This window comes from Miscanthus floridulus, chromosome 19 (genome assembly GCF_019320115.1).
Source record: "Miscanthus floridulus cultivar M001 chromosome 19, ASM1932011v1, whole genome shotgun sequence".
In the NCBI taxonomy this organism is placed as follows: Eukaryota; Viridiplantae; Streptophyta; class Magnoliopsida; order Poales; family Poaceae; genus Miscanthus; species Miscanthus floridulus.
In genome coordinates this window covers 14659084-14730671 of record NC_089598.1, presented here as the reverse complement: position 1 = coordinate 14730671, position 71588 = coordinate 14659084, and the positions used below count along the sequence as shown (strand labels likewise).

Here is a 71588-nt window from a genome sequence, read left to right as displayed (position 1 = left end):
AGTATCGATGGCAAGAGCTTTAGCGATCTGAGCAACTATGGAATCTCTTGCTAGTTTTAACACATAGCCAACTTCACTTCGTCGAACCAGTGATATTTCACACTGCTCGAACTCCACCAGAATTGAGACAACCTGATCGACCATATATATCTGCAACCTTCTTCTGTTTTACATACCAAATTCCAAGCACCTGCAACCTCATAGCGTTAAAAAAAAAAAGGTTAAGTACCTATTTGCAACGAGCACATACGGGAATATATTTTGACAAAGACAAGCCTTAAGACATACAAACCATACACCAGGTATTTGTGATGGAAGTAAGAATGGTGTAAGTAATCTGCTGCTCCCTAGTGTGAAAGCACGGCAGGGAAAGGCGACGTCGAAAAGGCTCTCTGCTGTTGTACTGTAGCCACAGCAGGGGCAGGCGACGAACAGCTCACCTGCCGTACTGTAGCCATAGTGGGGGCAAGCGTCAAAGTTAGCCCTGCTATCACATCTAGTTACTATAGCAGCATGATGGCCTAACATGTCTGTGTACTAGGATTATATGGGTAGAGTTGTATATATAGTTTGCCACTGTAACTCAGTAAAGACAGCGAGTTCAGTTTTGCCATCACCTCTGTAGAGCTCCGGCCAACGCGGGTGCTTGTGCTATGTGTGTGCTCTGTTCTCCCTCCCTTCTTCTACCTCTATCCATAGTGTGTGCTCGGCAACGATAGTGCGTGCTCGGCAACGCTGGTGAATGGTCGGCTCCCCTGTGCCGGAGATCCAGAGGGGATAACAAGTGGTATCAGAGCCGTACAAGCGCCGTCGACGGACTAACCGCTGGCGACGACAGACGGTTTGGAGATGAGCGACAGCAGCGGCGCTGCTGTGGCTGCCCAACCACGACATGAGGTCGTTGTGCGCACGGTACGGGAGATCAGTGGCACCAGTTGGCCGACGCTTACTCGCACCAACTATAGCGAATGGGCGGTGACCATGAAGGTCAAGCTCAGAGCCCGACGGTTTTGGAATGCTGTTGACAAGGGCACCAACAACGAAGAAGACGGCATATCAGCGTTGGAGGCTATCCTCGCTGCCGTGCCAGCGGAGTATAGGGAGCCGTTGAGGGCAAAGAGCTCTGCTAAGGAGGCGTGGGAGGCCATTGCGGCGATGCGCGTCGGTTCCGACCGCGCAAAGAAGGCGACGGCCCAGCTGCTGAAGCAGGAGTATGCCAATCTCAAGCTCAAGGATGGTGAATCGGTGGAGGACTTCTCCCTCCACCTGCAGACGCTCATTAGCAAGCTGAGGAGCCACGGCGTCACCATCGACGAAGAAGAGGCGGTCTCCAAGTACCTCCACTCCGTACCGACGAAGTACATTCAGATCGTTCTCTCCATAGAGACGAGGCTGGACCTATCCATCCTTACTATTGAGGATGTGACTGGCCGTCTGTGGGCGGTGGACGAACGCATGGAGCAGGCCACAGCAATGAAGGATGGCAGCAAGCTGCTGTTGACAGAGGAGGAGTGGGCTGCCCAAAGGAACTCTGGGGTAACCTCCTCCAGCCGCGGTGGTGATGGCAAGCGCCGCAGTAAGGCTTCTTCGGAGAAGAAGAAGGTCAACCCCAACGTCTGCCGGCCTGCGGGAAGACGGGCCATTAGGCAAGGGAGTGTCCAAATCGCAAGCAGGAGAAGAAGGCTGAGGCTAATCTGGCGTAGGCTAAAGATGATGATGAGGCCACTCTCCTGATGGCGACGTTCTGTGCACTGCACGACGTTGAGGCCAAGAAGAAGGGGGAGGTGATGGCGGTGAAAGGGTCTGGGAAGGCTCTGAAAGATGTCTACCTCGACGAACCACGCGCCTAAGTCCACCTCAGACATGTGGGCGGCGAGCTAGAGCAGCGGTGGTAGCTAGACTCCGGTGCCAGCAACCACATGACGGGCTCCAAGGCAGCCTTCTCTGAGCTCGATGACAACGTGACCGGCACGGTGAAGTTTGGTGACGGCTCAAGGGTGGCGATCCGAGGACGCGACACCATCATCTTCAGGTGCTAGAACGGCGAGCACCGTGCGCTAACGGATGTATATTACATCCCGCAGCTGCGTTCCAGCATCAACAGCATTGGCCAGCTGGATGAGCGCGGCAGTGAGGTACTGATCAAGGACGGCGTCCTTAGGATCAAGGACCGGGAGCAACGCCTTCTTGCCAAGGTGAAGAGGTCCCGAAATTGGCTGTACCTGCTCGACTTGAAGGTGGAGCAGCCGGTGTGCCGGGCAGCATGGTACACCGAGGAGTCATGGCTGTGGCATACCCAGTTCGGTTATCTCAGCTTCGACGCGCTTGGTCGGCTGGAGAAGATGGTCAGAGGGCTGCCCCACATCGAGCACGAAGGAAAGCTGTGTGACAGCTGCCTGGCCGAGAAGCAGTGGAGGCTGCCATTCCCAAAGGCAGCCAAGTATCACGTGATGGACGGTCTCAAGCTAGTCCACGGCGATCTCTGCGGGCCAATCACGCTAGCTACAAATGGTGGTCGGCGTTACTTCCTCCTGCTCGTGGATGATTACAGTCGCTATATGTGGCTGTAACTCCTGACGAGCAAGGACGAGGCGGCAGTGGCAATCAAGAAGTTCAAGGCGCACGCGGAGGCGGGGAGCGGCAAGAAGCTACGCGTGCTGAGGACTGATCGTGACGGCGAATTCACTTCGGTGGAGTTCGCTACGTACTACGCGGATCAGGGTGTGGTGTGACACCACGCCGCACCGTACTCGCCACAGCAAAATGGCGTGGTGGAGCGGCGGAACCAGACGGTGGTCGGCATGGCTCGATTCATGATGAAGGCCAAGAGCATGCCGGCAAGGTTCTAGGGTGAGGTGGTGACCACAGCGGTGTTCATCCTCAACCTCGCGCCGACAAAGGCCCTAAAGGGCAAGACGTCGTTCGAATCTTGGTGTGGACGCAAGCCGAGCGTGTCCTTTCTACGGACATTCAGCTACATCGGCCACATCAGGAAGACAAAGCCGGTCCTCACCAAGCTAGAGGACAGGAGCACGCCGATGTTGTTCCTAGGCTACGCGGAAGGTACCAAGGCATACCGGCTCTACGACCCACGCGGCGGCAAGGTGGCTGTCTCGCGCGACGTCATGTTCGACGAGAAGGCGGCCTAGGACTAGAACAATCTAAGCATGGGGGAAGCTAGCGACTTCACCAGCACCTTCGTCGTCGAACACTTGGTCATCCACGGTGGTGGAGATGCTGGAGTGGCGACGACCACTCTAGAAACAGAGCCGAGCACTCCTAGGGAGGTGCCGAGCACTCCGGGAGAGATGTTGAGCACTCCAGGGTTAGTGCCAAGTGGTCCTGCAATGCTGTCGAGCACTACTGGACGGGTGCCGATCACTCCCATAGTAGAGCCAAGAAGTCTTGCAGTGGTGCCGACCACTTCGAGACTAGTGCCGAGCACTCCTGCAGTAGTGCCAACCACTCTAGGAGTGGTGACGAGTGGTCCAAGGGTAGTGCTGAGCACTGCATCTGGGGTGCCAAGCACTCCAGGTGCTGTGCCGATCACTCTGGCGGAACAGAGAACTCCATTGACGTCGATCGAGTTCGCCTCACCTCCAAGTGACAACACTAAGTTCGTGGATGCCTTCCACGACGGTGAGGAGGTGCGGTTCCACGGGCTAGACGACATCGTCGGCGGCACAGGGCCCTCAGGCCTAGCGGGTAGGCTGCTTAATGACCCAAAGCGGTTTCTCATCAGTGCAGAGGAACCACCCATGTTCGTGCTAGCCGAGCGAGATGCATACTGGTGACGGGCGAAGCTAGAGGAGATGAAAGCGATCGAGGAAAACGAGACTTGGGAGCTTGTCGATCCACCTCCAAGATGTCGTCTGATCGGCCTGAAGTGGGTGTACAAGGTCAAGCGGGATGAGCGCGGCGCCATTGTCAAGCACAAGGCGTGCCTCGTTGCCTGAGGCTTTGTCCAGCACGAGTGCATCGACTTTGAGGAAGTCTTTGCACCGGTAGAGTGCATGGAGTCTGTCCGACTGCTACTAGCTTTGGCAACAGCAAAGGACTACGCGCGTCCATCACCTGGATGTAAAATTGGCCTTCCTCAACGATGAGCTGGCGGAGATGGTCTTCGTCAGACAACCTCCGGGTTTCGCCATCAAGGGAGCAGAGCACAGGGTGCTCCGACTGCACAAGGCGCTCTACGAGCTATGGCAGGCCCCGCGAGCGTGGAACACCAAGCTTGACTCCACGTTGGGCGAGCTTGGGTTCACATGGTGCACAACCGAGCACGCGCTCTACACATGGCGACAGGGGAAGGAGGAGCTCATCGTCGACGTGTATGTGGATGACTTGATCGTCACCGGCGCGCATGCGGAGGACATCGACATCTTCAAGCGTGAGATGGCAGCTCATTTTCGAATAAGCGATCTCGACGCGCTCTCCTTCTACCTCGGCATCGAGGTGAGACAGGGGAAGGAGACGCTCGAGCGGAGCGGCATGACTGAGTGCAAGCCATGCGTGACTCTGATGGAGGAACGACTGAAGCTGACGAAGGCCAGTACCGTAGTGAAGGTAGATGCAACACTCTACCGGAGCATCATCGGTGGTCTACGCTACCTAGTCTACACGAGGCCGAATATTGCGTTCGCTGTGGGCTACGTCAGTCGCTTTATGGAGGATCCCAGAGAGGATCACTGGGCTATGGTAAAGCGGTTGCTGCGCTACGTCAAGGGGACGGTGGATCAGGGGATCGTCTTCCCCAAGATTGGTGGGAGTAGGCTGCAGTTCACTGTGTTCAGCGATGCAGACATGGTAGAGGACATCAACGGACGGCGGAGCACCTCTAGCGTGCTCGTCTTCCTTGGGTTGGCTCCAATCTCATGGCTGTCGCTGAAACAGAAGGTGGTGGCGCTATCCACGTGCGAGGCAGAGTACGTGGCGGCGGCCACAGCGGTGTGCCAAGCTGTGTGGCTACGCCGGCTGCTGGGCGAGCTAACCGGTGTGAAAGCTCACCCATCAGCACTGATGGTGGACAACTAGCCCACCATCGCCCTTGCGAAGAATCCGGTTCTCCACGACCGGAGCAAGCACATCGACGTTAAGTTCTACTTCCTCACGGACTGTGTCGATGAAGGGCAGATCGTCATCGAGTTCGTCGAAACTAGTTGGCAACTCACGGACGTCCTCACCAAGCCGCTCGACTGTCTTTGACTCACGGAGCTGAAGAAAATGAACAGCATGGAGGGGGTTTTAGGGTTAGCAGCAGGATTAAGAGAAGAATTATTAAGTAATCTGCTGCTCCCTAGTGTGAAAGCATGGTAGGGGAAGGCGTCGTCGAAAAGGCTCCCTGCTGTGATACTGTAGCCACAGCAGGGCAGACGCCGAACAGCTCACCTGTCGTACTGTAGCCACAGCAAGGGCAGGCGTCAAAGTTAGTCCTGCCGTCACATCTCGTCACTGTAGCAGCATGATGGCCTGACATGTCTGTGTACTAGGATTAGATGAGTAGAGTTGTATATATAGTTTACCACTGCAACTCAGTAAAGAGAGCGAGTTCAGTTTTGCCATCTCCTCTGCAGAGTTCCGGCCAACGCTGGTGCTTGTGCTATGTGTGTGTTCTGTTCTCCTTCCTTTCTTGTACCTCTATCCATAGTGTGTGCTCGACAACGATAGTGCATAATCGACAGCGCTGGTGAGTGGTCGGCTCTACCGTGCCGGAGATCCAGAGGGAACAACAAATGGCTACATGGTCCAGTCCAGTATTAAATTCAGAACTGGGATTCCTAGCATAGTTATGCTACGTATCATTCTCATTATAAGAGAATAAGAGATAGAACAGGGTATGACAGAACACACAATATTGATTTAGTTCATCCTAAGGTGCTTTCTTCATTGTAGCTAGGAGTGCGAGTTTCTTTGCTTTGATGCGTTAGTTGCCTGAAATATCGTAGCTGTGAATAATGTTATACTATACACATTAAATGGGAAGGTAAATATTTTGCTGGTGTATATAAATGCAGTTCATAAATGCAGCACTAACACCTTACAGTAGCAAAACATTAGGGCACGTACAGCGCGGCGGTATGCCCCGTCTGTATGATGTTCTTTTTGCGAAAAACACCCCACCGTCCCGAAGTGAATGAGGAGAGAGGGAGCCCGTCGTCTCGCGAGGCGACGTTCTCGGCTCGTGCTCCCAGGCCTCGTCGCCGGTCGAGAGACGCACTGTACGGGCGTGTTGTCTCCAAGCCAAGCGCGCGGGATCCAGATGTGGCGCGCTGGATTTCCCTTTCCTCGCGCCAAAATCCTTCCTGCGCGTCCGTCGATAGAACACATCGACGACGGCGAGCGCTGCGGCGGTACCCAACGACGCGGCGGTTAGGAAGGCCTCGGGAATGGCAGCGGCGGCGGGCATCACCGCTGGCCGCGGCAATGGCTAGGGGGCAGCACGCAACCCATTTGGTCACGGCAATGGCGCTGCTGCTGCCCATCTCCGTTGGTCAGAGCTGTTGCGGCGGCGGCATATCCATCCCTGAATGGTAGACTGAATGGTGCACCGCACCACCAGGAAGCATACAAAGCGAAGATGGTGGGTTATTGAACTATGGGTGTCTGAAAACTTAGTTTATCTGAAAACTGAATGTCAGTGTGCAATTTTCAGGGCCTGTTCGCTTGAGCTTGTTTGGCTTATAAGAAAGTATTGTTGGTTGATTTAGTATGAATAAGTCTCTGAAGTAGTGAATATTCTTTGAGAGAATTATGTATTTGGCACTGGAACAAATCAGTCTTCTTTATTTAGCACTAAAAATTTTGAACTTTCTTATTTGGCATCGAGTTAAAATTTTCTTCTGTAAATAGTACTACCGTCCATTTAATGCAACCATCCGTAAGTTGACTGCATTGGCCCTGTCATGTTTCTTTTGGAAGTACCAAAATGCCCCTCTATACTCGCACGCGGCCGGCGGCTCGTCTCCTGCCCAGGAGCTCGTGGAGGTGCGGCGGCCTCTTGCGTCGGAATCGGCAGATCGAGGCGCGGGGGACGTGCTGGGAGTTCCTCGCCCGCCAGCGCTGGCCCCAGCTCGCAGCGCGGGGGCGCGGCGAGGCGGTCTCGCCCGCCGATGCTAGTGTCAGGCCACGACGCGGGGGACGCGATGGGGCGAGCTCGCCCGCCGGTGCTCCGGCCAACCCACCTGGCTCGTCGTCGCGAACAGGCCGCGGGGCGGCATCTCCTGCCGGCGCCCGAAACGGGGCGCGCGGCTCCTCGGGCATAAGGGAGCGATCGAGAAGTTCCTGCATAATCACCTGCAAGATCCGCGCCAAGCCTGGATGCGCCACAACCGTTCATGCGCAGCGCAGCGTGCGTCTCGGCGAGGAGGAGGAGGTCGTTGAGCAGCTTCTCTGTCCAGAGATGATGCGATGGCGCTGGAGCTCGACGCGACGCCGGTCATGTGGCTCCGGGCGTGGGACGAGCGGCGGCTGTGCTGCGCAAAACACGGCCTCTCCTGCGCTGGTGTGGAGCAGGATAGCGATGCCAAATGGCGCGACACGACTCGGGCGCGCTCGTAGCCGCGCGGCCCGGTGCTGAATCGCTCGACGTCAAACGCCGGCCGAGCCATGCATGGTGTGCTCTGCTCTTGAGCCATGATGTTATGATGACGGCATATACTCTCCTTTTCTTTTAGAAAACTAAAAGATAAATACCTTGAAAATATAAGTTACGTATTTCAACCAGCAGCCATCCTGAGCCATGCATCCTTGATATGTGGCCGAGATGAAAGGAAGAGTGAGGGGCATAATCTGTACCTGCTATTACCAATTTAAAATTTATTAATTATTTATTTGCAGTCTTCAATTATCAAAAATCCACATTTTAGTTCAAAGTATATTTATGATTTTCTTATTTGACAACTTGTCTATTTATTTTTTCCCTATTTAGCACCATGGACTTTTGCTACAATCAAGGGCATTTATGTCATTTTGCTAGCCACTTGACACCGTTACTGGTCTAAATGGACGGCAGTGCTATTTACGGAAGAAAATTTCAACTCAATGCTAGATAAAGAAGTTCAAATTTTATACTGCCAAATATAAAAAGACCAATTTATTTTAGTGCCAAATACATAATTCTCTTATATTTTTTTATTCGTTTCCAACTTTCCATACATGAAGTACCACACGCTGGTAGCTTCAATGAACACATGCTAGCTGTTGAATATATGTCATTTATAATTATAGTATGAATATTTGTAATCTTTGGTTGCTTGTGGGTGGAAAATCATGTTGTATCAAATAGCAATACAATAGTACACTAAAATAATATTTATTATTGATCATAGCTACATATAGCATGGTTAAATAGACGACTTCTTGTAGATTCAAGAACTTGCAGACAGCCCCAGTCTGTGGGCTGTACAAACCCTTATGAACTTCACCAACAGATTTCACCACCATCCACCCTCGCTATATTTTCAGTTACCTTGCAAAACGAACATGAACCGTAAACTGAATCTACTATGAACTGAGAAAGGAATCCTACTCAACAAAGAAGCACTGCGACGCCGGGATCCCGGTCCCGTGGGCCCACCACATCCTTGCTCGCCATGCCCTTGAACAAGACACTGAAGAGCGGGCGTGGCGACGAGTCCGATGAGTCCAGGGGCCGCTCGAAGTAGTCGGCATCGTGGGCCCAGCGGTCCTCCGGAACGGCGGCGAGCTGCCGCGCGAAGACGGCGTCGTGCCCGGCCACGCGCACGGAGGCGGCGGAGCTGGCTTGGTAGGCCCGGGCGTGGCGGTGGTCGAGCTCGGTGCGCGCGAGGTCGGCGGCCTGGAGCACGAGGGCGTAGGCGGCGTCCGACGACTCCGGGGAGGCCTGGATGGTCTCGGCGAGCTGGAGCTTTAAGGCAAGGTCGAGGTTGGAGACGGAGGACAGAGTGACCTGATCCAGGAGGGCGGCGAGGTCGTGTTCGTCTCCGTCGCCGGCCATGGTTGAATTTTGAATTCGAGCGTGTGTGTGTTGGCTTGCGGCTTGCCTTGGCCGTTGGCTTGCCTTGGCAGCGCAGGTCTAGCTAGGCGTCTAGGAGGAGTAGCCGTCAGGTCGTCTGCTGCCTCTTCTGGTGTCTGCCACTACCACCCTCCACTGACAGGTGGGATCACGGATGGTGGAGCCAATGGAGCAGTGGGTACTGTCGAGTTCAAGCCAGACACGAATGCAAAGCGACCAAGCTCCATTTACATGGCATTCTTCATTGAACTCTTTTGAAACGGCGAATTCTTTTACAGAAGACAATAATGAGTAGAAGGTTTGGGCTTCGCTGCGCGTCTATGGCTGGCGTTCCGGTGAAGGCATTGGACAACGGACAGGGGCACAGGCTCGAGACTAGAGTGCAATGCTACCTTTGCGATCAAGCGATAGATCAAATTGGACAACGGACAGTTGCCCCTTCACTCGTCAGGTTTGGGAAATCATCCTCATCACCCTCGGCAACCAGCAAATGGCATCTCAGGATGGTGGAGGCGGTTGCGAGCATCCTGGAGCGGCCAGCTGCGAAAGGGCTTCGATAGTCGATACACTCTTCGCACTCGTGTCCTACTAAATTTGGAAAGAGCGCAACGCGAGTTGTTTCAGAGGCTCCGCCACAACATTGTAGGTTTGCCAGCAATGATCAAGGCTGAGTCCAATCAATGGATATAGGCGGGGCAGTGACTTAGGCCCTCCTAAATGGTTTAGTCTCATTTAGTTACTTCAGAGTTATTAGAGATGACTAAAACCCTTTTAATTTCATTTAGTCATAGTGTTTAGATAAAAAGTGACTAAATGAAACTAAATTTAGAAGCTTCTAGCTGACCAAACACCTCCTTAGTTGTCTTTCTACCAAATGACACTCTGAAGGCCATTTAGCCCCAAGTCCAGTTGTGTGTTACTCATGTAAATCTTGGCTACCTATGCTAGGAAGCTGGCAACATCCTTTTTTTTTTTGAGAAAACATCCATTTTCTTCCCCCTTTATAATACAATGATACGTAATTCTCTTGCATATTTGAGAAAAAGTAGTGTAGTACTCCTTGTATCTACAGATTGGTCCCGTTCGGCTGGCAGAATTTTGGTTGAAACTGGCTGAAAAACACTATTCTGACTGAATTGTTGCGAGAGAAAAAACACTGTTCCGGCTGAAAAAAAAAGTCGAACAAACCGAATATAGGGTAAGCCGAACGGGGCCATATGGTGTATTGGTAGACATTGCTAGGTACATTTAAATAAATCTGGACCATTGATTTGGACGTCAATTATCATATTTTACCACCGAAGAAACAATAGGATAAATATCTTCCTATGAGTTCTAATTAGATCTAATATACATGCATGATCTAAATTTCCTTTATGATATAACATGATGAGATCTAAAGTGTAACGTGGACAGGGATATGACGTGACATTTTTTTTTAGAACTAATATACAAATATCTTTGTATTTATCCTTTTATATTTAACACAATTTTTTTTAAAAAACACGATAGATCTGGTCCGTCCGACCCAACTAGCCTGAAAAAAGAAAACTAACCCAAGTAATAACACATTGATTTGGACCATAAATTTCGATCTGAAAAAGTATGTATGTCATTGTATTGTTGTATACTTCCTCTATGCTAGTAATTCAAGTTATTTTGGACAGCGACACGGTGTCCAAAGCATAACTTTGACTTTTTAATTTTTATAAAAATGTTTATGGGAAAGTGATATATGTATATTTCTATAAAACTACTTTTCAAGATAAATTCTATTCATATGGTTTTCACATTTTCCAAACTCAACAACTTAAAAGTTATTTCATGATTTATATTTCGAATGTTTGACCAAGGCTTGTCCAAAATGACTTGAATTACACTAGCATGGAGAGAGTACATATTGTCGAACAATTATTTATTTAGCACTATATTGACAAACATATACATTTTAACTTATGTAATGTAACATGACAGGTTGATATGTTATATAGCATAATGTTGTGGTATCAATTGATACGTGCGAACAAAGTTACATATTTGTAACCATAAATATGTAACATGACATGTTAAGATGTACGTAATACTTTTCCTAAAAAAATGTATGTACGTAATGTAATAGTTGCATTTGAGTTGTATTATATGCATGTAACTTTGTTAGTGGTATGCGTGGAAGGTCTAATTATTTTTTGAAGTAATTAATGTAACATATTTTTATGAATATGACTTGTCCATTTTTCATAAAAAAAAGTGATGATTGCATCGTGGGTGTGTCACAGTAACTTGGCTCAACGGCACCATTGCCGGCGGCACCCTTTCATGCATGGGGCCTCTCCGTGCGTGTTGCCTGTTTGCAAGGAGAACGAAAAAAGGAAATTGGGTCCCGCGTGAGGATAGATATGCCAAGATTTTGTAAGGATTTATTTTATTCTTTTTTATTATTTTATTTATTTAATTGTTTCAATTATTATTTGAAAATCAAGGAGTGCGATTTCTTTATCTCGCGAGGTGTAATGGGAGTACCATACATAGTAAAGCCTTCGTTTGTTTCATTTACATAAATCTTTGGCTAATGATAATCCACTAATGTCATTTCTATGATGCAAAGTTTAGTCATATAAGTTGTTATATACTCTCTCCATTTCAAGTTATAAGTCATTTTGGATTTTTATCTAGATATATAGTTTTTGTTATGTATCAAAATATACACTATATCTAGATACATAGTAAATGCAGTAAACTAAAAAAAATCGAAACAACTTGAAAATGAAAGACTGTATAAAATATAGCAAATTGGTCAAACAGACAGGTCCGAATAAGTTGGCAAAGGCGACGTGCGTGCACATGTGACTTGAGAAGCAACTTCTGCAACTACAACTGTGCAAGTAGCAAGGCTAGCAACTGCACGCAGCATCGTTGCACTTTGGCCGTACTCAGGAAAGTAACGAGCAGGTTACCCCGTGTGACCACCTCCAAACCTGACGGGGGGAATTCGTCAATCCAAAGAAATTAAAAGTGGACCTCGTGTACACACTATCCAGAGAGCTAGTCAGGCTCGTGTGTACTATACTGGCGACCGTGGAACGCAGCGACTTGGACTTGTCAGTCGTGAAGTCGTGACGCGTGGTGTGTAGTGTATATCATACTACTTTTCACTCCTTCAGAGCCCAGACCAGACGTGGTCCAGGCGGACGGACACGCATCGTCGCCTTGCATGCATGCAAGTTTTCCTCCCCCGATCTTCAACTCAACCGCTCAACCCCAATACCAATACCCCATGCACGCAGTGTCAGTGACGCATATATATACGGACCTGCTTTTCCTCCCCGATACAATCACATACAACCCCCCAAAGCAACCAAAGAAAACTGTAGCGCTGCCCCAAAGCCTCAGCTAGCTCGCTGCACGTACAGCCCGTTCCTAACAAACAAGCATCGTTTCATCAGCTGATCGATCCCTCTTCCAGCCACTGATATCATGATGGCATCCAGCATCTCTTCTAGCCCGATGAGCCTCCCCGTCGGCGACCGTCGGCCGTCGCTGACCCTCTTCCAAGGACAGCGGCGGCCTCCGACAGGGCACCGGTGGTTCTTCTCCGGTAACGCGGCGCTGAACATGTCGCAGCGCCGTCCTCGTCGTTCTTGCCATGTCGTCGCCTCGGTGGCCACAACCGACCGCCCGGCCCCTCTAGACGTGGACCGCAGCTCTCAGCCGGCGGAGACGTCCCGGCGCTCCGACGACGACGGGCAACTGGCGGCGCGGTGGCGGGAGATCCACGGCAACGACCACTGGGAGGCCCTGCTGGACCCCATCGACGCCGTGCTCTGCGGGGAGCTCATCCGTTACGGCGAGTTCGCGCAGGCGTGCTACGACAGCTTCGACTACGACCGCTTCTCGCCTTACTGCGGCAGCTGCAGGTTCCCGGCCAAGACCTTCTTCCAGGACGCCGGCCTCGGCGGCGCCGGCTACGAGGTCACCCGCTACCTCTACGCCACCTGCAACGACCTCAAGCTCCCCAACTTCGGGGGCCGGAACCGGAAGCACAAGTCCGCCGCCGCCGACAAGCTGTGGAGCGAGATGGGCACGTTCATCGGCTACGTGGCCGTGTCGACCGACGAGGAGACGGCGCGGCTCGGCCGCCGGGACATCGTCGTGTCGTGGCGCGGCACCATCACCCGGCTCGAGTGGGTGGCCGACCTGACGGCCAACCAGAAGCGGCTGAGCGAGATGGGCGTCCCGTGCCCGGACCCCGACGTGAAGGTGGAGATGGGGTTCGCGGAGCTGTACACGGGCAAGGACGCGGCCTGCCGTTTCTGCCGGTACTCGGCGCGGGAGCAGGCGCTCGCCGAGGTGCGCAAGCAGGTGGAGCTGTACCACGGCAGGGGCGAGCAGGTGAGCGTGACGGTCACCGGCCACAGCCTGGGCAGCGCGCTGGCGATGCTCAACGCCTTCGACATCGCGGAGACGGGCGCGAACGCGTCGCCGGACGACGGCAGGAAGGCGCCGGTGTGCGTGTTCTCCTTCGCGGGACCGCGCGTCGGAAACCTCAGGTTCCGGGAGCGGTTCGAGCGGGAGCTCGGCGTGCGGGCGCTGCGCGTCGTCAACGTGCACGACGGCGTGCCCAAAGTGCCCGGCGTGTTCTTCAACGAGGCGGCGTTCCCGGAGGCGGTGCTGCGGGCGGTGGACTGGCTGGGCGCTGGCGGCGTGTACACGCACCTGGGCGTCCCTCTGGCGCTGGACCACAAGGTGTCGCCGTTCCTCAAGGAGACCATGGACATCTCGTGCTACCACAACCTGGAGGCGCACCTGCACCTTCTCGATGGCTTCCGTGGCTCCGGCGAGGGGTTCCAGCTCCGCGGGAGAGACCCCGCGCTGGTGAACAAGTCGGCAGATTTCCTCCGCGATGAGCACATGGTGCCGCCCGTGTGGTACCAGGAGGAGAACAAGGGCATGGTCAGGACGGAGGACGGACGGTGGGTGCTGCCGCCGCGCCATAGGGACATCGACGAGCACCCGGATGACACTGACCATCACCTCCAGCAGCTCGGTCTCACCGCATCAACCTAGTGAACAAATGATGGTTGAGGTTGATGCCATGGTGATTGGTGCATCGTGCATAGGTGCCACGTTCTTTAATTAATTCGAGTACAAAAAATGAAAAACGCTACAATAAACACCATACCACAGCCTATCTACAGCGTCCTACGGTGGTCGCTATAAGTCAGTATAACGACCTACGGTAGGTCACTATATAGATATAGCGTCCGACTTGACGGGTCGCTATAAGTGGCGTCGCTATAACTTATAGCGTCCGACCTTACTTATAGCGACCGACCGTTCGACAGTATGTTAAAGATATAGCGACCGACCGTTCAACACCAATTACATACTTATAGCGACCATTAGTCAGACGCTATATATTATATAGCGTCCAACTATCAGACACTATCAATACAAGAAATTAACAACATAATTATTCATTAACCTCAGGGTCAGTACTAATCATACAATCAATGAACCATAAAATCACCAATTTCATTTTGCACAATACACAATCATGACAATGAAACTCATCATAGCTCACAATTATATCATATCCATAAGCTCACAACTTGGAGAAACAAGTTACATCAAGGAAGTTTGGCCATCAAGATACAATAATGCATAGCTCATATATAGATGTTTGCACTAGTTGCACAGTTCACATCTCATATGGTTTGCATGCACTCATTACAATTCATCACTTAAGTCTTAACAAAAGCATTCATCTCTAGTTAGGATGTCCAAAAGCATTCATCTCTAGTTAGGATGTCCAAAATAATGCACTGGCCATGCGAAATTCCATGGAATTGCTTCCTGCATGCATTAGGTCCCCCTTGCCATTACCTCTCACCTGCAAATAAAAGATTACATCCATCAGTTCTTCCAGAAATACTGCTACCTCTTTGTTGCCAAACAAATAAAACTAGATCAGATCATATGGTTTCCTTTCTTTCAAATTTGTACCTACAATTGTAATTTTACACTTTCCTTCATAGATGTATTATATGATTTTTTCAAATTATAGTAAGCTTTGTGGCCGCAACCAAAGGAATACATAGGTTTGATCAATGCTAAGCTTTGTGGGAAACTGAGAAAATTAAGACACTTATCCAAAGCAGAAGTCCACAGCAGCTTAACCAAAGGAATAAAATTTAAGTCAAGATAGATCTACATGCTTCAAGATAATTGGCATTGTTTCCTGTATGCATAATAGTAAGCTCCTTACTATCTAACTGTAGTTCAGAACACTTCAACAAGATAGTACACTAAAGCCTATCTTTAGAATCAAAATGTTCAGATTTAAAATATTGTCTGCACTGGAGAGCAAAAGGAATAAGAATATGCAGTCTAAGGTGCTGCTAATCCATGCAGCTAATTGCTAATGTAGTGGTAGCAGTTCAGTACCAATTCCATTCACAGAGAAGTAAATCACCTAACAATGATCTGATCTAGACTAAAACAAATTTAACCAGCAGAATTCAGAGTAAAAATATTTTAAAAGATGTTAATTTTACCATTTAATTTCAGTTTCTCTTAAGCAGGTGGGGTGGTGGCCTTCATTTTGTCAGGCAATGGGTAATTAGCATGGTAGAATTGGCTGCAATAGTGAGAGAGTATACCAAATAAGATAAAAAATGAGAAAGGCCTGCAAATAAGAGATATTATTTGAAAGTCCATGGATAAGTGCCACAAGTCCTTTCAGCGGAAAAAATGCATGTAGTGAAAGTGGTTTAGCCACATGGTGAAAACAAAAGTACTGAAGTAAAAAAAATCTTTACAAATACAACTATCAAGTAAAATACGAATCTTGCATCATTGCAACACCTTAGGATTAGATCTTGTGTATATATTCAGAGGGTAATTTGTTCACTAAAGACACATTTCACTGGGAATAAATTTATTAAATAAAGCTGTATAATATGTAAAACTGAGAATGCGTGCAAGATTGGAAGGAATTGAAACTCACTAGCATTGTGTATGCTTTATCAATTAATTAAATCTTTGGAGTCTGGACTGCCCTTGAATATACGGTTCAATCTATGATACAATGCAATGTTATGGACAACAAATATATATGAAACATAGAAGAGTCAGATCTTGGTCTCGGTTTGCATCTTCTGAAAATATTAACTTTCACTAAATATACAAATGGTACTACTGCTAGTTACAGCTGGAACTCGAATGGTATGGCAATCAAGACCTAATATCATTGTGCTGATATCCTGCTCAACTTGAAAGGTATAGCAAGTCGCCAAGTCATAGTAAATTTCCTCACTACATGGCTGATTGGTACAAGTACATAAGCTGAAATAAGTGCAACCCATATATAAAGATTACTGTACCATGCTAACCAATATCTGAAAACACTGGACAGCACCAGTACAGTTACTTAAATAAATCATAGCTAGAGTTCTAGTTCATTCACAAAAATTTATGTTCTTTAGTAATTTGGAAACCTTATGTAATTGTCTACCACTTAGTAGTTATCAACAGGAGCTAGTTCATCAGTTAACAAGATGTGTCCTCTAGAAGAGGCAACATTTTATTGGCATGCATAAGAGTGTCACATCAAACTAACCAAATTCCTTCACGACTATCGAAACTATATGTAAGCTCTGCCCAAAAATTCAGAACGCACAAGCACGACAATGATATAAGCGGAACAATGCTGTTTTTACTCAAATCAACACTACTACTACGTCACCCCGGCAATTATGAGCATAGAAATTACCCGAGGGGCAACCCTAACCTAACCCTAGATCCCCAATTTGTAGCACATAACAAGATAGGCACAAAACCATCGGGGGAAGGAGCTCACCCACAGCGATGCATCCCCGATCTGGATCTGTAGTTGTTGGAAGAGCACGACAGCAAGGGGAAGGGGGCAGCATGGACGTCACAGCCTGGCCAGGAGGGGTGCCTAGCCCGGCCTGGGGCTTGGCGGCGGCATGGCCAGCAGCGGCCGTGTAGCGCACAGCTGTGGACTGGCCGGCAGCCTGGCGGTGTGCCCATCCATCTTCTATTCTTGGGCGGCGGCTGCGGCCGGCATGGCCAACGGAGCCGGCTAGGGCATGGCAGCCTGCCTAATGTGAGGGCGCACGACGCGGGGAGGAAGAGGGGGAGGGGGAGGGGGGGCGCGCCGGTGCTACACGAGGAGAAGCTGGGAGCAGGGGAAGTCGCCATGGGAGGAGCAGCAGGAAGCCTGGGGGAGCGACGTCGACGTAAGACTCAAGAGAGAGGGAGCCCGCGAGAGAGAAGACCAAGAGAGAGAGAGAGAGAGATAACGAGGAATGCACGTGAGCAGGGGAGGAGATAAGGTGCAGGGGCATGGTGCGTGCGTCTGTTGGTGTGTGCGTTTGGCGTGGGCCGTGTTGTGTGAGTGGCATTTTCTTTTTAATTTCTTTTTTTTAATTATTTAATTTCTTAATTTGCTCTGACGTGTGAGCCTTCCAAATTTTAGGCGTCAAACGGGCTAATCATGGGCGCGCAGGCCGAATTCAATATACCGACCGACCAACCGACCTAGTTAATCGGTTATACCGACCGACCGCTTGACGCTGAACCAAAATAAAAATAGCGACCAACCTTCGGACGTAATATTAAGATATAGTGTTCGACCGTTTGCCACTAATCTATACCGACCGACCATCCAACGCTATTTCGATATTTTTAGCAACCCTTTGTTGGACGCCAGTTTGGGCTGTGGTATAGTGAAAGCTTGGTGGATAACAGAATATACTGACTGAGATTCAATTCATATTGTAAAGATAGATTTTGAAAGGCAGTGGGGGGAAAGGAGTCCACAACATCCAATGGAGAGTTACAGAGACACAAACATACTCCCTCCGTCCCATATTATCTGTCGTTTCCGGTTTTCGTACCATAAGTTTGACTCGATTTGTAGAAAATACGTACAACATTTGTATCTCCAAATAAATTTATTAAAAAACTAGATTCAAAGATCTTTCCAATGATACTAATTATGTAGCATAAATATTAATATTTTTTAATATATATTTTATCAAAGTTGTTTCTCATGAAGCGAAAGCGATAGATATTTTGGGGCGGAGGGAGTATGCCTCTATTCTTTCGACATATTTTGAATTTAAACTCAATCCTATTAATTTAAACGGTAAGTTACGTACGCTGACGGTTCCTAAATTATTATGCGATTCTCATTCAGATTCTAAACTATGAAATTGCATATTTAGATCCTAAACTATTAAGTATATCATCGCGGTTCAAATAAGCATGTCACAATCCATTAGCTGACGTAGCCCTCTAACGTGGAACTGCCATATGGGTCCCTAATCTACCAAATACTATGATCCCAAATCCTCTTAAGGCACCCACGTTATAGATAAATTGTTTTTAACTATAAAAGTTCATACGTACTGGTTTACACTAATATATGTTTAATTAACCCATGCTCCCTTTTAGGAGACATGAGCATGCATGCTATTATTTAATACCTAAAACTAATAAAAAATACTTATAAATTTACACTACTTTTTCTAAATTCATTTTCTAACAAATGTTCTGCAGCACTATTTCAGCACTATTTTTCAGTGAATAAACAATGTTTTTCTCTCACAACAAATCAGTATAAGCCAAATTTTAGCGAAATGAATCGTTATCTAATTGTGATAGATTTACCAATTGTTGTCTATATTCTTTTTCATCAATATCCATATACTACCCATAGTTTCTTTTTTCTTTGTACGGCACATTCGTGTATCTTCAATATGCATTATTTGAAACTTTAGCTTAAATTATGGGTGGCCCTTGTGGCATTCATGTCTCATGGCGTTATGAATCTAGCTTTTGATTTTTAAATTTTAATCTTGTTAGTTGCTACATATGTTTTATTCTTAAGTTAAGCTGAAACTCTTGATCTAATTCTGAATCTAGCTTTTTATTTTTCAAAATTTAATTTTATTAGTTACTGATCTAATTGCATCGATCTTTTTCCATGTAAAAAACGAGTGAGAAATTGAGCTGCCACACCTCAATTTCTAGACACAACAACCTCGTTGTTGTAGGGCGATGGGCTCGCCTCCATACGACTTTGCATTTCCTCTCTGTTGAAGTGTTGTCAACCTCACTGTTTTCTAGATGACATGTTGAAGTGTGCAGGCAAGACAGAGAGAGACACTGCACGGCGGCCACACAATTAGAAGACCGAGAACCAGTAAGGCTGCCTTCGGTTATTCCGGATTTGGTCCGGGAACTATTCCAGTCCGTCAAAAGTATACAAATTACTGAACCAATTCCACCTGAAATCGTTCCGGGCACTCAATCCATGACAAACGAACATGCCCTAAACAAATGTATGTCATACAAAAATCGAGTCTTCTCCATGCACAAGGCTGATATTGCTGGGAATTGAGGAGCATATATCTTAGAGCATTTTCAGTCTCTCTTAAACTCACTTTGATGATGATTATTTGATTATTTGAAGAAACGTTTAAATAAAAAACATATATTTTCATCTTTTAACATTTTCTCTATATCTTGTGTCACTTTGGAGAGTTGCTTCTGCACTCCATCTATTGGTAGCGAGAAACCGAGAATAGAAAATGATAATATCTAGATAACTAATTGCACCAAAATATATATTCCTATTAATAAGTGAGGATATAACGTCTTTGAATTACGACCCTCAATGTGAAATTGTGCTCGCTGTTGTTAAATGAATTAAGCCCGATACTCCCACCATTTCAAATTATGAAACATTTTGATTTTCTAGATAAATTTTTATTATGGATTTAAGTATAATATATATTTGTATATAGTAAAAGCAAAAATAAAATAAAATATCTCATAATTTAGAATAGAGGGAGCATGTATAAGCAAAATGGCTTCTTATCAACGATAATGTTGTGCTAAGGACATTCGTCCGTCCAGACGTTCCCATTGGTGGGCCACGATACCAGTCCAACAGCCAAACACTTTTCACTTGCGTATGCGCTCGTCCACTCGCCTCCAACCATATCCGCTTATGAGCCCGTCGTCCGTTCCTCTCCATTCACCACACCTTCGTGTCTGCACCGCAGCGCTGTACTCAGGCGTAACCACGCTGCCACGGCGCTCTCCATTGCGTCCGACCGCCCGTCCGCCACCCTTCCTCTCCACCGCGCCAGGCGCCTTCTCCACCAGAGCGGCCTTCTCCACCGGAGCTACACGCCACTCCGTGGCATCGAGCTCCGCGTCGATGAGCCTCTATTCGTCCAAGGCAACAAGTAGATGTTGCGCTAAAAGCGCATGTTACAAGCGTATGTTTCAAATGTTTCAGAGATATGTTGTAAGTGTTTCGTATGGATATTGCAAAAGTAGATCGAGATGTTGTATATATTGCAATGGTTGTACATGTATTGCAAACATATGTTCCCAATGTTTCATCTGCTTTTCAGACGTATGTTTTAAGTGTGTTTATCTAGATGTTGTATATGTTTCACACATGTGTTGCAAGTGTTTAATCTTGAAAGTTGGCAATGGTTTTCAAGTGTCATTTTACGAGTGTTTTAGACGCATGTTTGAAGTGTTTCATTTGTCTTTAAATGTATGTTGCAAGTGTTGTATCTGAATATTTCAAAAGTAGATCGAGTGTTGCATGTGTTGCAATCCGTCTGTTGCAGCTGCTGAAGGGCACGAGGGGTAGGGTGAGCCGCAGACGCCGCGTCAGACGGTACGCGGAGCATAGGTACGGGAACAGGGAACAGGGTGCGCGCGCGTACGTTACACTAACACTGCCATTCCAGCGAATTGCAAGCCACGCTACACTAGCTGTGGTGTCGAGTGAGCAATACAGAGCTACAGTACTGGCACCCAGTTTGATTTGAAACATGCAGACGAACACATGTGGAGATGTCTGGGTTTTAGGCAGTCGGTGTCGCAACTTGCTCGAAACTTTCTCAATTTTTTACCAGGGCCTCCACATGTGATAACAAGACACATCGACAAGTTTCGTGATTTTCGGACATCGTTTGGATTTTATATAATTTAAATAAACTTCCCCCGCGAGTACATCATCATGTTACGACAACATGATGCGCGACATTTCATGCCACTTCCTGCATACGGCCTCGACATAGCCTAAATATCATGAATACTATTTTTTGAATGACCAAATTCCATTATTTCATGTACCTGCAGTTCAAATTTGGAATGGTCAGAAATATTCAATGAAACGGAAAAAATTATGGAAATATAGTTAAAAACTCATAATTGTCCCAAATTTTGAAATAGGGATATATCTACTGTAGCAAGTCCCCACAAAAAAATGGGGTAAAAAAACAAAAAATAATAATTTGCCGGGTGCCACCCCGGGCACCCGGCAAAGAAGCCTTTGCCGGGTGCCAGGTCAAGGGGCACCCGACAAAGAAATTTAAAAAAAATAAAAAAATTCTTTGCCGGGTGCCATCGTCACCTGGCACCCGGCAAAGGCCCATGACTAAAAAGGCCGCCCCACGTCCAACCCTAACCTATTCCAGCAGACCCGCGCATGCGCTCCGCCGTCGCCGCCCTCGCGCTCCGCCGCGCCTCGTCGGTCCGCCGCGCCCGCGCCTTGCTTCTGCGCCCAGTCCCGGTGAACCCGCGGCGCCGGCACCGATGGCCCAGCGGCCGGCCGGCGCTCCCGCCTAGATCCGGCGGCCCCGCGGGCGCAAGCCCCGCCCCGACGACCCCGGCGGCGGTCGGATCAGCCGGCGCTCCTGCCTGGCCCCGGCGCCCCAGCCTCGCCGGCCGTGGCGGCCACGCGGCTCCACCTCACCGGCCGGCCCCGACGAGGCCGGCTGCCCGTGGTCCGGCCGCCGGGCTCCTCCCGCCGCCGGCCAGCAGTAGAGGAGGTAGGTGGAAGAAGGGAGGAGGAAGGAAGAAGAAGAAAAAGATGGGGGAGGAGGAAGAGGAAAAAAGAGAAGGGGAGGAGGAAGAAGAGGAAGAAAGAGAAGGGGGAGGAGGAAGAAGAGGAAGGTGCCGACCCGACCGCCCGTCGATCCCCGCGCCGTTCCAACCGGCCGTTGATCCTCGCGCTATTGCGGTCATCCCCGCCGTCGTCGCTGGCCCTCGCTCTTGCCGTTCTTGCCGCCAAGGTAAGCCCTACCCTTGTAGTGTTAGTAGTAGTAGTAGTTAGTAGTGTTAGTAGTAGTTAGTTGTAGTGTTAGTAGTAGTAGTTAGTAGTTTTAGTTGTAGTGTTAGTTGTAGTAGTTAGTAGTGTTAGTTGTAGGGTTAGTAAATAGTAGTAGTTAGTAAGTAGTAGTGGTTAGTAATAGTAGTTGTTAATAGTTAAGTAGTTCTTACTATTAGCATTGTTAGGAGTTAAGTAGTTGTTAGTAGTAGTGTTAGTAGTAGTTGTAGGGTTAGTAGTAATTGTTGTTGTACTACTTCAATACTTTCATGTGCATGGAAAGAGAACTAAAGTACATGGCTCCTCTTGATATATTGGTGGTTGTTGGCCTTTGTGTCCATGTTTGGTATATATGTGGTTGTTGGCCTTCGTGCCATGTTTCGTATATATGTGGTTGTTGGCCTTCGTGCCATGTTTTTTGCAGGTTTTGGGAACCTCCCTGTGCAGGGGAGGTGCTGCCGAAATTTTGAGTCGACACTAACCATTTTGCCCTTTTTTGCAGGAGGAGGACCTGTGGGAGGTACTCGGCGACCCCGATTGTCTTCGTCGGCGCTGCGAGTCTTCCTACACCACGTCGACTTGCCACTGCACCGACTCTCCACCGCCCCGCTACCCGGACCTCACCGCCACCCTAGGTATAACCCCTCTATCCGTATGTGGTCTTTGGTCGCGTAACCTAGTTAGGTGTCTCCCATTCGAAAGAGATACGGTCGGAGATATGCGGACCTTTGCATATCTGCGACCGTATCTATTTCGGATTGTCCACGCTTTTTGGACAGCCTGCGGATGCGTAGTTGAGGTTAGTTTTCATGCTCCGCTCCGGTTCGAGACGGTGTTTCGGCATCACCTCTCCATTGTTCTCCAAATACACACTCTCCCTTGCAGGACGTGTATTGGGAGAACGGTGGGGAGGTGCTGCTGAAATTCCATCTCGGATAGGAGCAGAGCATGGAAACTAACCTCATCTACGCATCCGCGGGTGGGATTAGGACCTATCCTCACCTATTAGAGAGTAGGGACACCGCGTAGATGCAATCGATGGTCACCTATGGTGATGTTATATATGCTAGAGGATGGAGGACCATCAGTGGATGTACACGGGCCAGACAAGTTAGGGCGATGCTAGCTATGAATGGATGCAGAAGACCGATCGTTTCTTGAATCGTGCATTTGGCAAGGCCGCAAAATTCCCAAAAATGGCTTTGTGTCCCTGCAGCAATTGTGGTAACAGGAGAATGCTAGACAAGGAACTCATGGGTACACATCTGCACAAGAATGGGTTTATGCCAAACTACACCCGGTGGGTCCACCATGGTGAAGCCGATCGTATGAGAGAGGAGGTGGTGAGACAACACGTCGAGGCTTTTGATGCTGATGCTGGGGTAGCAGACATGGTAGATGATGTTCACCAAGCACAGTTTGCTGAAGGACGTGAGGAGGCGGAGATGCAGGTAGCCGTAGATGCATTCAAGTACATGATGGACTCGGCACAGAAACCCCTTCACGCTCATTCTGAGGTCTCCCAGCTGGATGCCATAAGTCACTTGATGGGGTTGAAGTCTGATTTAAACTGGAGTCGAGAAGGCTTCGATAAGGTGTTGGCCGTGGTTGGCACCCTGCTTCCAAAAAACCACGTGTTGCCGAAGACCATGTATGAGGCACACAAGCTCCTTAAAGCACTGAAGATGCCATATGAGCAGATACATGCTTGTCCGAATAGGTGTGTCCTATTTCAGGAAGAACTCAAGGAGGCAAAGTACTATCTGAAGTGTAAAGCCTCCAGGTTCCTAGAGGTAGAGTCTAGTGACGGTGGTGGCCAGAAGACCTAGCTTAAGATACCCGCCCGAGTCCTACGGCACCTTCCCTTCATGTCGAGGATTCAAAGGCTATTCATGACCGAGGAAACCGCGAAACAGATGATGTGGCATAAGAATGGCAAACGCTACCATCCTGATAAGATGGTGCATCCATCTAATGGTGAAGCATGGACCAGCTTTAATGACAAGCATCGTTTGAAATCCGATGAGGCTCGTAATATATGTGTCACGCTGGCAACAGATGGGTTCAATCCTTATGGCATGATGTCTGCCCCTTACACATGTTGGCCCATGTTTGTTATCCCCCTCAATCTCCCCCCTGGCGTCGCCTTTCAACGACATAACGTGATCTTGATGTTGATAATTCCTGGGCACTCAGGGAGTAAGATGGGTGTGTTCATGGAGCCTGTGATTGATGAGTTGATCAAAGCTTAGAATGAAGGGGTATGGACATACGACCGAGCTACAAAGGAAAGCTTCAAAATGTATGTCTGGTACCAGTACTCCATGCATGACTTCCTGGCGTATGGGTTATTCAGCGCCTGGTGTGTTCATGGGAAGTTCCCGTGCCCAATATGCCAGGAAGCTGTGAGGTTCATTTGGTTGAAGAAGGGTGGTAAGTATTCGTCGTTCGATCAACATCGTCAATTCCTAGATTCCAACCATCCATTCCGACAGGACACCAAGAACTTTAGGAAAGGTGTTGCAGTCATGGACCCTAGACCGCACTTGAAGACTGGTGCCGAGGTTCATGCTTAGATAGATGCTCTCTTGCCTAATGAAGAAGGTGGTTTTGTGGGATATGGTGAGCAACACATATGGACTCATAAGTCCAGCTTGACGAGGCTCCCCTATTTCGATGACCTCCTACTGCCCCATAACATTGATGTAATGCACACTGAAAAGAATATTGCCAAGGCACTTTGGGCAACACTCATGGACACTGACAAGTCTAAGGACAACCCTAAGGCTAGAGTGGACCTGGTGACGTTGTGCGATAGACCATAGCAAGTGATGCGGCCTCCTGCAAATGACAAGAACTAGAAAAGGCCTAAGGCCGATTTCGTCTTGAAACCTGAACAAAGGAGGGAAGTACTATAATGGATCAAGGCGTTAATGTTCTCTGATGGGTATGCAGTGAACCTGAGCAGGGGAGTGAACTTAGGCACTATGCGAGTCAATGGCATGAAGAGTCATGACTACCACGTATGGATTGAGCGGCTTCTTCCGGCGATGGTACGAGGCTACGTTCCTAAGCATCTCTGGTTAGTGCTGGCAGAGTTGAGCTATTTCTTCCACCAGCTTTGTGCTAAGGAGCTATCTCGGACCATGGTTGCAAACTTGGAGAAAGTGGCACCTGAGTTGCTTTGTAAGTTGGAGAAGATCTTTCCACCCGACTTCTTCTTGTCGATGCAGCATTTGATTGTGCACCTCCTGTATGAGGCATGTATGGGGGGCCGTGCAGGCCCGTTGGTGCTACCCAATCGAGAGATGTCTGAAGGCTGTTCGCAAAAAATGTAGAAATAAAGCCAAAATTGAGGCTTCCATTGCAGAGGCTTCCATTCTAGAGGAGGTGACAAACTTCACATAGCTATACTACACGGAGAACCTTCCTAGCATGCATAATCCACTCCCTCGCGAGTGGCAGTGGGCCAAGGAACGTGAACTCGAGGTACCAGAGGGCACGTGAGGACGCAGATGCCGGAGAGAACGCATCGGACAGGAGGAGGCAGAGGGCTAGGAGCAGCGGTAGTCGGAGCTGTAGCAGGAGGGGCCGGCCTCCTCTAGTCAGGCCATGTGATGTGCCAAAGGAGCGTCGTACCACGGACTCCTCAGAGGACGAGTAGGTTCTGGCGACGGACGAGGTTCAGGCGACGGACAGCGAGGGAGAGGCACAGGAGGGCGGCGAGGCCGGAAGTAGTTCCACTGCCTCTGCTACGGCTAGCCCCTACTTGCGAGGTCCCTCAAAACTCCTTGGGCCTCCACTTTCTCCCCTACGCCCAGTGATCTACCCCCAGGGGGACAGGTAACTAACTTTAGATTTAATCACAACTACTTCATATAACCTGTTGAAAATTGTCAGAGAAACTAATAATGTTTGTTAATGACTTGTGCAGGCACTAGGAGGTTGTGTCGCCTGGTGACTCACGCAACCCCAACCACATCTTGGGGCTTGTGTGCAGGCACTATTACCCCGACATTGTCACGCACAAGGGGACTGTGGGGCCGTCCAAATCGTGGGACCACTACAAATATGCCCCCGACGCAGATTATGAAGACAAGCAGGAGCGGGTCAGGAGAGAGTTCTAGGTAAGTCTCGTTCGCACAACTTTGATCAATACATCGCATTCATTTGACACTTTTTGACATAATGAATTGATACATTGTGTCTATCTGTAGACTTTTTTTAGGTGTGAAGAGGGACAGGAGGAGAGGGCAGAGAAGAACTTGGTGAAAAGTGCCAGGAAACGCATCAGCGACATGCACTACGAGGAGCGCCTCACTTGCATCATCAAGTACTACGCCACGCAACTTGGTCAGAAAGTCAGCAAGACACAGGCAAGACAGATGCCTCTGACCCAGGAACAATTCCTTGAGGTAAATGAAGAAGAATAATACTGATTCGTTTTGAGATTAAGTAGCTTTCATTTGGTCGTCTTACATCTCAAATTCTTTATGACATGTAGATGATTCCATGGTGGTGCGAGTCCTTTGCCGACTGCTGGGAGATGATCGTGGACAGGTGGTTCACAGAGGGTTATATCCAAGAACACGAAGCCCACCGGGAGCGGGCTTTGCAGGCAACAGGCCCCACACACCACCAAGGCAGCCGTAGCCTCGGCGCGTACAAGCAAGCTTGGGTACGTGAATTCATTTTTAGTATTCTGACGCTCCATTCTGCATGTTTCTTCTAATCATCTTGTTGTCTTTCTCGCAGTCGGCATCGCATGGTGGCCAGCCTTTGTCCATGTTCATGGCGTATGGACTGGCCTGCAAGGGAAAGGCGACTTCCGCTGTCACCTTCAGCCCGGATGACCCACCCGAGTCGTACAGCAACCCGAGCGCCCACACCCGCATCAGCTCCTACGCATCGGAGGCAAGGTCGGTCCAGGGGCCAGACTAGGATCCGAGCACCGACGACATTGATGGCACGACTGTCATGAGGATCGGATAGGGCAAGAAGCATGGGCGGTACTGGCTTGGCGATGGCACCCTCGAGTCTGGCTCTGTTCCCTCCCTCTCCCAGATCCGAGCAAGTACCCCGAGCGGAGGCCTGGCCATACGCCAACGGCCATCCCCTTCACAGCAGCGGGTCGACGCACTCCAGGTTAGTCCAGTTTAACTCTTCGTACGTTAATCTTTACATAACTTAGTTACCTTTACATTACTAAAACATTCGATTGAAATGTTGCAGGCCGATAATGAGAGGATGGCTCAGGAGCTGTGGGACCTGGTGGCGAGGACCGAGGTGGCCGAGCGGGAAAGACAAGCTGAGCGGGCTGAGTGGGAGAGACAGGCCAAGCAGCTGGCGGAGATTACGATGTTCCTGCAGAACTTTGGGCAAGTGAACGGTGTACCTGTGCCGATGTTCGCTCCAGCACCGCCGCCAGTTGTATCTAGTCCAGTGAGTATGAATCCATATTGCTTCAACTAGTGCTTTCATTAGATGACCCACTCTAAGCGCCTGAATCTCTTGTCCTTTATGCAGCCTCCGTCGGTGGGTTCGAATAACACATCTCAGGCGCAAGCAGGCGGTGCCGAGTTTCCTTCATCAGGCACTCAGTTTCCTCCCCACATTTAGTTTGTATCTATTTTTCACCGCTTGATGGACATGTGATGCACTGTGATCCACTATCGACTTGTTTCGATGGTAATTGGACCTATTATGTTTGTGATGTCATGTATGTGAGGTATTGTATTCGCGATGTGATATATATGTGTGGGACTGAGTTTGTGATGAGATGGATGTGATATATATGTGCTATATTGTCTTTGTGATGCTTCAGATGTGATATATATCTTTTATATGCTGTGTTTGTGATTATAGAATCAAAAAACAAAATAAAAAAATTAATTTTTGAGGCTTTGCCGAGTGCCAGGGCCAGGGCACCCGGTAAAGTTTTTTCAAAAAAAAATTCTTTGCCGGGTGCCCCATGACCTGGCACCCGGCAAAGAAATTACGAAAAAAATAAAATAAAAAACTCTTTGCCGGGTGACCCCGCGGTGCGACACCCGGCAAAAAAATTATAAAAAAAATAAAAAATCTTTGCCGGGTGCCTCCCCGGCATGGCACCCGGCAAAGAAAATTTGAAAAAAAAATTAAAAAAATCTTTGCCGGGTTCCTCTGACATGGCACCCGGCAAAGCAAGGGATGACGGAGCCGGCGTCATAACGACCACTTTTCTTTGCCGGGTGCCGGGTTTGCACTCGGCAAAATCTTTGCCGGGTGTCCGATAAAAAGCACCCGGTAAAGAAATCTTTGTCGACTAACTTTTTGCCGGAGGCTCTTTGTCGAGTGCAAAGTAGCCTTTGCCGGGTGCATTCGGCACCCGGCAAAGCGCCTGAATCCAGTAATTGTAGCTCGGTCTCACCGCATCAACCTAGTGAACAAATGATGGTTGAGGTTGATGCCATGGTGATTGGTGCATCGTGCATAGGTGCCACGTTCTTTAATTAATTCGAGTACAAAAAATGAAAAACGCTACAATAAACACCATACCACAGCCTATCTACAGCGTCCTACGGTGGTCGCTATAAGTCAGTATAACGACCTACGGTAGGTCACTATATAGATATAGCGTCCGACTTGACGGGTCGCTATAAGTGGCGTCGCTATAACTTATAGCGTCCGACCTTACTTATAGCGACCGACCGTTCGACAGTATGTTAAAGATATAGCGACCGACCGTTCAACACCAATTACATACTTATAGCGACCATTAGTCAGACGCTATATATTATATAGCGTCCAACTATCAGACACTATCAATACAAGAAATTAACAACATAATTATTCATTAACCTCAGGGTCAGTACTAATCATACAATCAATGAACCATAAAATCACCAATTTCATTTTGCACAATACACAATCATGACAATGAAACTCATCATAGCTCACAATTATATCATATCCATAAGCTCACAACTTGGAGAAACAAGTTACATCAAGGAAGTTTGGCCATCAAGATACAATAATGCATAGCTCATATATATATGTTTGCACTAGTTGCACAGTTCACATCTCATATGGTTTGCATGCACTCATTACAATTCATCACTTAAGTCTTAACAAAAGCATTCATCTCAAGTTAGGATGTCCAAAAGCATTCATCTCTAGTTAGGATGTCCAAAATAATGCACTGGCCATGCAAAATTCCATGGAATTGCTTCCTGCATGCATTAGGTCCCCCTTGCCATTACCTCTCACCTGCAAATAAAAGATTACATCCATCAGTTCTTCCAGAAATACTGCTACCTCTTTGTTGCCAAACAAATAAAACTAGATCAGATCATATGGTTTCCTTTCTTTCAAATTTGTACCTACAATTGTAATTTTACACTTTCCTTCATAGATGTATTATATGATTTTTCCAAATTATAGTAAGCTTTGTGGCCGCAACCAAAGGAATACATAGGTTTGATCAATGCTAAGCTTTGTGGGAAACTGAGAAAATTAAGACACTTATCCAAAGCAGAAGTCCACAGCAGCTTAACCAAAGGAATAAAATTTAAGTCAAGATAGATCTACATGCTTCAAGATAATTGGCATTGTTTCCTGTATGCATAATAGTAAGCTCCTTACTATCTAACTGTAGTTCAGAACACTTCAACAAGATAGTACACTAAAGCCTATCTTTAGAATCAAAATGTTCGGATTTAAAATATTGTCTGCACTGGAGAGCAAAAGGAATAAGAATATGCAGTCTAAGGTGCTGCTAATCCATGCAGCTAATTGCTAATGTAGTGGTAGCAGTTCAGTACCAATTCCATTCACAGAGAAGTAAATCACCTAACAATGATCTGATCTAGACTAAAACAAATTTAACCAGCAGAATTCAGAGTAAAAATATTTTAAAAGATGTTAATCTTACCATTTAATTTCAGTTTCTCTTAAGCAGGTGGGGTGGTGGCCTTCATTTTGTCAGGCAATGGGTAATTAGCATGGTAGAATTGGCTGCAATAGTGAGAGAGTATACCAAATAAGATAAAAAATGAGAAAGGCCTGCAAATAAGAGATATTATTTGAAAGTCCATGGATAAGTGCCACAAGTCCTTTCAGCGGAAAAAATGCATGTAGTGAAAGTGGTTTAGCCACATGGTGAAAACAAAAGTACTGAAGTAAAAAAAATCTTTACAAATACAACTATCAAGTAAAATACGAATCTTGCATCATTGCAACACCTTAGGATTAGATCTTGTGTATATATTCAGAGGGTAATTTGTTCACTAAAGACACATTTCACTGGGAATAAATTTATTAAATAAAGCTGTATAATATGTAAAACTGAGAATGCGTGCAAGATTGGAAGGAATTGAAACTCACTAGCATTGTGTATGCTTTATCAATTAATTAAATCTTTGGAGTCTGGACTGCCCTTGAATATACGGTTCAATCTGTGATACAATGCAATGTTATGGACAACAAATATATATGAAACATAGAAGAGTCAGATCTTGGTCTCGGTTTGCATCTTCTGAAAATATTAACTTTCACTAAATATACAAATGGTACTACTGCTAGTTACAGCTGGAACTCGAATGGTATGGCAATCAAGACCTAATATCATTGTGCTGATATCCTGCTCAACTTGAAAGGTATAGCAAGTCGCCAAGTCATAGTAAATTTCCTCACTACATGGCTGATTGGTACAAGTACATAAGCTGAAATAAGTGCAACCCATATATAAAGATTACTGTACCATGCTAACCAATATCTGAAAACACTGGACAGCACCAGTACAGTTACTTAAATAAATCATAGCTAGAGTTCTAGTTCATTCACAAAAATTTATGTTCTTTAGTAATTTGGAAACCTTATGTAATTGTCTACCACTTAGTAGTTATCAACAGGAGCTAGTTCATCAGTTAACAAGATGTGTCCTCTAGAAGAGGCAACATTTTATTGGCATACATAAGAGTGTCACATCAAACTAACCAAATTCCTTCACGACTATCGAAACTATATGTAAGCTCTGCCCAGAAATTCAGAACGCACAAGCACGACAATGATATAAGCGGAACAGCACGGTTTTTACTCAAATCAACACTACTACTACGTCACCCCGGCAATTGTGAGCATAGAAATTACCAGAGGGGCAACCCTAACCTAACCCTAGATCCCCAATTTGCAGCACATAACAAGACAGGCACAAAACCATCGGGGGAAGGAGCTCACCCACAGCGATGCATCCCCGATCTGGATCTGTAGTTGTTGGAAGAGCACGACAGCGAGGGGAAGGGGGCAGCATGGACGTCATAGCCTGGCCAGGAGGGGTGCCCAGCCCGGCCTGGGGCTTGGCGGCGGCATGGCCAGCAACGGCCGTGTAGCGCACAGCTGTGGACTGGCCGGCAGCCTGGCGGTGTGCCCATCCATCTTCTATTCTTGGGCGGCGGCTGCGGCCGGCATGGCCAGTGGAGCCGGCTAGGGCATGGCAGCCTGCCTAATGTGAGGGCGCACGACGCGGGGAGGAAGAGGGGGAGGGGGGCGCGCCGGTGCTACACGAGGAGAAGCTGGGAGCAGGGGAAGTCGCCATGGGAGGAGCAGCAGGAAGCCTGGGGGAGCGGCGTCGATGTAAGACTCAAGAGAGAGGGAGCCCGCGAGAGAGAAGACCAAGAGAGAGAGAGAGATAACGAGGAATGCACGTGAGCAGGGGAGGAGATAAGGTGCAGGGGCATGGTGCGTGCGTCTGTTGGTGTGTGCGTTTGGCGTGGGCCGTGTTGTGTGAGTGGCATTTTCTTTTTAATTTCTTTTTTTTAATTATTTAATTTCTTAATTTGCTCTGACGTGTGAGCCTTCCAAATTTTAGGCGCCAAACGGGCTAATCATGGGCGCGCAGGCCGAATTCAATATACCGACCGACCAACCGACCTAGTTAATCGGTTATACCGACTGACCACTTGACGCTGAACCAAAATAAAAATAGCGACCAACCTTCGGACGTAATATTAAGATATAGTGTCCGACCGTTTGCCACTAATCTATACCGACCGACCGTCCAACGCTATTTCGATATTTTTAGCAACCCTTTGTTGGACGCCAGTTTGGGCTGTGGTATAGTGAAAGCTTGGTGGATAACAGAATATACTGACTGAGATTCAATTCATATTGTAAAGATAGATTTTGAAAGGCAGTGGGGGGGAAAGGAGTCCACAACATCCAATGGAGAGTTACAGAGACACAAACATACTCCCTCCGTCCCATATTATCTGTCGTTTCCGGTTTTCATACCATAAATTTGACTCGATTTGTAGAAAATACGTACAACATTTGTATCTCCAAATAAATTTATAAAAAAACTAGATTCAAAGATCTTTCCAATGATACTAATTATGTACCATAAATATTAATATTTTTTAATATATATTTTATCATAGTTGTTTCTCAGGAAGCGAAAGCGACAGATATTTTGGGACGGAGGGAGTATACCTCTATTCTTTCGACATATTTTGAATTAAAACTCAATCCTATTAATTTAAACATATTTTGAATTTAAACTCAATCCTATTAATTTAAACGGTAAGTTACGTACGCTGACGGTTCCTAAATTATTATGCGATTCTCATTCAGATTCTAAACTATGAAATTGCATATTTAGATCCTAAACTATTAAGTATATCATCGCGGTTCAAATAAGCATGTCACAATCCATTAGCTGACGTAGCCCTCTAACGTGGAACTGCCATATGGGTCCCTAATCTACCAAATACTATGATCCCAAATCCTCTTAAGGCACCCACGTTATAGATAAATTGTTTTTTAACTATAAAAGTTCATACGTACTGGTTTACACTAATATATGTTTAATTAACCCATGCTCCCTTTTAGGAGACATGAGCATGCATGCTATTATTTAATACCTAAAACTAATAAAAAATACTTATAAATTTACACTACTTTTTCTAAATTCATTTTCTAACAAATGTTCTGCAGCACTATTTCAGCACTATTTTTCAGGGAATAAACAGTGTTTTTCTCTCACAACAAATCAGCATAAGCTAAATTTCTGCGAAATGAATCGTTATCTAATTGTGATAGATTTACCAATTGTTGTCTATATTCTTTTTCATCAATATCCATATGCTACCCATAGTTTCTTTTTTCTTTGTATGGTACATTCGTGTATCTTCAATATGCATTATTTGAAACTTCAGCTTAAATTATGGGTGGCCCTTGTGGCATTCATGTCTCATGGCGTTATGAATCTTGCTTTTTATTTTTAAATTTTAATCTTGTTAGTTGCTACATGTTTTATTCTTAAGTTAAGCTGAAACTCTTGATCTAATTCTGAATCTAGCTTTTTATTTTTCAAAATTTAATTTTATTAGTTACTGATCTAATTGCATCGATCTTTTTCCATGTAAAAAACGAGTGAGAAATTGAGCTGCCACACCTCAATTTCTAGACACAACAACCTCGTTGTTGTAGGGCGATGGGCTCGCCTCCATACGACTTTGCATTTCCTCTCTGTTGAAGTGTTGTCAACCTCACTGTTTTCTAGATGACATGTTGAAGTGTGCAGGCAAGACAGAGAGAGACACTGCACGGCGGCCACACAATTAGAAGACCGAGAACCAGTAAGGCTGCCTTCGGTTATTCCGGATTTGGTCCGGGAACTATTCCAGTCCGTCAAAAGTATACAAATTACTTAACCAATTCCACCTGAAATCGTTCCGGGCACTCAATTAACCAATTCCACCTGAAATCGTTCCGGGCACTCAATCCATGACAAACGAACATGCCCTAAACAAATGTACGTCATACAAAAATCGAGTCTTCTCCATGCACAAGGCTGATATTGCTGGGAATTGAGGAGCATATATCTTAGAGCATTTTCAGTCTCTCTTAAACTCACTTTGATGATTATTATTTGATTATTTGAAGAAACGTTTAAATAAAAAACATATATTTTCATCTTTTAACATTTTCTCTATATCTTGTGTCACTTTGGAGAGTTGCTTCTGCACTCCATCTATCGGTAGCGAGAAACCGAGAATAGAAAATGATAATATCTAGATAACTAATTGCACCAAAATATATATTCCTATTAATAAGTGAGGATATAAAGTCTTTGAATTACGACCCTCAATGTGAAATTGTGCTCGCTGTTGTTAAATGAATTAAGCCCGATACTCCCACCATTTCAAATTATGAAACATTTTGATTTTCTAGATAAATTTTTATTATGGATTTAAGTATAATATATATTTGTATATAGTAAAAGCAAAAAAATTAAAATATCTCATAATTTAGAATAGAGGGAGCATGTATAAGCAAAATGGCTTCTTATCGACGATAATGTTGTGCTAAGGACATTCGTCCGTCCAGACGTTCCCATTGGTGGGCCACGATACCAGTCCAACAGCCAAACACTCTTCACTTGCGTATGCGCTCGTCCACTCGCCTCCAACCATATCCGCTTATAAGCTCGTCGTCCGTTCCTCTCCATTCACCACACCTTCGCGTCTGCACCGCAGCGCTGTACTCAGGCGTAACCACGCCGCCACGGCGCTCTCCATTGCGTCCGACCGCCCGTCCGCCACCCTTCCTCTCCACCGCGCCAGGCGCCTTCTCCACCAGAGCGGCCTTCTCCACCGGAGCTACACGCCGCTCCATGGCATCGAGCTCCACGTCGACGAGCCTCTATTCATCCAAGGCAACAAGTAGATGTTGCGCTAAAAGCGCATGTTACAAGCGTATGTTTCAAATGTTTCAGAGATATGTTGTAAGTGTTTCGTATGGATATTGCAAAAGTAGGTCGAGATGTTGTATATATTGCAATGGTTGTACATGTATTGCAAACATATGTTCCCAATGTTTCATCTACTTTTCAGACGTATGTTTTAAGTGTGTTTATCTGGATGTTGTATATGTTTCACACATGTGTTGCAAGTGTTTAATCTTGAAAGTTGGCAATGGTTTTCAAGTGTCTTTTTACGAGTGTTTTAGACGCATGTTTGAAGTGTTTCATTTGTCTTTAAATGTATGTTGCAAGTGTTATATCTGAATATTTCAAAAGTAGATCGAGTGTTGCATGTGTTGCAATCCGTCTGTTGCAGCTGCTGAAGGGCACGAGGGGTAGGGTGAGCCACAGACGCCGCGTCAGACGGTACGCGGAGCATATGTACGGGAACAGGGAACAGGGTGCGCGTGTATGTTACACTAACACTGCCGTTCCAGCGAATTGCAAGCCACGCTACACTAGCTGTGGTGTCGAGTGAGCAATACAGAGCTACAGTACTGGCACCCAGTTTGATTTGAAACATGCAGACGAACACACAGAAACACCCAGAATTCACGCTCCTCCTGCCACGTAGGCCCAAAACGAGGGACAGAGGAAGGACATGCAGTGTTTTTGGGATATTTAACTTTTTACCATTATTATCAATGACGACTCCTGAGATAGCACATTTAAGTTTGGCGCTATGTTTTTAGCATTGGAGAGAGAAAAATGATACACATTTGCCACTTTTGCTCGCGTGGCACGCCAGGTCCGCTGTCCTTCTCGGATCCGAGTCAGCAGGCCGATGTAAAATGACCACCCTGCCCCTGGTATCTGTATTACCCCGCAGCCCACTCCACTCTCTCCCATTCGCTCCCCTTTCTCCTTTCTCTTTGCCGCATGCGACGCCCGTGAAGGGTCGAGATGGCGACTAGAGGGGGGGTGAATAGTCTTTTCTAATACTTAATCGCGTCGGCTAACCGATACAAATGCGGAATTAAAACTAACGGTCTAGCCAAGACTACACCCCACTATATATGTTCACTAGCACCTTGCAAAGATAACAATTAAGCAATAAAGGTGCCGGGCTAGCTAGAGCTCTCCTAAACAATTCTAGGAGCAAGGTTACACAAACCTATGTCACTAGTACTTTAAGTGACAAGGGAGCTCCTACACATGCTAGTAAGCAAAAGCACAAAGCTAACTAAGCTCACTAGCAATGCTCAATAACAAGGCAACCAATGCCTAATTAGAGAGCGCAAATACTTAGTTACACAAACTAAGCAATGTGACTAACAAGGTTACTAAAACCAAATTAGCCATGCAAGGGAGCTACTTCTATGCTACACAAGCAAGAAGGTAATTAGCAAGCTACACAAGCTATCTAATTACAAGAGCAACTACACAAGCTTAATATGTATAAAAGTAATTGCAAGCTTGTGTAATGGGGATGCAAACCAACGGGAAGAACAAGGTTGACACGATGATTTTTCTCCCGAGGTTCACGTGTTTGCCAACACGCTAGTCCCCGTTGTGTCGACCGCTCACTTGGTGGTTCGGCGGCTAATTAGCATCACCCGCTAAGCCCGCACGTCGGGCGCTGCAAGAACCCACCCCTTGAGTGAGGGTAGCTCAATGACACGCTTTACTAGAGTTGCTCTTCACGGCTCCCGCGGGGCGAGCACAATGCCCCTCACAAGCACTTCTCCGGAGCGCCGCACAAGCTTCTTGCGCGCTTCGACGGAGACCACCACCAAGCCGTCTAGGAGGTGGCAACCTCCAAGAGTAACAAGCACCACCGGCTTGCAACTCGATCACCTAGTGCCACTCGATGCAACCTCACGATGCAATCGCACTAGAATCGCTCACTCACACAATCGAATGATCACTATCAAGTATATGTGTGATGGAGGGCTCCCAAGCACTCACAAGCATGGACACTAAGTCCCTTGAGGTGCTCCACACCAGCCATGGCTGAGGGCCACTTCTATTTATAGCCCCAAGGGCTAAACTAGCCGTTACCCCTTCACTGGGCAACGGTCGGGCCGACCGGACGCTGGACCTCAGCGTCTAGTCGCTCACAGACGACCACGTGTCCCGGTTCCAACGGTCACTTGACCTAACCGGACGCTCTAGCTTCAACTGACCGGACGCTGGACCCTCATCGTCCGGTCGTTTCCAGTAAGCTCCCGAGCATGACCGGACGCGTCCGGTCGAACGCGATCGGACGCAGCCAGCGTCCGGTCACTCTCCAGCTACTGCGTCACCGTACGTCAGCCTGACCGGACGCAGCCTTCCAGCGTCCGGTGCATTCAGATCCAGCGTCCGGTCAGTTGACCGACGCCAACATCTTCTCCATTCTCTTCACCCTTGCTCAAGTGTGCTAACCACAAGAATTTGCATCCGGCACAATAGAAAATAGACATTCCATTTTCCTGAAAGCGCCGAATCCCGCCTCACAAGCTCGGCGGGAGGGAGAGAGGGACCCAAACCCAACTCACCCCTACAAACACCACCTCCTTTGTAAATGTGCCAACACCACCAAGTGTACACCACCATGTGTATGTGTGTTAGCATTTTCACAATCATTTCCCAAAGGATGTTAGCCACTCAACTTGCCACGCCACTCGATCCTAGCGACAATGCAAAGTTAGATCACTCGAGTGGCACTAGATGACCGATATGCAAACAAGTTTGCCCCTCTTGATAGTACGGCCATCTATCCTAAACCCGGTCATAAACTTCTCTACACACCTATGACCGGTGAAATAAAATGCCCTAGGTTATACCTTTGCCTTGCGCATTCCATTCCATCTCCTTCAATGTCGATGCAACACATGCACCAACACGATCAACAATGATATGATCCACTTCATATCATCACATGATCATATTGGTTCATCGATCTTGACTCTACTTGCTCTTCACCGTTGCCATCGTCCATCGGCGCCAAGTCTTGCTCAAGCTTCACCGCCACGCGGTCCATCACTCCAAAGCCTTCGACTTGCCCTTCACGCTTGCAACCGGTCCATCAAGCCAAGTCTTGTATTGATCTTCTCCACCTTGATCACATGACTCAATGTCATGTCTCATGTGCATTTAAGCTCCTTCATCATCACATGTGTGAGCTTTGCAACATCTCCAAGCCATTTTCACCTCCATGGCATATGTTGCTCATATACATGTACCTGTGGACTAATCACCTGTGTATCTCACATAAACACAATTAGTCCACCTAAGTTGTCACTCAATTACCAAAACCAAACAAGGACCTTTCAGCCCGCCAGCCGCCACTGCCGCCGCGCACAACGCCACCCCCACCACAAGACATGTCCTCCCCGAGCACTTTGGCGATGGTGTAAAGGTATGTGCCTGCTTGAAACCCTATCCGCAGTCTGCATTGTTGCCTTGATTTGGGGGATTAGGGTTAGGGTTCGTTGACTTGATTCGGTTTTTGTCCATCTCTGCTTAGGCCAGTGATCTATTCCCTAGTTCCTCAAACAATGGACTGGACCGATTGTCCTGTTTGGTAAGATCAATCACTCCATCTCATTGCATTCAAAATGATAGATGTTGTGTACGAACCGTGGCGTGTAGGATGTTGTCTAACTCATTGATTTATTTTTTGTGGCTGCATCCTATCAGGATTGATCCTAGCAACGCGTTTAGATTAGTTGTTAATGTTCCTAAGTTTGTCGCCGATGGGTAGTATGGGCTAGTAGAAATGGCTGATCAAGAGCATGAACTGTGGGTGGATAGAAACTTGCAGTATAGTCTAGAGAAATTTCATGAGGAGATGGCCACAAAGATCATTTGGGGTCCATCACAAACTCTAGCAGCCTGGGTTCTTGACATCGACAGTGGTTCTGAATGGAACATCAGAAGGGATGAGCATTTTCAGTAGCTGATAAAGGACAGATGAGCTGACAGGGTTGCTTTTCTTGTAGTTGATGTGGTTAGCAAACATGGAGAGTCTGTTAATGCTAGTTCTGGTAGAAGGTGTGTTTCTGATGTGACAACTGGTGAAGGTAGTGGAATTCATGGTAATGGAGGTGGCAGAGCTTCTAATGCTGCCCCTGAGAATGTAGAGGGCACTGGTGATACCTACAGTACTCCTCCTCCTCTCTCTGTGGCTGCTGATGTAGCTGAGCCAGTTGATTAGGCCAATCTGACCATACTACCAGATGACAATGATGATGGTTGTGCCAATGCAGCTACTGATGAGGACAAAGTGTATAAGGCAATAGGATTTAAGGTTGTAGATGAGAGGGCGGAGGAAGCAGCTAGGGAAGCAATGCCTATCCCTACCATGACATTTGAGATGCAAAAGGATATGGGTGAATCTGCTATTCTAGTTGATGACAATGTGCTTGAGGAGCCAATGTTTTAGTGGGACAGGGACAATCCTGACATGTCTGTTGGTGTTTGTTACCCTGGTATGGATGATTTCAGGCTAGCAGTGAGGCAACATGCCATAGTAAAGGAGTTTAAACTTGCTACTGCTCATTCAGACACTCAGAGGTTTAGGGGTCACTGTGGGTCTCTTGGCTGCCCCTGGATTATTAGAGCTAGGACACAACATGATGGGAGTGTCAGGGTACATTTTTTGCTATGTTATTCACAATTTGATTCTCTAATTGTTCATTGTTTTATCAATTGATTACTTATGATGTTGTGTGGTGTGAATTTGTAGGTTCAAATAAATGAAGGAATACACAATTGTGCTTCTAGAGCTAGAGTTCTTAGGAAAATGGCATCACAGTCTTGGGTGGCAGAGAGGGTCATACCCTTACTAAAGAAGAAGCTAAGTATGGGCCCAAAGGTAGTGCAGGAAGAGCTTCAAGACAAGTACAAAATAGAGATCCCATATCAGACTGTTGCCTATGGCAGACAAAGGGTAGCCAACAAGTTGTTTGGAAAATGGGATGATTCATTTGATTGGTTGTATAGATTCAAGGCAGAGGTAGAGATGAGATCACTAGGTAGTATATTGGAGATAGACACAGAGATTGTGGATGATAAGGTTCACTTCAAGAGATTTTTTTGTTGTTTCAAAGCTACTATTGATGGTTTTAGGAATGGCTGTAGGCCATACATTAGTATAGACTCTATAGCCCTGAATGGGCTTTGGAATGGCCACCTGCCTGTAGCTCAAGCTTTGGATGGCCATAACTGGATGTACCCCTTGGCATTTGGTTTTTTTGACTCAGAGACTAAGGAGAACTGGACCTGGTTCATGGAGCAACTTAGCAAGTCCATAGGACCTATGGAGAACCTAGATGTCTACACTGATGCTTGCAAGGGCCTTGAAGCTGCAGTGGCCAAGGTTTTTTCTAACAGTGAACAGGGGGAGTGCTTTAGGCATTTGATGGAAAACATGAAGAAGTACTACTTAGGAGATGTTTATGCCAAGAACATGTGGCCTGTAGCAAGAGCATATACACCCCACAAATTTAAGTACTTCTTTGATAAGGTAGTAGATGCTAGTCCAGATGTGCTTAATTGGCTCAAAGAACATCACAACCTGCTGTGGGCAAGGAGCAAGTTTACCACAGAGATCAAGTGTGACTACATCAATAATAATCTAGTTGAGAGTTGGAATGCCTGGATCAAGGAGCACAAGGACCTACATGTTCACTGTTTGGCTGATGCTATTACAGAGAAGACCCTCACTCTTTTTGCTAAGAAGAGGAAGATAGCAAATGCACCATCTATTGGGATACTGCCTGCAGTTATACATCAGCTCAATGCAGGCTCTAGGGGTTTAGGCCATCTCAAGGTGACTAAAGGGCACCTAGAGGAAGCAGAAGTGACTGAGATTTACAAGGATAAAGAGGTTAGAAGGTGATGTAGATAAGGCCCGATCTTCCAAAATGTATGATAGCGTCGATTGGTGGAGACTCAATGTTCACAATCTAGGCTTCGAACTAAGACTGATTCGGACCCCCGCAACCGTTATACCACTGCTTCGTTGGTTATCAATCACGCGAACGTGATTGACCTCGCCGAGAAGGCTTTCCTGCAAGCGAATCGAGAACACAAGCAAGAACGAGATAAACGCAATCTGAAATTGAAAATAAATATGAGGCTTATGAAAATAAAAAGGAGTTCAAGTCTTCATTTAAAAGGACTAATCACCACAGGTGAACAAGATCAAGAACCGGGGCCCTAGTTCACAGCAAGCAGCCTTGATGGCACAGTTGCAGCAAAACAATATCTGTTTCACGAGGAAATTAAGAACTAAATAAAACCCAAACTCTAAGGAGAGTGACGACTGCTAATTATAGAGCCCTAGACATCACCCCCCTAGATGCACCCCCAAATGGGCTCAAACACGATATACGGTCCAACGGACCAAAAGACGGTATTGTAGCACCCTGGTAGATTCTAGATGCTGACTTATTTCGATGATTCCTGTTGATTTCGAAGGGCTTTTGACATGAGACCACTTGCATTGGCTTACTTATCTAATTAGCTTTCCATCCATATATGGATCGTCAAAAATGGAGTCCGAATGCGTCCTGGGTGACCAGTTTAAGGTAGACTGGTCCTGGACTTCGAGACGGGCTCGAACTTGAGTTGCTTTGGGCCTCCACCTCGAGGACTCGAACCGAATTAGCATCAGGCCTCCTTCTTGACTTGGACACCCTTATTGGCTTTCTACCCCTCCATACCATGCGCCAAATATGGTCGTATGCATGGGTGTCATGTCCTTATCATCCTCCCCTTCTTGACGAAAAGTCGTCATCGGCGTCGATTGTACTTGAAACTGATCCTGCACAACACAAAGGAGAACGGGGTTGCGAAGACAAAAGAAACTAAAATAATTGTGAAAAGAAACATGACCTGTTTCCAAGTTTCTAGCATGTCATCTCGCATAAAAATTTTAGCAAGCATGTAGACTCCATGATCCGAATGCATACGATGTATGTCAACACTATCCTGCAAAAAAATAGAACTAACCAAAGACAATGTAGGAATAGATGGTCTAGCAGACATAGGTAGCAACCAACAATGCTCCCCTTCTTGAAAGTGAACTTATTTCTTTGAGGAACATGAGAAAATGTTTGTATTATTATGTCTGCCCTCAAAATGATCATAATCTTGTACAACAAAAGGAGAATTCATATTACTACGAACATATACTCGATGTATCATATATTGTCCTTTGTTGTTATATTTGCCAATAATATGATATGTGTGTTTAGAAAACCAAGGCAAATTAGCATATTTAAAAAGGCTCTCCTCCAAACAATCTAGGTTACACAAAACATCAAATTCAATGTAACCCAAAGTATGTAAAGAAGACAATAGTTTGAGCTCATCGGTTTTAGTAGCAATATGAATAACATGTTTATTTTTAGCACAAGTGATTGGTTCCAAAATATGTAAAACTGAAGCATCATCAACCAATTCATCTTTATCACAAAGAACATCAAGCAAATTATTATAGGACAAAGATAAATCAAGAGAGGGTTCCACTAACAATTGCTCTATGATAGCATGGTTTGTGGAAAAATTTAGTACATTAAAACAATTCCCACCTTCCATGAGTGTAGCACCATGGACATTACCTGTGTTCTCAGTAGGAGTAATAGATGCATTGTGAAGTGATGGTTCTGAATTTGCATATGAGGTTGTGAGCTCCTCATTTTCTTCCATGTCATCCTCTCGCTTCTGTACATTATCCTGCAGAAGGTTAGTCATAGCAAGAGGAATAACAACAGACACTTCCTCTAAATAGTGCACCTCAGCATATGAAAGTCAAAACAGGAGGTGGATTAACAAAGGTTTCTCGCATAAGAAGTTTCATATCATTTCAAGTTTGAGGCTTATCAGAAGGATCTAAAGACTCCCACCAAGATAAAGCAGAATATCGCAAAACACTAGCTGCATTTTTTATCTTTCTCCTTGGACACATAAAGCGAGTAGCAAATATATTATCTATGGCAATTTCCCACTCCATATACTCATCAGCACCTATACCATCATAAGTCGGTGGATACGAACAACCTGTCATTGTTAGAATCAAACAAGAAAACACACAAGTATGTATTTTTCTATGAACTACTATAGGATGTGGTAAAGGAGTAAAGTCACACACTCTCAAGCGTCTTACCACAATCTTACAAGTGTTCTTACCAAAAAACAGGTGGTGCAATTGGTTAGTGATTGTGATACCGTTGAAGCTTGAGTGTAACAGTTGCAAGATGAACATATACTTGGTTAGAAGAAAGTGGAGCTTGGACAGAAACAATATAGTAGCAAGGAATAGCAATAATTTAATTCAAAAATTGCAAGATTAAAAAGTAGTCCCAAGCTAGTCTATGTCGCCGGCCTAAACTCATCCTGGACCTAGTTCAAGCAAGCTACAATACAACTCAGCACAAAGACTCAAAAGAATGCAAGCACTTCTGAATTTTTCTTCACTTTTTTCACTTTCTATTTTTTTCTTCTTTCTTTTTTGGTGTGGCTGTTTTTTCTCTCTTTTTTTGTGCACCTTCTGTCTTTTTCTTTCCTTTCTTTTGTTTCTCAGAAGAACACTGCAATACAAATTATTTGAACACACAACTTGATATGCTCAAAGCTAGGCTGATAGAGTTATAGATGCACAGCTCAAAACCACTCAGTTCTATGTGGTCGATCAAGGAAAATTCTTGGGCTCTCAATGACAAGGAGGGAAAGCGACTGATTTTTATGGAAACAAAAGATATTTTATTACGAGCAAACCACGACGTAGCACGATAAGTTTTGTTTGGCGCAAACTAGCAAGGCAGCAACACGTTCGGAGGACACAATAAAAAAGGATTGACCTTTTGCCTTTCTAGCGCTTTGAAAGGAAACCAAAATATTTTATTACTCAAATACAACTCTCTCATTCCTTCTCTGACGTAGATTAGCAGATGCAAATTCACTGTCTGCACTTTGCGTAAAATAGATGCACAACCACCTGACGATCAGATTCACATGACAACAAGGATACTAGATCAAGACTCAAATAAACCAACAAACACAAGGACACACAAGGGATGACCATTCAATAAAGCAAACTGAATTAAAAATATTGCAAGGTACAAAGGGGCTGTAGGATATTTTTTGGCTTTTTTGGACTATAGGTAATGCAAAAACAGTAACAATCTAAAGGGAGAAAACAAAGTTATACCTAACGGGCAACAAGGGCTCTGATACCACTTGATGTAGACAAGGCCCGATCTTTCGAAAGATATGATAGCATCGATTGGTGGAGACTCGACGTTCATAATCTAGGCTTTGAACCAAGACTGATTCGGACCCCCGCAACCGTTACACCACTGCTCCATTGGTTATCAATCACGCGAACACGATTGACCTCGCTGAGAAGGCTTTCCTACAAGTGAATCGAGAACACAAGCAAGAACGGGATAAATGCAATCTAAAATTACAAATAAATATGAGGCTTATGAAAATAAGGAGTTCAAGTCTTTATTCGAAAGCACTAATCGTCATAGGCGAACAAGATCAAGAACTAGGACCCTGGTTCATAGCAAGCAGCCTTGACGGCACAGTTGCAGCAAAATGATATCTGTTTCACGAGGAAATCAAGAACTAAACAAATCTCAAACCCTAAGGAGAGCGATGACTGCTAATTATAGAGCCCCAGACGTCACCCCCTGGACACGCCCCCTAATGGGCCCAAACACGATACATGGTCCAACGGACCAAAAGACGGTCTCGCAGCACCCTGGTAGATTCTAGATGCTAACTTATTTCGATGATTCCTGTTGATTTCAAAGGGATTTTGATGTGAGACCACTTGCATTGGCTTTCATATCTAATTAGCTTTCCATCCATATGTGGATCGTCGAAAACAGAGTCCGGATGCGTCCTGGGTGACCAGTTTAAGACAGACTGGTCCTAGACTTCGAGACAGGCTCGAACTTGAGTTGCTTTGGGCCTCCACCTCGGGGACTCGAACCGAATTAGCCTCAAGCCTCCTTCTTAACTTGGACACCCTTACTGGCCTCCTACCCCTCCATACCATGCACCAAATATGGTCGTATGCATGGGTGTCATGTCCTCATCAGAAGACATGTTGTCTACCTGCCACAACATGTCTACACATGTAGAGAGCGATAGCTTACTGGAAAGCCTTGCTCACATGCACTGGCTGTCATCATAACCCTGAGGCAACCCAATATGGATCAGTATGTGGACAAGTACTACTCAGTTGAGAAGCTCTAGGCTGCATACCGTGGGATCATTCCCAACATAACAGATAGAGGACAATGGCTAGAGGTGGACAAAGAGCTTCAAGTTGTTCCCACCAGTTACGCAGAAGACTAGACCACCAAGAAGGCAAAAGAAGAAAAGGCATCTTGCTCCAGGTGAGAGAAGTGGCAAAGCAACAAGACAAGTGAAATGCCCTAACTATGGTGAGTATGGCCACAGGAGTGGAAGCTAGAGGTGTCATCTGACTGGCACAAAGAAAATGTAATTTACACACTAACTGATTTCTATTATTGTTGCCTTCAAACTATGATACCTAACACTAGTATTATAGGAAAAGAACTAAGAAGTCAACACCTAGACCTGGGAGGAAGAAGAATAAGACAAACCATACACCAAGTGGAGCAAACACACCTAGGACAAGGACAACAGTGGCTAGAGAAGCAGCAACTAGGGCAACAAAGGAGGCCCAAGAAGCTGTAGCCAAGGCATCTACAATAGCAGAAGCTGCAGCTGCTGCTAAGAGGGATGTCCTAGATGTGCCACCACTTGAGGTTGAGCCTCCACCGCCATCACCACCCTCTACAAGCACTAGGAGGTATGCAATACTTAAACAACATTACAACTTGTGTAATTGAGGCCATTCTGATGTAATTTCTTCACAAATAGAAACCTATGCCATGAACTCCAAGTTGTGAGTGAGCTAGATGAAACTACAACAGTAACTGTTGACCCACCTCCTAAGAAGTTCACTCCAAGGAAGAAGCAGCTAGCAACCAAGACCAAGAAGAGTCCAGCCAAGAAGGGGAAGAAGTGAGTGAATGGAGTGGAAAACAGCAGGGAGGACATTCATTTTTGTTGTAAAAGGCCCTCAAAATGACTTCTTTTGTGTAATTGAGGCCTTGTCTTGGCTAGACATGCTTATATAAGTGGCCAGGACTATGTAAGTGGCCTAAACTATTGTATGTGGTCAAAACTTGTGGCAACTCCTCTGAACAACAATTCTGTTTGATGTGGCCTAAGTGTAGCATTGCTGGTTGGTTTATGATTAATGTGTTCCATCTGTTATGTGTGATCTGTTATGTTGAATCTATCATGGTTAACATGTGTTTGATCTGTCTTGTGTTTGTTGTTAACATGTACAACTGTTTCAGTTGATCTATCTTGTGTTTGTTACCGAGTTAGGCATTGCCAAAAGACACATTAAAACACAATTTACACATTGTCACATTGAAACACAATTTTCATTTTCATACATTGTCACATTGAAACACAACTTTCATTTTTCATACATTGTCACTTCATTGCAACATACATCACAACGGATCCAAAAACAACAGATATAACATACACAATGAACATGTTCATCTTCCAAATCAATGTCTCCATCTTGTGCTCCAGGTCTTTCCTATTGTTGTCGGGACCATTTGGACTGTCAACTGAAACATCTTCATGATCCACCAACTTTGCCCGGTTGGAGGGGCGAACCTGGATGATGCCCTTCTCCTTCAGCTACTCGAAGTACTGCTTCTCAAATCTATAGTACCAACACAGCTTGGGAAACTTAAAAAAAAAACCAAAGTTAGAACCCTAACTGTGACAATGGGGGATGGGCATTACATAGAACTCACCCCGTTCCTCGCACACTTGAAGTACAGACGCCCGTGGTTATCACCATCCTTCTTGGTTCGCCCCTCCACCACCCGAGTAAGGCCGCAGTCCGGGCAAGGGATCAACGGGAAGCCGCTCAACTCACCTACTGGATCCACACAGACGGAGACGATGCGGGAGCTCCGGGCACCTTGGACCCGACTCCTTGCCTTTGCAGATGACTCGACGTAATGGGACAGGGACATGTCTCGCGGTAAGGGGCGGCGTTGTGTACGGCGGCGGCGGCGGCTGGCGGGTGACGCGCGCGGACCAGAGAAAAGAGAAAGGGGAGCGGATGGGAGAGAGTGGAGTGGGCCACGGGGTAATACATACGCCAGGGGCAGGGCGGTCATTTTACATCGGCCTGCTGACTCGGATCCAAGAAGGACAGCGGACCTGACGTGCCACGCGAGCAAAAGTGGCAAATGTGTATTGTTTTTCTCTCTTCGATGCAAAAAAACGTAACACCAAGGGTCTGTTCGTTTGAACTTATCAGCCGGTTTATCAACTAGAATCTACAATATTTTTCTCTCACAACAAAAACAGCTTTAGCCGGTTTATCAGCCAACTTTAATACCAGCCGAACATGCCTCAAACCTAAAGATGCTATCTCAGAAGTCGCCATCGATAATAATGGTAAAAAGTTAAGGGCCTGTTTGGTTTCTTAGATTAAATTTTAGTCCCTGTCCCATCGAATATTTGGACACATGCATGGAGTATTAAATATAAACTAAAAATAACTAATTACATAGATTACGACTAATTTGCGAGATGAATTTTTTAAACCTAATTAGTCCATGATTTGACAATGTGGTGCTACAATAAATATGTGCTAATGATGACTAATGATGGGTTAATTAGGCTTAATAAATTCGTCTCGTAAATTAGTCTTTATCTGTGTAATTAGTTTTATAATTAACTCATATTTAGTTCTCCTAATTAATATCCGAACATTTAATACGATATGAACTAAAATTTAGTCCGTCCAACAAACACCCCCTCAATATCCCAGCGTTTTCCCGAAGGACACGAAAAGCAGAACGTCTCCGCTCCGAGGACGACTACCCGCTCACGAGCAACCGGTGAATCAGGCAGGCAGCCAGCCGCCGCAGAATCTTCCCCACGCCACGCTGCCACTCAAAGCGCTTCGACCTCGTCCGTCCGTCCGTCCGTCCGCTCGCTGAGCTTCCCGTGCACGTACGCCCACCCGTTCCGTTTTCTGTGTCTGGCAGCCTGGCGCCACCCCACCTGTCCACTTCGTCGACTCGGCGAGGCGAGGAGAGTCCCCGGATCCGTTTTTGCTGTGTACTTCTCCTCAAATCAAACAAACCAAAAACCCCTCCTCGCCTCCCATCACTTCCTACGCCACCCGGGAAGCGCGCCGAGGCGGCACCGCACACCGTGGTAGTACAAGACACGGGACGCGCGCCCCCGCAGCCTCGCTCCCCTCACTTTCTCCGCGCCATCCACGGCCCCCCGCCCTCCTGCTCTCCCTCTCGGCAATGGCGACGCCCTCGGCCGTGGGCGCCGCGTGCCTCGTCCTCGCGCGGGCCGCCGGGCCGGGCCGCGGCGATCGGGCGCGCCCGCGGCGGCTCCAGCGCGTGGTGCGCCGGCGGTGCGTCGCGGAGCTGAGCAGGGAGGGCCCCGCGCCGCGCCCGCTGCCACCCGCGCTGCTGGCTCCCCCGCTCGTGCCCGGCATCCTCGCGCCGCCGCCCGAGCCCACGGGTGAGCCGGCGTCGACGCCGCCGCCAGTGCCCGACGCCGGCCTGGGGGACCTCGGCCTCGAACCTGAAGGTAACTGCCTCAGCCAACTCCTGGGTCCTGCTGGTTTTCAATTAGTTGCTGATCGGTTCGTTCAGCTCGAAATGCGTTTGACAAGTTGGGTAAACTTTTGAAGGGTTAATGTGTGTTGAATCGATCCCTGTTAGTATTAATCGGGCACACATGATCACTAATACCGTGTAAAATAATCGAGACCCGCATTTGGGCACACCCGTGGCAATTTTGAGGTGTCTGTATTGGATCATGAGCCGATGGGGTTCAGGGTGGCGTGTACGGTGTACCTCGGCATGATGGCAGTGCACCGTAGAGGTTTCGGGAGGTGTGCACGTATAGATATTTTGTAGGAAGAGGAAAATTGACGAGTAGGGGAAATTTGACGAGTTTGTCTCTTCCTTGCCTTGTGGTGTGATTGTAACTCGCGTTGCAAGTAGTAGTACTCCACGGAATATCCTATTAGAAAGTTGGGGTATCATATCAGTCCGTGTGGTAAGCTGACTTTAGTACTTTACTGAAGTAACACTAAAAGTAATCACCTAGCTCATTTTGTGAGACCGAAGTGGAATGCTCCAGTTTTTGTCAGTGATGGAAACGAGATGGAGCTTTTTTTTATGGAGGAAAAACCTGCTTTTATAGAAAGCATATAAGTGGACGAAATGGAGCTTTCAGTGCGTATAAATTGTGTCCAATGCCAATAGCTGCTGGTTTAGTTGCAAATGAGCTGAGAATTTATCTTAGGACTCTTAATTATCAGAATCTTCCCTGTCTCATTTTCTTGTGAAGGGCCATATGCCCCTTGTCGCTGTCAGTCCCATGGTACCGTCTTGTGCTTTGCCGTTCACTGGACTACAGTTCCAGTTTTGTACAAATCTATTCTTTTGGCTACTTGTGGGATAGTTATTGATGTTCTGACCACAGCTCTACTTTGTTTTATTTGTCTCTGACCATACATTCGAATTGTTTAGGAAACTAGTCAGCATGGGGCAACCTGAATTTGTCATTTAGCTGAGAACAGAATGTTGGTTGCACCATTCTTATCGCTGCTAGAATTGTTTTCCGTGATGAAGTTAGAATTCTATCTTCTGTTACTCTGACCTTGACATATTTTTTAATCCTTCATTTCACATCCAGGGATTGCTGAGGGTTCCATCGACGACACAGTAGTTGTGGCAAGTGAGCAAGATTCTGAGATCGTGGTCGGAAAGGAGCAAGCTCGAGCTAAAGTAACACAAAGCATTGTCTTTGTAACTGGGGAAGCTTCTCCTTATGCAAAGTCTGGGGGTCTAGGAGATGTTTGTGGTTCATTGCCAGTTGCTCTTGCTGCTCGTGGTCACCGTGTGATGGTTGTAATGCCCAGATATTTAAATGGTACCTCTGATAAGAATTACGCAAATGCATTTTACACAGAAAAGCACATTCGGATTCCATGCTTTGGTGGTGAACATGAAGTTACCTTTTTCCATGAGTACAGAGATTCAGTTGACTGGGTAGGTATCCAATCACCTTATTGTTTCTGATCAAATTAATAACTGCCTACCATTAAGTCCTATGTGCTTCTTGACATGTACACGTTCTGATGTTACTTCTGTATTTCCATGTTGTTTGCCTGGTAGTCTTTAGCATCCAAACAGCATATAGTATTTTCCAGATTAAAATGAAGAGATATATTTGATATGATGTATTGATGAAAGTAGCACACTTGTGTCTATGGTGCTAAAGTCTTATGCATCTATGGTTGCACATTTGTATTTGCAACAATGGTTGTGAGTGAAGATGACACTAGATGATAAAACAAACAATCATATGTACAAGGTATCAGAAAACTTAAGCTCGTGTTGCATTGACAGATCATGTTCATTGATTTCTGCTGTTTCTAGGAGTGTCTATTTGATATATGTAATGTTTTTTTTGTCTTATATAACTGGTGATTGCAGAATTCTTATTTGTTGTTCTTTTTTTTTATTTATCTTTTGGTTTTATGTCAACTGTTTAGGTGTTTGTTGATCATCCCTCATATCACAGACCTGGAAATTTATATGGAGACAAGTCTGGTGCTTTTGGTGATAATCAGGTAAGAAGCTTGTTACGTTAAAGCTCCTATTTGATCAGTTTAAGTTCTGTCAAAAAATTGATTTGAGTGCTATATATCTTTGCAGTTCAGATACACGCTCCTTTGCTATGCTGCATGTGAGGCTCCTTTGGTCCTTGAATTGGGAGGATATATTTATGGACAGAATTGCATGTTTGTTGTGAATGATTGGCATGCCAGTCTAGTGCCAGTGTATGTTGTGGATCTACTCATCTGAATCCTACATGCCTACACCTTTATTTTGCAGTGCATGCCACATTACTTTAACATTCTTTGATTCTTTTTTCATGTATGTTCAACTTCATCTGCGTATATATTTATGAAAGCCGAGAAAACATTACTGTTGGCAGTTCCAAGGAGCTTATCAGTTCTTTAACACTTAGTCAACTTATTCTGGTAATTCTAGTTCTTAGTAGTTAGTCCATCAGCTGCATACTCTGAACCATCATTTTATTCCAAAACAGAAACGCATGTTGTCGCATTGAAGCATTGCATATGAGTACTGTAAAATGACAATCATTTAGTTTCTAGAGACTGATTTATGTGGTAAACAATAAAACCTTGTCCTTTATGTTGGCCTGATAAAGACTGGCACAGCACCAAGCACAGGCAATGAACAGAAGAGTTCAGTTGTAGTCTTGCATCACATTATTGCCATGCAACAAGCTGGAATACCTTTGAGCTTCCTTACGATGCTTCATCTTGTGCATGTCTTGGATCCTGAAAACTATCCTTATTCGTACCTGTCAAGTATATAGTACATAGCTCTAGTCTGGCCCATAGGGCCCATGGCCCAGGTGCCTATTGTATACATATGTATGTGTATGTAAAGACTGGAGATGAGACACCCAGTGTTGCTGGACTAGCTTTGCCAAATACATACCTGTATTTCTGTATCTCAAACAGCAGTTTGTAGTTCAGATATGTTATTTGAGTTTTCTTTTAACTTGATTTCACCACTCCAAGAATGTTCCTTGGTATTACTACAGATGATATTTCCCATGTTCTGGGTATTGGCATGGTTTTACTTCTAACCTTTTATCTGTTATAGATGTAAGGATACTTGTTTCGCACAACAATTGCTGTTATGGACTCAGTCTGTTTGCAATGCAATCTTGTGTTATTTCTTTCATAATGTATGTTCTTTGAAGAAATCAACATTGTGATTACTGTATATCTTCTTCTTCTTAATATAATGATACACAGTTCTCCTGCGTGTTTGTGAAAATTACTGTATATTTTCATTCTCTTCCCTGTTTTACTGCTTTAAAAAAAGTTAAGTAGTTGTACTATGCTGCTTTAATAGTGGTATGGTCCTGCATCAGTGGTCTGTTCTTAGATTTGACGTCCCTTGCTGGCATGGTCTTTGTGGCTGTGCATGTTGTGCTTGTACTTATGTTTTGACAGTTAGTACATAAGTGTGATGATCAAGCGGCATGATGCAGGTGTCTTACGAGTTGGGACACATTAGTGCAATTAGTGGTTAATGGACTAATGAGCTTCATCTTATTGTTTGTCATGAATATGATTTAGCTGTTCAGATAATACTTCTTTCGTTTGATATGTTTCACATGGTTTGCTGCTCGCTGTCAGTCAGCTGTTTCACTTTGAATTGAAGTGCAATTTTAGACATGTACTCTTTATTTCCTGATGTTTTCCCTTTTATTGTTTCCTTCCTTTGGTTTCACAATGCTAAATTAGTTTCCATTATGTAATCCGTTTCATCCTAACCTTGATTTTGTTTGTTTCAGCCTTCTTGCTGCAAAATATAGACCATATGGTGTTTATAAAGACTCACGCAGCATTCTTGTAATACATAATTTAGCACATCAGGTTTGAGCTTATCATTTTGTGTTGTCTATACATAACTTGGCAGCACAGCACAGTTTACTCGAATCATATGTTATCTCATTGTGGTAGGGTGTAGAGCCTGCAAGCACATATCCTGACCTTGGGTTGCCACCTGAATGGTATGGAGCTCTGGAGTGGGTATTCCCTGAATGGGCAAGGAGGCATGCCCTTGACAAGGGCGAGGCAGTTAATTTTTTGAAAGGTGCAGTTGTGACAGCAGATCGAATCGTGACTGTCAGTAAGGTGATATTACATATCTCATTTTTCTTTGATCTGTTAAAAGCTATTCTCCCTTCAATTTAGGTGTTGCTTGTCTTCACTCTTCATTTTATGTTTAATTTCTAGGGTTATTCATGGGAGGTCACAACTGCTGAAGGTGGACAGGGCCTCAATGAGCTCTTAAGCTCCAGAAAGAGTGTATTAAACGGTAGCCATATTCATTTTAATTTGTTCTGTTCTTCAACTACTTCATGAAAACAACCAAGTCGGATGATAAAAGTTAATTCAATATGCCTCTATACTGCAGGAATTGTAAATGGAATTGACATTAATGATTGGAACCCTGCCACGGACAAATGTATCCCTTGTCATTATTCTGTTGATGACCTCTCTGGAAAAGTGCGCTAACAGTTCTCTAAAGCATCTGTATATCCATTAGGATGATTGCCTCCTATGTTTATTCTTTGTTTCTCATTTCTTCCACTTATCCTTTTTATCTGATATTGTTGGTTTAGGCCAAATGTAAAAGTGCATTGCAGAAGGAGCTGGGTTTACCTATAAGGCCTGAAGTTCCTCTGGTTAGATGTTGATGCTTTAGACATGAATTTTTTATTTTAAAGAAATAGTATGGATCAGTTTATTAACTTAATTTACAGATTGGCTTTATTGGAAGATTGGACTATCAGAAAGGCATTGATCTCATTCAACTTATCATACCACATCTCATGTGGGACGACGTTCAATTTGTAAGTCCTGATTCTTCTCCATTATTGTAAGCTGGAAAGTGAGTTAAAACCATCATGTGGGGGAAAAGGTTCAGGATAACTGTTGAACTGGTGAGGTGCACCAGCAGCTGTGAAGACAGGTTTCTTATCTTTAGGGATCAACTAGGATTCTGAGCTGTGTTAGCTACTGAGCAACATGTTAAGGTTCAGAAGAGGGTATGCACTTTCAGTCCAGGTTGACTTAGTTACCACTTAGCAGCCTTCTTTGGCAACACCTCTAACTCAAAGTAGGGTCAGAAAGCTAGTACTGGGTAGACCAATATATCAAAATACTTTTCCCATCTATGCACTTTTCTCATCTCAGCTTGGTTGCCATGCACGTCCCAGATGTAACCCTGCTTGTGACACATCCTGCCTCTACCAAGGCTTGGCAAAGCGTGCAAATATATTGGGGATAGTATAGTACAGCACATCAGATTTGGTAGTAGGACAGTTATTACAGATACAAGATGTGGTTGTTACTTTCAAGTTTCAACTTGGACGAGTTACAGGTGGGTTTTTTTTGTGATCTAGTTACAGATGGAATTAAATTAGTATTTGAGGTGCAAATCTATCACTCTTTAACATATGTCTGCAAGTTTTAAGAGGATTTCTTAACTTTCCTAATGTCCTTAGACTAAATCGCTTTCTCCAGTTCCAGCCCTTCTCATTTTGAAAAACGGGTCAAACCCGCTCGCAAAAAAAAGCCCTTCTCATTCTTTATTTCTTTTTCCCTATTCTTAACCACTTTTATTAGTTGGCATAAACGCATAGCTGCCCAGTGCTACTGTAGTAGCTCGAATACTTGCTTGTAGGGGCTGTTCACATTGGTTCTCAATGGGTACCACGTGGAGATATGGAGCTGCCGTTGCACAGGCGTAAGGGGTTGGTTAAACATAGAGGGTGAAATGCTAAGAGAAACTTGCTTAATCCTGACAAGAGGAATTTCATCAGTGATCCCTAAACTTGTCCCAGATTCTTATCCATGTACAAAATCTCTGAAATTATATATTTGGTACCTTAAACTTGTCCCTGGTTTTCAGGTAGGTCCAAACATGTCCAAATCAGCCTCAACTGCCTATATAGCATTATAGCATTTAGGATGCCACCGTGCAACCAGTGGAATCCTCAACTCTAGTGCATATGATTGGTTAGAGAAGATGTCCCCCTAATAATTCTTGGGTTAGAGCATTTTCAGGGAATTCCTTAATGTGACTATCTACTAAACAATATTTGTGAAGTAGTCAACAAGTAAATACTGCTTCCTCCATTCCAAAATACAATTCACTTTGGTTTTATCCCAGCTTCCCAAGTCAAACCTCTCTAACTTTGACCAAGTTTATAGAAAAATGCACTGACATCTATAATATCAAATTACTTCCATTAAACTCTTCATGAAATATGTTTTGATAGTGAATTTATTTGAACTCGTAGATGTTAATATATTTTTCTAAAAACTTGGTCAAAGTTATAGAAAAGTGAACTATAATTTGGAACTGAAACAATATATATGCAAATTTGACCCACATGACTGCCAAGCATGGTGGCATGCAAGCCAGGGCTGATTTGGATCCGTTTGGACCTATCTGAAAACCATGACAAAAGTTTGAGGTGCCGAATATGCAATTTGAGACTCTGTGGACAAAGACGAGAACACAGGAGAAGTTTATGGACCGTTGCTGGAATTTGCTCTTTTATATCAATTTATTTACTAATGGTGCTAATATTTAGTACTTTGCTTAAGAAACTTGTATGAAAAAGAGGCACCGTGGTTCCCTTTGGCCTCCAACATTCTCCTTCCTGGAATGTTGAATAACATCTTGCATTCTTGGATGCGCACACACCACTCAAAATGCAGATTCTATTTTAAACATTAGCTCACTGATAGATGTGAGTTGGAGAACTTGAGCCATGCCCTTATCCTTCTCACAAGTATTTGCTTTTCACTTCCAACTGAAGGCTGATGAACGGCATGGGTCGGACTTCGGAGTGGATTTAGAAGTTGAGTTATCCTTTTGAAGCCTACAACTAGAGTGTTTTGACCTACTTTTCTTCTTATTTAATGTAGGTCATGCTTGGATCTGGTGACCCAGAGCTCGAAGACTGGATGAGATCTACAGAGTCGAACTTCAAGGATAAATTTCGTGGATGGGTTGGATTTAGTGTTCCAGTTTCCCACCGAATAACTGCCGGGTATGCAACAGCATGTTGTTAAGAACTCACTTGACATCTTATAAGTACATTTTATACTTGGGATATTGATCTCTCCTTTTTTGTGCAGCTGCGATATATTGTTAATGCCATCCAGATTCGAACCTTGTGGTCTGAATCAGCTATATGCTATGCAGTATGGCACAGTTCCTGTTGTCCATGCAACTGGGGGGCTTAGAGTAAGACAGCCATCCTATAATACTGACTTGTTATATTAGTACCAAGGTAGAATGTTTTTTCACCTATTTTGTTCATTGAACAGGATACTGTGGAGAATTTCAACCCTTTCGGTGAGAATGGAGAACAGGGTACGGGGTAAGTACAGCTTCATTTAAACATTTGCAGTTCCTTCTCTCTCTCTTTTTTTGTTTTTCAGCTGGATTCTGGAATCAATTGAATGCTTACAATGATTGCAGTAGTTTGCTCCATTCATCAGTGAGCTCCTGATCAATTTTAACTGCATACATATTTGCAGGTGGGCATTTGCACCCCTAACCACGGAAAACATGTTGTGGGTAAGTTTCCATCAAACTTGAATTCTGGTAGGAACTTAGGATCTTGATCATAGTATGTGATTACAATGACCCTTATAATTTATGGATGAAACATTGCCGAACTCACTTTGTGCTAACTGTTAGAGTATTTATTTCCTCTAGCTATTACTTTGTATCGGCTGCCTCTTGGGTTTCTACCCAGTGTGCTGCCTAGGGACTCCTGGCATGTTGCCTAGGACTTCCCCCCTCTTAACTCTCTAGCTTAGCCTCTCTCTATATATATGTAACCCTCTTGTAATCTCATCATTAAATAATCTAAGCCTATTGGCATTCCTCTATCATGGTATCAGACTAATCACGTCTTGGGCTATCTCCCGCCCACCCCTCTGCTTCCGCACCTCCCCCCATCCCTTCGGCTGCCGCCGCGCCTCGCCTTGACGGCTGCAGCGCCGATGGCCCCCGTGGCCCCTTCGGCTGCCGCGCCCCACTCCGGCGGCTCAACCTCCGGCTCCACCTCCGGCGCCTCGGCAACTTCCACCGCGACTCTGCTTCGCGATGAAGCCCTCGCCGCCGCCAAGACACTAGAAGAGGAGGCCGTCTCCCTGCGCATCACCAACTCCGAGCGCAGTCAGCAACTCCAGGAGGAGGCTGACCTTCTCAAGTCGGCCGCTGCTGCCCAGGAACGCGTCCGTGCCGCCGCCGCTGCTCTTGAACAAGAGCGCGCGCAGGCTGACGTCCTGGAACAGCAGGCAGCTGCCCTCCGTGAGCGCCTTCGCACGGAATCCCTCCGGGACGATGCAACCCTAGACGGCGACGACGACCGCTCCAAAGCTGCGGCCATTGCTCATCTGCACAGCCAGGCCGCCGCTGTCCAGAACATCAAGAACTTGATCCCCATCGTTCTTGATCTGCAGTCTTCCAACTACTCCAAGTGGCGCGGCTACATCCTTCTCATCCTTGGCCGATTCGCTCTGAAGGATCACGTCCTCAGTGACGATTCCCGCTTCGCCGACCCGACATGGTCGCGCATGGACTGTGTGGTCGTCTCCTGGCTCTTCAACACCATCTCCTCCGACCTCCTGGACGTTATCCACGAGCGTGATGGCATCATTGCTCGGGCGGCCTGGCTCGGGATCGAACAACAGTTCCTGAACAATCGTGAGTCCCGCGCCATGCTTCTCGATGCCGAGTTTCACATCCTCTCCCAGGGCACCCTCTCCATCGACGATTACTGCCGCTAGATGAAGAGTATGGCTGATGCACTTGCCGATCTTGGCGAGCCAATCAACGACCGTACTCTTGTGCTGAATGTTCTACGTGGCCTCAACGAGCGCTTCCAGTTCATGTCGCAGCTCGTCACCCGTCAGCGGCCGTTCCCTTCGTTTGTTGATGTCCGCGCCGACCTACGACTGGCCGAGCTCAACATGGCGCCTCCCTCGGTGCCTCCCTGCTCTCATCGCCTCTTCGTCCAGCAAGCCGCCTGCCTCCTCGTCGACACCTGGGCCTGCATTCCCGCGCCCTCCACAGGCCGCCGGGGGGGTGTCATCTGGCAGCAGCCGTGGCCGGTGTCGTCGTGGCGGCCGTGGCCAAGGCGGTTCGCACAGTGGCTCGCCAGGCGGATCGCAGTGGCCCTCCCTCCTCAACCCATGGACCGGGTCCATCCATATGTGGCCCGGGTCCGGCCCCAGTGGTCCTCGCGGTCCACCGCCTCGCGTCGGCCCGCCTTCGTCTCCGCAGCAAGCTCTGATGATGGGCATGCCTCTTCCTGGAGCATACTGTCCTCCGGCTCCTGCGGCATACTACCAGGCGCCCACCCAGACGTCCCCTTCTGCATGGTCACCATGGGATCCTCAGTCCCTCGCCAACGCCTTCAGCACCGTCACACTCACCCCGCCACCAAGTTCCTCGGACTGGGTTGTCGACTCAGGCGCCACTTCTCACATTGCTTCCAACCCTGGTATGGTCACCATGTCGCCATCCTCCTCTTTTCCTTCCTCCATTGTGGTGGGCAATGATGCCACCTTACCGGTTGTTGGCACCGGCTACTCTTCTCTTCCTGGTCCCTTCCATCTCAACAACGTTCTTGTAGCCCTTGACATCATTAAAAACCTTCTTTCTGTTAGACAGTTCACCTCTGAAAATCTCGTTTCTGTTGAGTTTGACCCTCTTGGTGTTTCTGTGAAGGATCTCCGTACCAGGAACGTCCTCCTTCGGTGTAACAGCTCAGGGCCCCTCTACACCCTGCAGCTCCCGTCGTCGCCCTCCGGTTCCTGCGCTCTTGTGGCCACTCCCTCCCGGCTACTTGGCATCGTCGCCTCGGCCACCCCGGCAAGGCAACTCTTCAGAGCCTCGCCCAGTCCTCTTCGATTATCTGCAGCAAGCCTGATGATGACTCCCTCTGCCATGCTTGTCAGCTTGGGCGCCATGTCCGCTTACCCTTTACTAGTTCCTTGTCGAGAGCACCTCATAATTTTGATTTGATCCATTGTGATCTATGGACATCCCCAATTATCAGTGTATCCGGATTCAAATATTATCTAGTTATTATTGATGATTGCTCTCATTTTCTTTGGACTTTTCCTCTTCGCTTAAAGTCTGACACTTTCTTTGTTCTTTCTAATTTTTTCGCCTATGTGCTCACTCAGTTTGGTTGCACCATCAAATCTGTGCAATGTGACAACGGCCGTGAGTTTGACAACTCTGCGTCTCATGCTTTCTTTCTTGCTAAAGGTGTTTCTCTCCGCATGTCTTGCCCCTATACCTCGCAGCAAAATGGCAAAGCCGAGCGCATGATTCGTACCACCAACAATGTCACCCGCACCGTGCTCTTCCAAGCTTCCATGCCCCCCTCCTATTGGGCTGATGCTCTTGCCACTGCCACCCACATCATCAATCGCCTCCCCACCAAGACTCTAAACATGAGCACCCCTTTCTTCGCGATCTATGGCACTCATCCTTCCTATCATGACCTCCGGACCTTTGGGTGCACTTGTTACCCCAACCTCACCGCCACCACTCCTCACAAATTCGCCCCGCGTTCTTCTCTGTGCGTTTTCATTGGCTATTCTCCCGATCACAAGGGCTACAGGTGCCTCGACCTCGCCACCAACCACGTCATCATCTCTCGTCACGTTGTTTTCGACGAAACAACGTTTCCTTTCTCCCTTCGTCGGCCTTCACCACCTACACACGAGCTTGATTTTCTAACTAATGACGACCCCCGTCAGTCTCTTTTCTGCCTGCAGGTATACCTGGGGGCACAAGCTCCCTGCCAGCACCTGCGCCTCTGCGCGCCCCCTCCCAGCCTGTGCCATCGGTCACTCCGGTGCCGGGCCTGGGCACGCAGACGTCCAGGCCACCTCCACCGGGTTTTCACCGTGCCCTGGCCGTCGGTCGCCTCGGTCCCTGCCCCAGGTACACCGGCGTCCCGGTCTCCCCCTCCCGGCGTCACCACGCTTCGGCCGGCACCCCCTCTGCAGATGTCCACGGCACCCCCCTGCAGGCACCCCCGGTGTCCGCCCCTGCACTAGCGTCCACGACGCCCCCTGTGCAGGCGCCCCCGGCATCCTCCTTCGACAAACCGCCCATCGTCCATGTCTACACCCGGCGTGCCCCGGCACCCAGCTCGCCGCCTCCGCCTGAGCCCCTCGCTGAGGCTCCTCCTCGACGCTCCGGCATCATTCCCTCTCCACCGCGCTATGTCAAGAGTGGTCCTCCGCTTCCAGCAGGCGCTGTTCCCATCCCGCCCGTCGCAAATTCTCATGGCATGGCGACCCGTGGGAAATCTGGGTACCAGCAGCCTCGTCTCGCTCTGCACACCGAGGCCCTACTGCGGTCCTGTCGTGACGCTCTTACCAATCACCATTGGCGTCGGGCTATGGAAGAAGAATATGCTGCTCTCTTGGACAACCACACTTGGGATCTCGTCCCTCGCCCTGCCAAGGCGAATGTGGTCACCGACAAATGGATTTTCAAACACAAGTTTCATGCTGATGGCTCTCTGGATAGATACAAGGCTCGATGGGTGCTTCGCGGGTTTACACAGCGCCCCGGTGTTGATTACGATGAAACCTTCAGCCCTGTCGTCAAGCCAGCTACTGTTCGCACCGTCCTCACTCTGGCTCACTCTCGGGACTGGCCGATCCATCAACTTGATGTGAAGAACGCTTTCCTTCACGGGACATTATCAAAAACGGTGTACTGCTCTCAGCCCACTAGTTTTGCCAATCCTGCTCTTCCCGAACACGTCTGCAGGCTCAACAGATCCCTCTACGGTTTGAAGCAGGCACCGCGAGCATGGTATAGCCGGTTTGCTTCTTATCTGCTCTCTCTGGTTTTCACTGAAGCCAAGACCGACACCTCCCTTTTCATCTATCACCGCGGCACCGAGACAGTCTACTTGCTCCTTTATGTGGATGATATTGTTGTTACAGCCTCCTCTTAGCCGCTCTTATACCGGGTGATTGATGCACTGAAAAAGGAATTTGCCATGAAGGATCTTGGTTCTCTGCACCATTTTCTTGGCGTGGCAGTTCAGCGACAGAAGGACACTCTGTTTCTCTCACAGCGTCAGTACACTCTAGACATTCTTGCTCGCCATGGCATGAGCGACTGCAAGCCTTGTTCCACCCCTGTTGACACTTGTGCCAAAGTCTCTGCTGATGCCGGCTCCTCTGTTGATGATCCTACAGCATATCGCAGCCTCGTGGGTGCTCTCCAGTACCTAACTTTCACCCGGCCCGACATTGCCTACGCCGTTCAACAAGTCTGCCTGCACATGCATGATCCCCGGGAAGTTCATCTTGTTGCTGCCAAGCGGATTCTTCGCTACCTTCAGGGCACTATCGGCTTTGGTCTTGTCATTCCCCGCTCTGCCCCGACTCAGCTCATCGTCTACACCGACGCTGACTGGGCTGGCTGCCCTGACACCCGCCGTTCCACCTCCGGCTATGCTGTCTTCCTCGGTGGCAGCCTCATCTCCTGGTCGTCCAAGCGCCAGCCCACTGTTTCACGGTCGAGCGCCGAGGCCGAATACCGTGCAGTTGCCAACGGCGTCGCCGAAGCCTCCTGGCTGCGGCAACTTCTGCAGGAGCTGCATCACCCTCTGGATTCTGCCTGCCTCGTCTACTGCGACAACGTCAGCGCCGTCTACCTCTCCACCAACCCCGTTCAGCATCAGCGTACCAAGCACGTGGAAATCGACCTTCACTTCGTCCGAGAACGGGTCGCCCTTGGGGCTGTCCGTGTGCTTCACGTTCCCACCACGTCGCAGTTCGCCGATGTCTTCACCAAGGGCCTTCCTTCTTCTGTTTTTATGGATTTTCGCTCTAGTCTGAACGTTCGTTCTAACGACGTTCCGACTGCGGGGGGGGGGGGGGGGGGGGGGGGGGGGGTTAGAGTATTTATTTCCTCTAGCTATTACTTTGTATCGGCTGCCTCTTGGGTTTCTACCCAGTGTGCTGCCTAGGGACTCCCGGCATGTTGCCTGGGACTTCCCCCCTCTTAACTCTCTAGCTTAGCCTCTCTCTATATATATGTAACCCTCTTGTAATCTCATCATTAAGTAATCTAAGCCTATTGGCATTCCTCTATCACTAACAAACCGTCTAGCCAATTCTAATAACAAAGCATGCACTTGGTTTTATGGGGAAATGAGTTTTATTGTGATCTTGTGTTGGTATATGGGAACTTTATTAAAAAAGAAAAATAATCTAGAAAGAACTCCTCTAGCTTCTGGCCTTCATCACAAACTAAACTTTTGGCAGTAGCAGATTGTAGGAGTTGGGCTCCTGGGGGAGTTTTGGCCTTTGGAGCTTGTGGGAGCAGTAAAAGCTGCTATAAGCTCCACTTTACGAGGCCTAGGTGGTGTTGTAAATAATAATAAATAGGCAACCAAATTTGAGTCGAGGAGGACTTAAAACCTGGGTGATGAGTTTATACCTGGCTACCCGCACCTCCCATCAACTGATCTATGGCAAGTTGGAATTAGTGGGAAATCGAAGCCTGAAGCATACATGGAAAATTCACCCCTGGTTCTAGACTGACTTGTGTCAGGTGCAGGATGTGAATTTACATGTCCGGTATGTGCTTATGATGTGAAAATAGAGCTATATTCTTGTTTTCTTTTTGTTTAATTTCTTAGCACAAGTGCCCCTGCGTCTATAAATATATGACGTTTGGGACAACCTATTGAGTTCAAACTAATTAGCCTGTCCTAAACGTCATATATTTTTAAAATGAACTATTAATTAGTTCTGCTTTTACCTTGGCCAATATGTTATTGAACCAAGCCTGGAAATTACTCCCTCCGGTCTGGAGCTGTCATTTCCGACAACAAAAGTGAACTGCAACTAGTGTACCTCTGTCCAGGATTGATAAGAGTTTTTTGATAAGAGAAAAGTCGGATTTTACAAATTTTGACCAACAATTAGTCAAATTATATGCAAGTTTAGGGCATAAAACTTGCATAAGTAGATTTGTATTCAAAAGTGCATCTAAGATAATATTGACTTCTCTCTGGTCAAAGTACTCCTAACATTCATGGACGGGGGGAGTATATGCTGTCTGAAACGCCAGGTTCTCCTGACCAGAGGGAGTATCAGTTACAGAAGCTGAAAGTTTCTTATGAAACAATGGAAGAGTAGTATAGGGAGTTTATGCACAGGTGGTTTCAGGATCAGGTCGTTTACTGTTTACCAGATTGCCGTGATATTTTTTACCCAGCAAGAGTAAGAACTGAACCACTATTCATTATGGGGCAGAACATTTCATAATTGGATTTTGATCCTTGTTTTGCAGACATTGCGAACTGCAATTTCGACATACAGGGAACACAAGTCTTCCTGGGAAGGGCTCATGAAGCGGGGCATGTCAAAAGACTTTACGTGGGACCATGCCGCTGAACAATACGAACAAATCTTCCAGTGGGCCTTCATCGATCGACCCTATGTCATGTAAAAAGGGGACCACAAGTGGTGTCCTTAAAGATCTTCAGTTTTTCATCCTACAGTAAGCTGAAGGATGAGAAAACCCCCGTACATTACATGGAAGGCAGACCAGCTGTTGGCTCCATCGCTCCAATGTCCAGGTGGCTGGTTTGTCTCAAAGGACCGTGATGCAGTGACAGTGAGGAGACCAGTTCAACGACAGTTTTGAAGAATAAGGGGATGCTGGAAGCAGTCGCGCAGGCAGCCTCGCAGTGATACATATGGAACAAACGAGTCAGTTTCTGCTATGCAACTCACTGTTTACCTTAAGATTATTACCCTTGTTGTTGTCCTTTGCTTGTTAGGGCTGATAACTTAATGATTCATTAGAAAACCATGCCTCGTTTTTCTTGACCAAAGTGGCCACTTCTGTGCATTCTCGGCCGTTTACTAGAGACGGGCATTGCTGATGGTGCATCTTCAGTGTCAAGGGTGTCTATATACCGAAAGCGTAGCTATGATGGTATTGAGGAATCCTGTAAAGCGCATGGTGTTGGACTGTTGTGTATGCCTTGTGTCTCAGCACGGGTTTCCATGTTTCAGGTGCTTTATACTTGTCGTGACCACGTCCCGTCCGCTTGGTCAGTAATACCTTCGGAACAAGGGAATGGTCTACGGCTCTACGCGACCCGAGCATGAGTGCATGAGCCTTCAGTGCGCGATGCCTGGAGGGGTGTAATCTGTGGGGAAGCTTGCGGGGGCATTCATTCCGGACCGGCACAACAGCTTGGGATCGATCCCTGATCGTCGTGTTGTCCAACCTGGATTCCTTAACAGCCAGTTATCAAATCGGTTAGATTTATTTTGGGTTAATTAAATGTTTGATTTACCTAAAGGTGGTAATGAAGAAACGCACGCAGAGCCAATGAAGAAATAGCTCGTCTTATTAGTAGTGTCGTCAAATAAAGAATTTCTCCAGTAGTTTCTTACGTTTTCGAAATTGAACTCAGTTACGTGGAATCTATCTCTCTTATAAAGATAAACCCCGTTAGCAATTTATCTTGCTATGTAAAGTGTCCATATCAGCATCCACTGAAACATCCCACTAGCACATTCAACTATCTCGCCATGCAAAGTCCACATCAACATCCACTAATACATGCCATTATGTATTTAAGCTATTCATATTAGCAAACCATATCATTTACTAACATATATTTAGTTGTTCATATCAATCATATTAGTAAATATAAGTAGTATAATTTCACCAGTAATTCCTGCAACAACGCGCGAGAACGTTCTTTCTATATAATTTTTGTGAAATTTCTATTTCTATATTCTAAACAGACCCTGAATTCTTATTCCTCCATGTCGCGTAAGCTGCTTGCGGCCTCTGATCACGCGCAAGAAAGGGATTACTGGCGAATTCAGAAAGAGTGGCATTGTCCTCACGGCCCTTCCGAGCGAGACCTATAAAACCCGATCGGTCACCCACCAGTTCTGAAGCGTCGCCACCCGAAACCAAAGCGAAAATGAGCGGAACCACCGACGATACGGCCAAGGGAAACGCCGCCGCTGCCCTGTCGGCGCCACCGTACGATGCCATGCTTACCAGTTCTGAAGCGTCGCCACCCGAAACCAAAGCGAAAATGAGCGGAACCACCGACGACACGGCCAAGGGAAACGCCGCCGCTGCCCTGTCGGCGCCACCGTACGATGCCATGCTCAAGTCCACGGCGTACGAGCGGTTGCGCGCGGGGCACCCGGCGGAGTTCGCGCCCGCGAGCGTCTTCTTCGCACACGATGACCGGAGCGCCATCGACCGGCGCAACAGCTTCCGGGTGAAGGCCGCGCTCGTCTACGAGGTCGTCACGGGCCGGCACGTCGACGACCACATGCTGCGCGCCAACAGCCTACTCCTGGCCCTCGCCAGGAAATGCCATTCCAAAATCAATGGACAACCCGAAGGTAATCGTGCGTCGCCCAGATTCCAACCATACGTCGTCATACGATCGAGTCTGTTACTACTTACTTTTCTCTTTCTCCGACGCTGTCGCTGATGCAGAAGCAGGAGATCCTGCGGAGGTGACAGACGAACGCTGGGACGCAAAGAAGAAGCGCGTGGTCGACGGCATCTTCCTCGTCGTCGGCTTCCTGCCAAAGCTCAACGAAGCGATCACAAGGAAGAACGCGGACCGCGACTCCGTCGACCAGATCTTCAAGTCGCGCCACATGCTCGACATGGTCACGGACGTGATCAAGCTCGAGAACCAGCTCCGGCTGCAGGACCTGCTCGACGTGGCCCGCCACATCGAGGCCGTCACCACGGAGACTGTAGAGCAATCCGATTTCAAGGACGTCAAGGAATCCATGGGACGCAAGTACAAGCTGGACGTCACGGAGCAGAACCTCGCCGACGCGATCCACCGCTTCTGCTGGTACTACTCGCCCTTCTCCACGAAGAAGACCGCGGCGGCGCCCCCGGACAGCCCGTTCAAGGACGTCGCGGCCAGCAAGGAGACGGCGGCGCGCACGCTCCTGGACTGCCTGCATATGAGCGTGGTGAAGCCGGCGCAGGGGAAGGGCGGGGGCGTCACCGGCAGGCCGTCTCGCATGCCTACGGCGAGGGATCTCCGGCGGTCCGGGGTCCGTCTCCAGGCCTCCGAGAACGGCCGCGCCGAGATCGAGTTCGCGCAGCCGACGGTGTTGCTGCCGGCGCTGGTGTACGACTTCAAGCTGGCCACGGTGGCCCGGAACCTCCTGGCGCGGGAGTACGAGGAGGAGAGCAAGCCCATCACGCGCTACTTCCAGATGGTGAACGAGATCGTGGAAGACGCGGCCGACGTGCGGATTCTCCGCCGCGCCGGCGTGGTCCGCGGCGGGTCGGGCGGCGGGCAGGAGGTGCACGAGCTGATCAAGAACATCGACGGCCACGCCACGTACCCGTCCGTGTACATGGCCATGGACCGGGAGATCGACAAGGTGAGCGAGTACCACGACCAGAGGATGGCCAAGTTCTTCGTCCGCAACCGCCCCGGCGTCATCTGGGCCTCGTCGGTGGCCGCCATCTCGATGGCGGCTATCGTCGCCACGAGGAGGAAACGGGGCTGAAGCCAACGACGAAGCAGCTGCCACTTTGGCAGCTAAAATGGTGCGCCGTCACATATATATACGTATCTACACATGTACATGTATATATTGTAATTTGATGTGTTGTAAGGCGTACCATGGCCCGTACGTCGACTAGCGTAATACGACTGTGCAAGCGAACTGATGATTTGATTATATACATACATATAATAAAGCAATAAAGTCGAACTGATAACGAATTGAAGATAAATTCACTATTCAGTATTAGGCCGATCATGTTAATCTGATTCAGGGCCAGTTTGATATGGGTCCGGCTTGCTACAGTGCGCCAACAAATAAAATTAGGCATTTGGAACCGTTCTTACGATGCATCACTTACAAATTTCAAATTTAGGCACGAGGAACATGATACACATCACGACAAAATTTGGCAATAGGATTATGATACTCGCGACAAAATTTGCTAGTGCAGGAACCAACTCATTCCTAGCACCTCTAAATCTCTAATGTACGTTAGTTTATTATAAAGCATAAGGGCCCACGACACGATTGCCATTATCTCGTAAGTGCTACTCAACCAATTCAAGGTCTGGTTAACCTGCATTAGTCTTAGGACATCATTATTTTATTTCCGTGTAACTAAGGAACAAACACCAGAAAGAATGGGTAGATATAAATGCTTTTCTTTTCTCTTCTCTCTCTCTCTCCCTCTCCCCCCTCCCCTTTCTTCCTCTCTCTAGATCAGTGAAAAGGGAGGATCATCAAAGGCGATAGATGGCTCAAGCTTGACAACATGTCATAGGCGGATAGGCCACCAAGGTGAAACCCTTGCCACTTCATTTTTTATTAAAAAAAATGGAATTGCTAATCAATAGGCGACTGTTTTTTCCATTCTTCTCAGGCAACACACATCAGGCATTGGATTTGGATCGAACGGTATCACTTGTCTTCTCCTTCCTTTGGTTGTCTTCCACACTCGGTTAGTTGGAACATGTACAACGTCCACTCCCCCGCCTGCTGCCCTCCTCCGGCCATCCCCTCACGATGCTACCATGGAATTCACTACCTCCGCTGCCGCCACGCTAACCTAGTGGAGCTCGAGCTCCCTCACCCAAACCTAGCCCAACCACCATCCTCCATCCCCTGTTGCCAGTAGCAGCATGCCGTCTCACCGCTTTACCACTCGCCCACCACCTCTTTCTCTTTGGCCTACCTTTAAACATTTTTTTTTGAAACTTGAGTTTTTTATTTCAATTTTTCCCTCAAAGGTTTAGAAAATATTTTTTGAAACTTCTTTTGAAAATTTACTTGCAAAAGTTTTACCAAAATATTGTCTTTAGATAACTTTCTTTAAACTTAAAAAGCTTTTTTTTTAATTAATAATATTTTCAAAGAGTATTTTATTTTATTTTTCTATCAGAGTCATGGGCTACCTGTGCATGTGGATGAGTAATTTGCCCACATCAAGGTCGATAAATAACTGAATTGCATAGCGGCAGTCACACTTGGTCTTCGAAAAAAAATGTAGAAACCCATTCATTCAAGGGACGATGACGTCTTCGAAAAAAAGTAGAAACCCATTCATTCAAGGGATGATGGCGCCATGTCGAATAGTTGTTTGTTTGGATGCAATCTCGCAAATGATTGATGAATTGAGACCTTATTTGGAAGTGAAGGTGATTGGAGTGTCAACACACTTGGCCCCGTTCGGCTTACCCCAATTTCGGCTTTATCGACTTGTTTTTTCTGCCAGAACAGTGTTATGATACTAGGAACATTTTTTATCTCTCATCTTAAAATAAATTAAAAATCCATTAAACTACTATTTTTTTCTTCACCAACTCTAACCACGGCAACCCTCACCCCTTTCCCAAAAAGATCACCAGTAGTATGCAAATCAAATAGCCAGATTTTTTTTAAAATCTTAGGCGCCTGTAGTTGAGGTGTGTAAAAAATTGCTTCTTGCGTTCGCTACATGGCCGTCTCTCAAGCAAGATTGACTAACCCAGCATCAAAGCAAGGCCTCAAGCAAGTTCAGGTCAAGCAGGGCCTTAGTTTTAGTAGTCTGCCCAAGTTCAGTTCAAGCTTATGGGTAGTTTTGTTGTTCACAAGTCGGCAAGTAATCCACTTTTTTCATATGGACACTAGAGTGATATGCCTTTGTTGAGATATAGACCTTCGCTTGTACCTTCACCAAACGGGGCGATAGGTACCATCACCAGGGTGAAGGGTAACCTTGGGTACTAATCCCATGCAGGAAAAGTAGAATGAGAGGAAGTGCGAAGATTAGGGATTTGAGAATGAAGGGAAATTCCTTTGCTATTGCCCCTTGAATTCTATTTATAAGGAAGGTAGGAGGAGGTAACATTCCTACCTACCCCCAATGGTTTGGGAATTACATGGAGGCTCTTGGCCCTACTAGGCGTTGGTCCTTTTCACATGGAAGGGGTAGGCGTAGCCGTCCCTACCCCCAACAACCTTTCACTAGATATCATACATATGAGAATGTACTTTCTCTCTATTTAGTGTATTTTCTGTTTGAATGAGTTTTTTACCGATAATTACTAGATTATTATATTTTTATATAAATTTGACGTTATCGTATTCATATTGAAAAATATATAATGATGCGCAAGTTCACTGTTCTAACAAGTTACCCTCTTCTTTGAATAACATGGAGTATTTTGCTAGGACCATGCTTTGATTAACAATTGCTTTGACATTCACTTTTCTGATATAAAGTCATAATAATAGGTAATTTTCAATATGAATCTGATAACGTCAATTTTATGTCAAATAAAATTAGGCATATGGAACTGTCCTTATGATTCATCAGTTAGAAATTTCAAATTTAACACAAGGAACATGATACACATCAAGATAAAATTGGGCAAGATGAATGTGATACACATCGTGACAGAATTCGCTAGTGCAAGATCCAATTCATGCCTAGCTTGCATCAAACACACGTTGATTATTGAAGCACAAGGGCCCACAACAAGCTTACCCTTATCTCGACTAGAGAGTGCTACTCGTTCCCCAAATCTCTCAGCTCATACAAGCCTAGGTCTGGTTAACCTGCATGAGTCTCATGAGTCAGGACACCATTATTTCATTTCTATTTCACTTATGAACAAGAACAAACACTAGAAAGTATGGGTAGATAAATGCTTCTGATTTTTCTTCTCTCTTCCTCCTCCCCTTTCTTCGTGTCTCTAGTTGAGCGAAAGGAGAGGTCCGGCCCGACAAAGGCACTAAGTGGCTCAAAGCTTGACAACACCTGTCAGCGCAAAAATATGTCGATGCATCTGGCACACAACAAGCCAGAAGGATCTGCTTGATGGAGCAAGGCTGGAGATCCGCTTGACTTCAACGCATGACCAGTCGACCCTGTGAATTTCCGAAGGCGTGCCAGTTAATTTGACCTGCAATTGACAAGGAGAGAAAGTTTATCAGTAATTTAAGATGAAACATGCCGGTTTTGCCCAGACTGTTCCAAGTGTGCCGCTTCGGGAGCAGCTAGACGGGAAAATTGACTAAATAGCCGATACGCGAAGAAATCGACTGTTAAGGACTGCGATGTTTGCTGGTCGCGATTGATTTTATCATAACAAGTACAATGCACCCAGATATAAGTGAAATCATCAGCTAGGTGAATATTAACAGTGTAAACAATCGAGCCGATGAGTTTAACGAGAAAGGATATAACATGCGAATAAATTGACTGTCTAGTATGAATTGATCTACAAACGCTCTAAATCTAATCTGTTACTATCAATAGTGAGGTTCGACCGGATCGATGGCAGCTATGATGATGATAACAAACTAAAACCGAATAATCCATAAAACCATCTATACATTGATAGGTTTTCTGAAAGATATGCTACACGTGTGGAAGCACAGGCGAATCGGCTAAAATAGCCGATTTAGGTAGAAAAAGGATTACAGCATGTGAACAATCGCTATTTAACCTGGACAGATCTATAAACTCATCAGACCTAACTTGTTATCCTTAACAGTGGGGTTCGACCGAATCGATGACAGCCATGATAAAGACGATAAATCAAACCTTTAAAATAAATATATCTATCCATATTTAACATACTCATGAAGACATACTGTAAGCGTTAAAGTACAGACGAATCGGCTATTTAGCCGATGCAGGCATAGCAAACAACCAGGGTCATGCCTGGTCGAAAGCAAATCTACCAGCTAGCATCCTCTGATCTAAAGTACTAACAGTGGAGATCGACCGGATCGATACATCTATAATAGCGAGCTATAGACCAGATTCAACTAGATAGTAAACCTTCTCAAGATCAGACATGCCCTAACCGCATACTATGCACGATCAAGATCAAAGTAGAACAGTCGATGAAACATAATCTGTCGTTTAAAGTAAGAACTGTCATAATGTAACAAAATAAATGATGGACTAAAAGGATGTGAGGCCGATCTAGATCGATCTCGATCGGGCAGGTTGATGTTGCTGAAACTAATGACAATAATAACATCAGCAAGATCGGTGTCGGGTTCATAAACCCGGGGTCCCTCGGGGACCGGCTTCCACGCCAAGACTCGGCCCAAGAGGACGGCCTTTTCTTCTTCTGGACAGGCCCAAGAGTCTGAACTCAACAGACTGGAGCACTCGCTTCAGGCCCTGGTCATCATCGGCCCATCTTTTCAACCAGAGCACCTCAGGCTCATGCCAACTCCGAATGGCCTCTTCGACCAGAGCGCTGGCTTCAGGCTCCGGCCACCTTCACACGGCCTCCGCTCGGAAAACCTGACCCGAGGACCGCCTCCAACCTCGACCCCGTGTCTTCGACCGGGGTTCATAGAAAACCCTGCTCATCGCTACTCTCCGACTGGCGCACCAGAACCGACTGGGGACCATCCGACCGGGGACGCCCGCTCAGAAAGAACCAGAAGGCATGCGGAGAAAGGCAAGGCATGGCTCACAAGTCAAAACCACTGTACCAAGGACCATACCCTACACGGAACAGTGCCCTGTAGCCACCCTGACACAAAGTATTGTAGGGGCCGCTAGAAACTCCCATATGGTAAGCCCCATCCGCGTGTCTCTGGACATTGATTGCGGTATGGGCTCCAGGATTTGCCATACCGGGTGAACATAGCACAGCTCCTCATATGCCACTAGGCATCCAGAAGTATTTTGCAGGTACCGGCGTCATCCTTCCAAAAGAAGATAGCTCGACCTCCCGTGCACATCTAACATCCTACAGTGACATCGACAGTATTGGGGGGCTTCAACCATTATCCAGTTTTCATCACCGTAGGCAGCAAGGCTTAGAAATATCTGTACTCTCTCCCTCTCACCTGTAAAAAGCCATCCCCTTCATCTATAAAAGGGGATGTGCTCCCTCCGGTG

At 46.6% G+C, this 71588-nt stretch overlaps 4 protein-coding genes and 1 pseudogene across 4 annotated transcripts; 4 read left to right on the top strand and 1 right to left on the bottom strand.

Annotated features, from left to right (window-relative positions):
- The window catches only part of LOC136525599 (E3 ubiquitin-protein ligase RSL1-like), a 1415-nt pseudogene extending 1213 nt beyond the window's left edge, over positions 1 to 202 (bottom strand).
- A 12238-nt stretch (positions 203 to 12440) lies between these two features.
- On the top strand, positions 12441 to 14125 carry LOC136529699 (phospholipase A1-Igamma1, chloroplastic-like). The gene has a single exon (XM_066522772.1). The coding sequence runs from the start codon at positions 12467 to 12469 to the stop codon at positions 14054 to 14056; it is 1590 nt and encodes a 529-aa protein (XP_066378869.1). The 5' UTR covers positions 12441 to 12466; the 3' UTR covers positions 14057 to 14125.
- Positions 14126 to 38641: 24516 nt separating this feature from the next.
- On the top strand, positions 38642 to 40765 carry LOC136525598 (uncharacterized). The gene is made up of 5 exons (XM_066518535.1): positions 38642 to 38780; positions 38865 to 39014; positions 39132 to 39300; positions 39370 to 39514; positions 39611 to 40765. Exons 1-5 carry the CDS (start codon positions 38642 to 38644, stop codon positions 40763 to 40765), a joined length of 1758 nt encoding a protein of 585 aa, XP_066374632.1.
- Positions 40766 to 48044: 7279 nt separating this feature from the next.
- LOC136528128 (starch synthase 1, chloroplastic/amyloplastic-like) lies at positions 48045 to 63503 on the top strand. Its single transcript, XM_066521042.1, has 15 exons — positions 48045 to 48567; positions 49684 to 50039; positions 50546 to 50623; positions 50709 to 50833; positions 52393 to 52474; positions 52562 to 52735; positions 52838 to 52919; positions 53019 to 53110; positions 53227 to 53289; positions 53368 to 53457; positions 55544 to 55668; positions 55757 to 55865; positions 55949 to 56001; positions 56162 to 56201; positions 62979 to 63503. Exons 1-15 carry the CDS (start codon positions 48276 to 48278, stop codon positions 63135 to 63137), a joined length of 1920 nt encoding a protein of 639 aa, XP_066377139.1. The 5' UTR covers positions 48045 to 48275; the 3' UTR covers positions 63138 to 63503.
- Positions 63504 to 63825: 322 nt separating this feature from the next.
- On the top strand, positions 63826 to 66386 carry LOC136528129 (uncharacterized). The gene is made up of 2 exons (XM_066521044.1): positions 63826 to 65074; positions 65172 to 66386. Exons 1-2 carry the CDS (start codon positions 64639 to 64641, stop codon positions 66215 to 66217), a joined length of 1482 nt encoding a protein of 493 aa, XP_066377141.1. The 5' UTR covers positions 63826 to 64638; the 3' UTR covers positions 66218 to 66386.
- Positions 66387 to 71588: the final 5202 nt, after the last annotated feature.

Coding starts and splice junctions, on each gene's coding strand:
- LOC136529699 (XM_066522772.1), top strand. CDS start 12,467: ATGATGGCATCCAGCATCTCTTCTAGCCCGATGAGCCTCCCCGTCGGC.
- LOC136525598 (XM_066518535.1), top strand. CDS start 38,642: ATGGCTGATCAAGAGCATGAACTGTGGGTGGATAGAAACTTGCAGTAT. Junction 38,781..38,864: donor GGTTCTTGACATCGACAGTG/GTTCTGAATGGA, acceptor CTTTTCTTGTAG/TTGATGTGGTTAGCAAACAT. Junction 39,515..39,610: donor AACATGATGGGAGTGTCAGG/GTACATTTTTTG, acceptor GTGAATTTGTAG/GTTCAAATAAATGAAGGAAT.
- LOC136528128 (XM_066521042.1), top strand. CDS start 48,276: ATGGCGACGCCCTCGGCCGTGGGCGCCGCGTGCCTCGTCCTCGCGCGG. Junction 52,736..52,837: donor GAATCGTGACTGTCAGTAAG/GTGATATTACAT, acceptor TTTAATTTCTAG/GGTTATTCATGGGAGGTCAC. Junction 53,458..55,543: donor TGTGGGACGACGTTCAATTT/GTAAGTCCTGAT, acceptor TATTTAATGTAG/GTCATGCTTGGATCTGGTGA.
- LOC136528129 (XM_066521044.1), top strand. CDS start 64,639: ATGAGCGGAACCACCGACGATACGGCCAAGGGAAACGCCGCCGCTGCC. Junction 65,075..65,171: donor AATCAATGGACAACCCGAAG/GTAATCGTGCGT, acceptor TCGCTGATGCAG/AAGCAGGAGATCCTGCGGAG.